The following is a 71,513-nucleotide window of genomic DNA, read 5'->3' as shown; positions in this document are numbered from 1 at the left end:
GAGTGCTGCCATTTCTTCATATGACACCATGAGCCAGCACCACCAACCACAGCTCATGAATGGGACTTGCCAAAATTCTTCCTCTATGGAGCAAGGTGCTTTGGGGTTTCTATAAGAAACTGAATGGATCTGCCAAGAAAATTCTGACATTACTTATTTAAAATTTTCTTTCTCTGACAGTGCACCATCCCCAGAGGCAGCACATGTCCAACAGCAGCTCCATCTGGCAGTTCCTCCTCCTGGCATTTGCAGAGAGGTGGGAGCTGCAGCTCTTGCACTTCTGGCTCTTCCTGGGCATCTACCTGGCTGCCCTCCTGGGCAACGGCCTCATCATCACCACCATCGCCTGTGACCACCACCTCCACACCCCCATGTACTTCTTCCTCCTCAACCTCTCCCTCCTCGACCTGGGATCCATCTCCACCACTCTGCCCAAAGCCATGGCCAATTCCCTCTGGGACAACAGGGGCATCTCCTACAAGGGATGTGCTGCACAGCTCTTCTTCTTTCTCTTTTTTATTGTAGGGGAATTTTATCTCCTGACCATCATGTCCTACGACCGCTACTTGGCCATCTGCAAACCCCTGCACTATGGGACCCTCCTGGGCAGCAGAGCTTGTGTCCACATGGCAGCAGCTGCCTGGGGCACTGCGTTTCTCCATGCTCTGCTGCACACAGCCAATACATTTTCCCTGCCCCTCTGCCAGGGCAATGCCCTGGACCAGTTCTTCTGTGAAATCCCCCAGATCCTCAAACTCTCCTGCTCACACTCCTACCTCAGGGAACTTGGGCTTATCGTACTAAGCTGTTTTTTAGATTTTTGGTGTTTTGTTTTCATAGTGGTGTCATATGTGGAGATCTTTAAAGCTGTGCTGAGGATCCCCTCTGAGCAGGGAAGGCACAAAGCCTTTTCCACATGCCTCCCTCACCTGGCCGTGGTCTCCCTCTTTGTCAGCACAGCCACCTTTGCCTACCTGAAGCCCCCCTCCATCTCCTCCTCATTCCTGGACCTGGTGGTGTCATTTCTGTACTCAGTGGTTCCTCCAGCAGTGAACCCCCTCATCTACAGCATGAGGAACCAGGAGCTCAAGCGTTCTCTGAGGAAACAGCTGATGTTTTTCATCAGTCATGGGCAGCGTCCTGGTCTCTGCAAATAACTCACAGTTTGTCGCAAGAAGATAGATGTCCATTCTTTTTTCCCTTGTATTCAGCTCTGATTTTCTTTTCTTGAAAGTAAGGCGATAATTCACCTTTTTTACTGTACCATCCACCCACCTTTTTGACCAATAATTTTTTTGTAAATTGAGATCCTATACTGGATTTTAGAGAAATAAATGAATCTGCAGAAAGTTATTTGTCTGCTCTCCCTGCTCAGTGTATCAGGAATGAATGTGAAGTGAAAACCCCTCCCTGTCTGCAGCAGCCCTGGGAAGGCTGCTCTGTGCCTGGAGCAGTCAGAGCTCTTGAGGAGCACAAGGGCCAGGGATGTTGTGCTGAGCTGGGCAGAGGGGATGGCCCCGAGGGGCTGCAAAGCTCTGCGGATCTCCTGGAGAGGAGAGCAGGGGACACAGGGTGCCTCCTGCTCCTTTTGCCATGCATGGTCACCCATCTGGGGCTCTGAGCTCTCTCTGCCCCCCAGGAGCTGCTGTGCCCTTCAGAGGGGCTGGGGCTGTGGTGGGACTTCCCAGAGCAGCCTGAGCTGGGCACTGGTGTGGGGCCAGCAGCAACTGGGCTGTGCTGGGAGAGAGGGGAGGGGAGGGGAGGTGGGAGAGCCTGGAAGGAGCTGTTCTGGGCTGGCAAGTGAAACCCTGGCAGAGAAAGCCATGGGTATGTAACTGGCCCTGCATGGCCATATGGTCCCAGAAAATGCTTGACAGATCCTCTGACACCACTGACTGGTACAGAGTGAAAGGACTGAGGGTCACATTATCACTTAGAGGAGCAATTCTTTCTCTAGGAAAGAAACAAAACAGGCCTAACAAAATCAGACAATCAAACAGCGATAAGAGGAATGTCCTTGGCCATTCCTAAATCCCCAGCCCAGAGCAAGACTGAGTAGAGGGATGGGATCAGGAGCATCCATCCCAGACTCTGAGGAACACACACTTCTCAGACCACATCACGATTAATTCTGTCCCTGAGTTTTTACCCATCCCAGCAAAACACCAGACTCTTTGTGTTTCTGAAGGCTCCAGGACCACAGCTCGCAAGCACTCTCCTAACCAGAGGGAGGACATGCAAAGCAGCCTCCATCCCTTAAAGTGGAACATGGGCTAATATAGGGACACAGGTTGGGCTGCAACCTGTGACTGCCTCCAAAAACCTTGGCAGCTGAGGATAGAGACTGACATACTTTTTCCCCCCCACAGAATGTTTTATGCATCATGTAGGTCTCCTATGAGGCTCCTCATTCATTTCTACAAAGGTGGTATGGCCAGTCCTTTTGGAGTGACCATGAGAAATACATGGTCATGAATTTCATTATGGAGAGGATGCTCCATGAGAAATGAGTGACCATAAGAAATATATGAGAAATACAAGTCTGGTCTGTCACATCCCTTCACACCCAGACAGCTCTATGACTTTATGATGGAACTTCTCTTGGTAGTCCAAACCCATCACAATGGTCACCTTGGAAGGTTCTTACTGGAGGAAAAGAACAAGAAGTCTCACCCCATATGTATCGCTGTGTTAGAAGTTTACCCAGAGGGGTTCAGGTTCAGCCCAGGATTTTGTTTTCAAGACAAAGCCAGTGAGAGCAGAGAGACACCAGAGAAGGAATGGAAATGCTGGGGTGAGAGTTAGGTGGGAAAGCAGGAAGGGTGACAACAGCCTGAAGGGAAGGAGCTGCAGGCATGGACAGTGTAGGACAGCCTGCAGGAGAGGTGGCCAAGGGCGTTGTCAAGGAGTGAGGTCATTGTCCCCTTGGCCATCGCAGTGTCCTGGGCCACCAAGGCTGGGGAGAGGAAACTTTCTCTTGAGACTCTCAGGATCTGCCTTCCCAGGGCCTGGGGTCAGGGCTTGGCCTTTCTGCTGCATCCAACAAAGCAAAGGGTTTTCTCAGCATTACAGCCACCAGCACAGGGCCTTTGCCTCCTGCAATCATGGTCTCCAGGGATCTGCTCTAACGAGGCCATGGGGAGGCTCTGGCAGGCTCAGGGGGGCCCATCAGTGTGTGAAGGTTTTTTGGTTTTTGCTTTTGAGTTATACTTTATCAGAATTTGTTTTCTTCTTCTCCCACTCTCTGATGTTCGTTTAATGAAATTGAAAACACCAAAGGAGCTCTTTTTTTTCTTTTGTAATTTCATTCGTGTCTTCAAGACGTATAGAGCTCCCTAGACTTGTTATTTTTTTCCCTGGTGGATTTCAGGAAGAAAATTTCACAGTGCACTTTTACACTCTTATTTGAAAAGGAATATTTCATTACTTTGTACTTCAGAGGAGAGGTTCTAGCAGCATTCTCCAAGTGATAATGACCCAAGGGTCTCCTCAGGAGGTTTGCACCAGAAGGAGAAGCAGTTCCTGGAGGTCTGACCCTGGATGGACACCCTTGCTCCTCATCCCTGCTCAACCCCACCCCTGCTCTCCTTGGCCCCTGGGACTTGCATCACTTCTCCTCCCATCAGGCTTCTCCCCTGGTCTCTGCAGCTGGATGGTTCAGCTCCTTTGCACCAGCTCCCCCCTCTTTTCCTTAGAGAACTGCTGCACACGGGCACAGCAGGAGTTTTCCTCTTTGCAAACAAAGCAAAGCAAAGCAAAGCATGATAAAGTTTCATGGCCAATCAAACGCACTCTTCAACCATATGCTAAGTACGAGCTGCCCCCCATGAGGTCACCTTTCTACAAGGGATAATCTTATGAGAAATCCTTTGTGTCAGGAGACACAAAGAGATGGACACAAACACAGTGACAGAGTTGGCTAAGGAGGCAGTCAGAGTGCTGAAATGTTTGTGAGCTTTGACTCCCTGAAGCTGAGAGCATCTGCATATGCGAGAGGAATAGGAATGAGCAAAGAGGAGTATTTAATCATTAATCAGTCATTAAACTTTTCTTGTCTCAATCCATTCCTCCACCTCACTTCAGTGGGAAAGCTGACTGAGTAGCTGAGTGGTGTTCAATGTCTGGCTGGGGCTCAACAACAAAGAAAGATTTGATCATAGCATGTTGAAACATTAAGTTGTAATTTTTCCTTGTATCGGTTTCACAGTCACTGGTCACCATGTCGGTCGGTTTCATCTACGCAGCAGCATAGGTGAGAGGAATAGGAATGAGCAAAAAGGAGTATTTAATCATTCATCAATCAATAAAATTTTTTTGTTTCAATCCATTCCTCCACCCCACTGCTGGGGGAAAGCTGAATGAGTAGCTGTGTGGTTTTCCTGGTTTCGGTCAAGATAAAGGTGATTTTCTGTCTTGTACTTTTGCTTTCAGCTAAGTCTTTTGTAAGTAGTTGCACTTGCTGAAATTAACAGCAATTTTCTCAGACAGTGTCTGCTTCTAGGGCTGATAACACTTGATGTTTATAGTTACTGCTAGAGACTGGTATGCAGAGCCAAGAAAGCTGCTCGGCTCTGAGGAAAACTTTTACCCTCCAGAAGGAAGAAAGAGGTCCCACCTGCAGCCCTCCTTTAGGGAGGAAAGGACAAGATAGATGCCAGAAGGCAAACACTTTGGAATGCTGTAGTGTAATGAGGCAACCAGGTGCCACTAATTGCCAGGTTGTGGGGGTGAGCTCATGTTAAGCCCACCTGTGCCTGGTTAGGGCGGGCCCCCACTGCGCATGAGCAGAACCAGGGGGCCAATAAAAGGTAAAAAGGTGAGTCTCGAAGCACAGGCTCAGTTCATTCCTGAGCATGCCTGCAGAGAGGTCAGTTGCTCTTGGAGGAGTGCGCTACCTTCATAGTGCCAGAAGCGCTCCTCGCCATCAGGGTGAGGCTTGAGTGGCACAGCCGGCTAAGACGCAGTACCGCAATGCCAATGCCGTGGGTTCGAGACTCCTCAGAGCCTCACCCTGACGGCGATGAGCACTAGTGGCGCTATGAAGGTAGTGCAAAAAACCAACCCCCAAATGCTATCGAACTTCAGGCTAGTGTACCTCCACCCAGTTTTGCAGCAACAATCATCTAGACACTGAAGTGTAAAGTTGAGCTTCTGCATCTAAATCTCTTTAAAAGGGCATCTTAGTGGAAAAGGTTTCTTTTCACTTCAAAATGACACAATCCCAAATTTTTGGTCCTGTTTTCTTTCCAAGTTCCACTGCAAAGTCACACTAAAATGCTCTACATGGGTGTTCCCTAACTAAAACCAAAAAGAAATAGACCTGGTCCCATTCAGACACCTCAAGGCCAGAGGTGACCTTGACCATGCCCCTTAATTTCTGGTGATGGCTGAGGTGGGTCTGGTGATGAGAGATGAGATCGTAGCTGTGGTAAAAACTCTTCTCTCTGCTCTTGGGAGCAGCTTTAGGGTCGATGACTCCTATGGAGTTGCTGATGTCTCAGCAAGTGGGAGCTTTGCCTGAAGCTCTTGGAGCAGTGGGGACACAAGTAGGGCTTCTCTCCTGTGTGGAGGAGACAATGCCTGATCAGATGAGTGCTCCTGGCAAAGCTCTTCCCACACTCAGGACACTTGTAGGGATGTTCACCCGTACGGATCCGTAGGTGTTGGGTGAGACTCGAGCTGGCTGTGAAGCCCTTCCCACACTGGGGACACGTGTAGGGTTTTTCCCCAGTGTGGACATGTTGGTGACAAATCCAGGAGGTGCTGATGTTGAAGGCTTTCCCACAGTGAGAGCAGGGATACAACTTCTCTCCTGTATGGATGCGATGATGCTGTGATATGTTGGAACTCTGGGAAAAAACCTTCCCACACTCCAGACACTTATAGGATCTCTCTCCTGTATGGATGGGGTGATGGCGTGATAAAGAGGAACTCTGGGTAAACTCCTTCCCACACGCAAAACATTTATAGGTTTTCTCCCCCATGTGGATCCGTTGATGCTCTGATAAACTGGAACTCCAGGTAAATTCCTTCCCACACTCCAGACACTTATAGGGTCTCTCTCCCGTGTGGATGCGGAGATGTTGTGATAAATGGGAACTCTGGGTAAACTCCTTCCCACACTCAGAACATTTAAAGGGTTTCTCACCCGTATGGTCCGTTGATGCTGGATAAAAGCTGATCTCCTGCTAAAACCTTTCCTGCAGTCAGGGCAGGTGTAGGACATGGTGCCTGTGTGATGGTGTCACTGTTGGACCAGATCCGAGCTGTCGCTAAACCGTCTCCTGCAGTCAGGACATCTCTGGGGTCTCTCACCCTGATGGATTTTGTGGTGGTTGGGTTGATTTTTACATTGGGCCCTTGTATGCTTGGAAACTTACTTAATTCTCAAGACAACGATGATCGGACCCATGGACTGGAACATGAACTGGTTATTAGGTTTGATCAACAAAACAATAAAAAATAAAAGGGGGGAATTGTGATAAAGAGACTGTCATCTTTAGAAGTATTTTTTTGTTGATCGGAGAGATTTATCAGTAACCACCACATCCTGGACCCACATCCTGGACCAACATCCTGGACCACAATCCTGGGAAATCGATAAGGACTGGAATGTCTTGCTCTGTCCATTTTTCTGAGACCAAGCTGTAATGTAATAGGAAAAGGTCAAGTAGACCCCTATATGGTAGAGATGTTGAAACCAGGGGCCTCTTTTGTATTTTGTAGGTTAAGCAAAGTTGAAAGAACCAGAACTGAATGAACGTGTATAAAAACCCTGCTTTGCTGCAGTTTGGGGGGAACCTTGGTGGAGCTGTAACTCCCCGGTCGCCCAGCGTGCTGCCTTTCTCATACACCTCAATAAATATATATTGATCTTAAAACTTTGTTCGACTCATGAGTTTATTACATGGCAGAGCCACACCTGACTGCCTGCCCAACCCTCTTTTCATCTCCAAATACACCTTTTCGACCCTAAACCCCTTCGTTTTAATGTAAAAATGCCCATTTTTGATCCCAAATCCTACATTTTACACCCTAAATAGTTTTTACCAAAAATCTCTGTTTTAGACCCCAAATCTCCCTTTTCCACCCCAAATCCCTTCTTCCCCAAATGCCCATTTGTCAGCCAACCCTTTAAATGTTCCAAGTGTGGGAAGGAGTTTACCCAGAATTCCCATTTATCACAGCATCTCCGCATCCACATGGGAGAGAGACCCTATAAGTGTCTGGAGTGTGGGAAGGAGTTTACCTGGAGTTCCAGTTTATCAGAGCATCAACGGATCCACATGGGGGAGAAAACCTATAAATGTTTTGCGTGTGGGAAGGAGTTTACCCGGAGTACCTCTTTATCACGCCATCACCCCATCCATACAGGAGAGAGATCCTGTAAGTGTCTGGAGTGTGGGAAGGTTTTTTCCCAGAGTTGCAATATATCAAAACATCATCGCATCCAAATAAATAAATAAATAAATAAAAATTTAAGATAAATAAAAAATAAAATTAATATAAAATAATAAAATAAAGAACAAAAAATACTAAAACAATATTAAATAATAAATAATAATTTAAATAATAATGATAGTACTAAAATAAAACTAAAGAAAATAATAATTAAATTATAAAAATTAATTTTAAAATAAAACAAGAACAATGTAAATAATAATAATAAATATAAATAACTATAGGAAGAAATAACAATTCAAATACCGATAAGTATTAATATAAGAATTAACAAATATGGCAAATAGATAAATTAGGTCATTAGAAATTAATAATACTAAATAAATAGTATATAATAATAAATACTAATGTATAATATATAATGACTAAAAATTAAATATTACAAAAAATAATAATATACAATAATAATTATTTAATATATAATATATAATATACATAGTATTATATATAAATATATATAATAAAATATAGCAATACATAATAAGTGATAATAAGATAATAAAGTATATAATAAATAATGCTATACAGTATATAATAAATAATGAATAATTATTTATATTTATATAATATTTATATTTATAATTAATAATAAATACATATGTATAATAATAAATATAATATATAATAAATTAAATATCAATGAATAATTATACATAATAATGTATAATGATAAATAATACTATAGAGTAATAAGTAATATTGGAATATAGTAATAATTATTAAATTTTTGTTCATATTTTTTTCATTGTTTTATTATTATTATTAGATAATGTATTAAGGAATATAATTTTTTTGTATTATATATTTTTATATAACATAATATTCTTCATATTATTCATATTATTAAAATAATAAGTAATTTAAAACTATATAATATTATAATATAGGGTATATAATAATAAATATAATAAATACAGTATAGACCAGTATGGAATAGTATAGACCACTATAAACCAGTATAAACCAATACAAACCAGTATAGCCAAATACAGACCTGTATAAACAAATATAAACCATTAAAAACCAGTATAGACCAGTGTAAACCAGTATATACCAGTATAATCAGTATAAACCAGAAGAGACCGACCAGTAGAGACCAGTATAGACCAGTATAACCAGTATATCCAGGTCTAAACCAGTATAGACGTGTATAGACCAGTACAGACCAATATAAATCAGTATAAACCAATATAACCAGTATAAACCAGTATAGACCAGTTTACCAGTATAATCAGTGTAGACCAGTACAGACCAGTATAGACCAGTATAACCAGTATAAATTAATATAACAGTATAAACCAGTATAGACCAATATAGGCCAGAATAAACCGGTATAAACCAGTATAGACCTGTGTAGACCAGTATAGACCTGTGTAGACCAGTATAACCAGTATAGCTCAGTATAGACCTGTATAAACCAGTATTGATCAGTAGAATCATAGAATCATAGAATCGACTGGGTTGGAAGGGACCTCAGAGATCATCAAGTCCAGCCCTTGATCCACTACTGCTGCAGTTACTAGACCATGGCACTGAGTGCCACATCCAGTCTCTTTTTAAATATCTCCAGGGACGGAGAATCCACTACTTCCCTGGGCAGCCCATTCCAATGCCTGACCACCCTCTCGGTAAAGAAATTCTTTCTAATATCCAACCTAAACCTCCCCCGGCACAACTTAAGACCGTGTCCTCTTGTCTTGCTGAGAGTTGCCTGGGAAAAGAGACCAACCCCCACCTGGCTACACCCTCCTTTCAGGTAGCTGTAGAGAGTGATGAGGTCTCCTCGGAGCCTTCTCTTTTCCAGGCTGAACACCCCCAGTTCCCTCAGCCTCTCTTCATAGGGTCTGTGCTAAAGTCCCTTCACTAGCTTAGTTGCCCTCCTTCACAGCTCTCAAGGTAAAGGAAAGCAACGGCAGTTCCCTCAGCACTGAAAAGTCCCTCAGCAACTTTTCAGCGGTCATACCCTCACAAGAAGTTTGTTCATTGCTTGTTATTACTTTAACAACACAATTCTTCTGCCTTGCTTCGTTCTTCTGTGGGAATATTGGAATATCTGCATAGTGAATCCCACTCGGAGGGTGCTGAAGCCTTAGGCTCTGCCCAGCGGGCACAGGTCAGCACAGCCTCCGGCCAAACAAGCCGTGCTGAGCGGGTCAGGAAGAAGTTTTGGCAGCACCAGAGGCTGGACACATCCTCACCGACCCTCGGGGTGCCGCCTTCCTTCCCGGTATAAACCAGTATAAACCAGTACAGACCTGTAGAGACCAGTATAAACCAGTACAGACCAGTATAAACCAGTATAACCAAAATAGACCAGTATCAACCAGTATAACCAATAGAGACCAGTATAGACCAGTATAAACTCGAATAACCAGTACAGACTAGTACAGGCCAGTATAACCAGTATAGACCAGTATACAACAATATAAACCAGTTTGACCAGCATTACCAGTATAGAGCAGTACAGACCAGTATAGACCAGTATAAACCAGTATAGTGCAGTATAGACCATTATAGACCAGTATACATCAATATAGACCAGTTTGACTAGTCTTACCAGTATAGACCAGTATCTGTCAGTATAGACCAGTTTGACCAGTATTACCAGTATAGAGCAGTTCAGACCAGTATAGACCATTATAAACCAGTATAGACCAGTAAAACCAGTATAGACCAGTGTAACCAGTACAGACCAGTATATCCCAGTATACATCAATATAGACCATTTTGACCAATACTACCAGTATAGAGCAGTACAGACCAGTATAAACCAGTATAAACCAGTATAGACCAGTATAACCAGTATAGACCAGTACAGACCAGTATAGACCCGTATAACCATCATAAATGAATATAACCAGTGCGGGATGGGAACCAATGATAAACTGATGGGAGACTGAGGGGAAGGGCTTGATGAAAAGTATAAAGGGCCGGCTTCACCTTACTGAAGGTGCAAGCCGGTGGTGGGGCTGCGGCTGCCCGGCCGCCCAGTGTGCTGCAGCACGCTGCTTTACTTACATCTCTCTCAATGAAAAGCTTTTAAACATGTCAGCGTTTTTGACACTGACCAACCTGATCTCCTTTGATGATCAGGTGACTGCCTGGGGGATGAGGGGAAGGCTGTGGATGTGGTCTACCTGGACTTCAGCAAGGCCTTTGACACCCTCTCCCACAGCATCCTCCTGAAAAAGCTGTCAGCCCACAGCTTGGACAGGAGCACCCTGTGCTGGGTTAGGAACTGGCTGGAGGGCCGGGCCCAGAGAGTGGTGCTGAACGGGGCTGCATCCAGTTGGCAGCCGGTCACTAGTGGTGTCCCCAAGGGATCAGTATTGGGCCCAGTTCTGTTCAGTATCTTTACTGATGATTTAGATGAGGGGACTGAGTCCACCATCAGCAAATTCGCAGACGACACTAAGCTGGGGGGGGAGTGTGGATCAGCTGGAAGGCAGGAGGGCTCTGCAGAGGGACCTGGACAGCCTGGAGAGTTGGGCTGATTCCAACGGGATGAGGTTCAACTCGGCCAAGTGCTGGGTCCTGCACTTTGGCCACAACAACCCCATGCAGCGCTTTCTGCACTGCCATCAAGAACGCCCTGCAGGCTGCACTTTGCATTTCCCCCTAAGAAAGGGAATGGTCGTTCTTGGCATCACCCAGCACGGACAGAATGTCCTCAGGTAGAAAGAAAAAGGAACAACAAAGATACAAAACTTGGAACCTCCCAGGGACTGGGAGGGACTGGGAGAGACTGGGAGGGGATTGGGGGGAAACGGGAGGGACTGGGAGGGACTGGGAGACACAGAGAGGGAACTGGGAGGGTTTGGGAGGCGATTGGGAGGAATCGGGAGGGACTGGGAGAGACTGGGAGGGGATTGGGGGGAAACAGGAGGGACTGGGAGGGACTGGGAGACACTGAGAGGGAACTTGGAGGGTTTGGGAGGCGATTTGGAGGAATCGGGAGGAAAATGGGAGGGACTGGGAGGGAACTGGGAGGGCTTGGGTGGGGATTGGGAGGAATCGGGAGGAAAATGGAAGGGACTGGGAGGGAACTGGGAGGGCTTGGGAGGGGATTGGGAGGAATCGGGAGGGAAATAGGAGGGTATTGGGAGCGGCTGGGAGGGAAATAGGAGGGAACTGGGAAGGTATTGGGAGGGACTGCATTGAACTGGGAGGGAACTGGGAGGGAATTGGGAGGAACTGGGAGGGATTGGGAGGAACTGGGAGGGAACTGGGAGGGACTGGGAGGGATTGGGAGGGACTGGGAGGGAACTGGGAGGGGATTGGGAGGGACTGGGGTGAATTCGGAGGGAAATGGGAGAGATTGGGAGGGGATTGTGAGGAACTGGGAGGGATTTGGAGTCAACTGGGACGGACCAGAAACGGGATTAGTGTGAAGTGGGAGGGACTGGGCCACATTGGGTGTCAAATGGGATGGACTGGGATGGACTGGGAGGCACTAGTTTTTACTGGTGTATACTGCCCTGTACTGGTTTAACTGGACTATAGTGGTGTGCAGTACTTATATGGGTTTATACTGGTCTATACTGGTCTTTACAGCTCTGTACCGGTTTACACTGGTTTGTAGTGGTTATACTAGTCTGTACTGGTCTTTACTGGTCTGTATTGGTTTATACTGATCTATACTGGTTTGTACTGGCCTATACTGCTTTATACTGGTTTTACTGGTCTACACAGGTCTATATTGGTTTATACTGGTTATACTGGTTCATACTGGTTTATACTGACCTATACTGGTCTATACTGGTTTATACTAGTCTATACTGGTCTGTACTGCCCAACACTGATCCCTGGGGGACACCACTAGTGACTGGCTCCCAACTGGATGCAGCCCCGTTCAGCACCACTCTCTGGGCCCGGCCCTCCAGCCAGTTCCTAACCCAGCACAGGGTGCTCCTGTCCAAGCTGTGGGCTGACAGCTTTTTCAGGTGAATGCTGTGGGAGACGGTGTCAAAGGCCTTGCTGAAGTCCAGGTAGACCACATCCACAGCCTTCCCCTCATCCACCAGACGGGTCACCCGATCATAAAAGGAGATCAGGTTGGTCAGTGTCAAAAACGCTGACATGTTTAAAAGCTTTTCATTGAGAGAGATGTAAGTAAAGCAGCGTGCTGCAGCACACTGGGCGGCCGGGCAGCCGCAGCCCCACCGCCGGCTCGCACCTTCAGTAAGGTGAAGCCGGCCCTTTATACTTTTCATCAAGCCCTTCCCCTCAGTCTCCCATCAGTTTATCATTGGTTCCCATCCCGCACTGGTTATATTCATTTATGATGGTTATACGGGTCTGTACTGGTCTGTACTGGTCTGTATTGGTCTGTACTGGTTATACTGGTCTATACTGGTTTATACTGGTCTATACTGGTCTGTACTGCTCTATACTGGTAGTACTGGTCAAAATGGTCTATATTGATGTATACTGGGATATACTGGTCTGTACTGGTTTCACTGGTCTATACTGGTTTTACTGGTCTATACTGGTTTATAATGGTCTATACTGGTCTGAACTGCTCTATACTGGTAATACTGGTCAAACTGGTCTATACTGACAGATACTGGTCTATACTGGTAATACTAGTCAAACTGGTCTATATTGATGTATACTGGTCTATAATGGTCTATACTGCACTATACTGGTTTATACTGGTCTATACTGGTCTGTACTGCTCTATACTGGTAATACTGGTCAAACTGGTTTATATTGATGTATACTGGTCTATACTGGTTATACTGGCCTGTACTAGTCTGTACTGGTTATTCGAGTTTATACTGGTCTATACTGGTCTCTATTGGTTATACTGGTTGATACTGGTTTATTTTGGTTATACTGGTTTATACTGGTCTGTACTGGTTTATATTGGTTATACTGGTTTATACTGGTCTCTACAGGTCTGTACTGGTTTATACTGGTTATACTGATCAATACTGGTTTATACAGGTCTATACTGAGCTATACTGGTTATACTGGTCTACACAGGTCTATACTGGTTTATACCGGTTTATTCTGGCCTATATTGGTCTATACTGGTTTATACTGTTATATTAATTTATACTGGTTATACTGGTCTATACTGGTCTGTACTGGTCTACACTGATTATACTGGTAAACTGGTCTATACTGGTTTATACTGGTTATATTGGTTTATACTGATTTATATTGGTCTATACTGGTCTATACACGTCTATACTGGTTTAGGCCTGGATATACTGGTTATACTTGTCTATACTGGTCTCTACTGGTCGGTCTCTTCTGGTTTACACTGATTGTACTGGTATATACTGGTTTACACTGGTCTATACTGGTTTTTAATGGTTTATATTGGTTTATACAGGTCTGTACTTGGCTATACTGGTTTGTATTGGTTTATACTGGTTTATAGTGGTCTATACTATTCCATACTGGTCTATACTGTATTTATTATAATTATTATTATATACCCTATATTGTAATATTATATATTTTTAAATTACTTATTATTTTAATAATATGAATAATATGAAGAATATTATGTTATATAAAAATATATAAAACAAAAAAATTTTTATTCCTTAATGCATTATATAATAATATTAAAAGAATGAAAAAGAATATGTATAAAAATTTTAAAATTATTACTGTATTCTAATATTACTTCTTGTTATATAGCATTATTTATCATTATACATTATTATGTATAATTATTCATTGATATTTATTTAATTTATTATATATTATTATATTTATCATTATAAATTATTATAAATTTATCATTATAAATATGTATTCATTATTCATTATAAATATAAATATTAATATTAATTAAATATAAATATAAATATAATATAAATACAAATAATTATTCATTATTTATTATATACTGTATAGCATTATTTATTATATACTTTATTATTTTATTATTACTTATTATATTATATTATATATTGCTATATATTATATATATAATACTATGTATAGTATATATTATATAATAATTATTATTGTATATTAATAATTTTTGTAATATTTAATTTTTAGTCATTATATATTATACATTAGTATTTATTATTATATACTATTTATTTATTATTATTAATTTCTAATGACCTAATTTCTCTATTCATTATATTTGTTAATTCTGTATTTCCAGCTGCTCCCAATACCCTCCCAGTCCCTCCCATTTTCCTCCTGATTCCTCCCAATCCCCACCCAAGCCCTCCCAGTTCCCTCCCAGTGTCTCCCAATCCCATCCCAGTTCCCTCCCAGTCTCTCCCAGTTCCCTCCCGATTCCTCCCAATCGCCTCCCAAACCCTCCCAGTTCCCTCTCTGTGTCTCCCAGTCCCTCCCAGTCCCTCCCGTATCCCCCCAATCCCCTCCCAGTCTCTCCCAGTCCCTCCCAGTCCCTGGGAGGTTCCAAGTTTTGTACCTTTGTTGTTTCTTTTTCTTTCTACCTGAGGACATTCTGTCCGTGCTGGGTGATGCCAAGAACGACCATTCCCTTTCTTAGGGGGAAATGCAAAGTGCAGCCTGCAGGGCGTTCTTGATGGCAGTGCAGAAAGCGCTTCATGGAGTTGTTGTGGCCAAAGTGCAGGACCCGGCACTTGGCCGTGTTAAACCTCATCCCGTTGGAATCAGCCCAACTCTCCAGGCTGTCCAGGTCCCTCTGCAGAGCCCTCCTGCCTTCCAGTTGATCGACATTTCCCCCCAGCTTAGTGTCGTCTCCGAATTTGCTGATGATGGACTCAGTCCCCTCATCTAAATCATCAGTAAAGATACTGAACAGAACTGGGCCCAACACTGATCCCTGGGGGACACCACTAGTGACCGGCTGCCAACTGGATGCAGCCCCGTTCAGCACCACTCTCTGGGCCCGGCCCTCCAGCCAGTTCCTAACCCAGCACAGGGTGCTCCTGTCCAAGCTGTGGGCTGACAGCTTTTTCAGGAGGATGCTGTGGGAGACGGTGTCAAAGGCCTTGCTGAAGTCCAGGTAGACCACATCCACAGCCTTCCCCTCATCCACCAGGCAGTCACCTGATCATCAAAGGAGATCAGGTTGGTCAGTGTCAAAAACGCTGACATGTTTAAAAGCTTTTCATTGAGAGAGATGTAAGTAAAGCAGCGTGCTGCAGCACACTGGGCGGCCGGGCAGCCGCAGCCCCACCGCCGGCTCGCACCTTCAGTAAGGTGAAGCCGGCCCTTTATACTTTTCATCAAGCCCTTCCCCTCAGTCTCCCATCAGTTTATCATTGGTTCCCATCCCGCACTGGTTATATTCATTTATGATGGTTATACGGGTCTGTACTGGTCTGTACTGGTCTATACTGGTTATACTGGTCTATACTGGTTTATACTGGTCTATACTGGTCTGTACTGCTCTATACTGGTAGTACTGGTCAAAATGGTCTATATTGATGTATACTGGTATATACTGGTCTGTACTGGTTACACTGGTCTATACTGATTTTACTGGTCTATACTGGTTTATAATGGTCTATACTGGTCTGAACTGCTCTATACTGGTAATACTAGTCAATACTGGTCTATATTGACAGATACTGGTCTATACTGGTAATACTAGTCAAACTGGTCTATATTGATGTATACTGGTCTATACTGGTCTATAATGGTCTATACTGGTTACACTGGTTATATTGCACTATACTGGTTTATACTGGTCTATACTGGTAACACTGGTCAAACAGGTTTATATTGATGTATACTGGTTTATACTGGTTATACTGGCCTGTACTAGTCTGTACTGGTTATTCTAGTTTATACTGGTCTATACTGGTCTCTATTGGTTATACTGGTCGATACTGGTTTATTTTGGTTATACTGGTTTATACTGGTCGATACTGGTTTATTTTGGTTATACTGGTTTGTACTGGTCTGTACTGGTTTATATTGGTTATACTGGTTTATACTGGTCTCTACAGGTCTGTACTGGTTTATACTGGTTATACTGATCTATACTGCTTTATACAGGTCTATACTGAGCTATACTGGTTATACTGGTCTACACAGGTCTATACTGGTTTATTCTGGTTTATTCTGGCCTATATTGGTCTATACTGGTTTATAATCACAGCTCCTCCACCCTCCAGAAGAGTTGGGATGTGGCCAATCCCACCACCCTCACCCCAGGGATAAGTTTAGATTTCCCCCTCTCACCCTTCCTTCCCTCCCCCATCTTGTGCTGCTCACCCCCAGTTTGGGCAGTACTGGGATAACCACCCCCCTCCCATCACCTTCCAGTACCTGCAGGGGGGGCACAGCCCAGGCTGGTGGGGAGGGGGGGGCGATGCTCTGGCGGTCATCAGTTGGGGGGTCCTGCTGCGGGACGGGAGGTGTGGGTGCAGCCCCGGGGTGGTGGAGCAACACCTCCGGGACCTGCAGCGCGATCGCAGGAAGCGGCGGGAAGAGGAAGAAAAGGTGGGGAGGGGCCTCGGGGGGGAGGGACCTGACCTGAGGGTGAGGTTGGAAGTTGGCGGGGGGGTGGGGAGGGGACGGGACACCGGGGTTGGGGACATCAGGCTTGTGGCATGGGCAGGGGGAGGGGACACATCACAGCTGGGTGGTGCTGACCCAACCTCAACACAAAGCCTGAGGGCCCTGGAGATAAGAGGCTGTTAATCCACTGCTTTCAGCTTTAAACTCAGGGGGACAATGACCAACCCAGTGGGTACTGCCCTGAAGGTTCTTCATTTTCATTTCACACTCAGCTTGTTCCTCTTCATAGAAGTGAATTAATTCTAAAATAATTTTTCTCTTCACAGAACCTCGAGTTTTGGGAGGCTGCAGACTATGTGAGAGCAACGGAGAGCAGAAGTGCTGTCTTTGGTTCTCCACAGTCTCAGAATCAGCTCCTCAGACACCCAGAGCTTTTTCCAGCTGAGCTACTCGAGCATTTCAATCACACCCAATCCAAACACAGCTCTCACAGCAGCCACAGTGCCTCTGCCATCAACATCTTCAACATCAGCATCAGTGTTGGGAGTTTATAGAAGAAAACAGACGTGAGCAATCCTGACTATTTAGCTTTAGCCAGAGTGAGCTAAGGGCCTTGAGGCCCAGCTGCAAGGTTATTAAAAGATCAGCTATGTGCAAAAAGATAAGGGAGTTGGCAGCAGAAAAGAAGAATAACAGGATGGGAAAGCATCGCATAGACAGCACATAAACAGTTGTATTTAACCAGTTCTGAGCCCCTGAGAAGAAGAAAGTTACGGCAGATAAAAAGTTGCAAACAGGATGCCAGCGGTCAGCAAAGCAGGACAAGGACGATAAGCAGCACCCAATCGCAACGCGACAACAGGTGTGTGGACAGTAACACTCAGCCAATCAACATGAGCCACGATGACACCAAGACCGTATAAATGTAACGCTTTGCTTAATAAAATCGAGCTTTGTTGCTAACTCATATTGAGTCCTCTCTTTGCTCCACAAGCCCGCCTCTACAAGTGGTGACCCCGATGTGATACGGCTACAAGAGTGACTCTGACGTGATCGGCTATTTGGCTCTCCATTCAAGACACATTAAAAGAAATGAAAAGTGAGAGGACAGCAGCAGCCTCAGCATTTGCTGCCTTTACGCCTGATCTCCCAGTACTGATGAATGCTCAAAATATGGACTTGACCTCGAAACAGTTATTTGAGACACCTAAAATACCCTTACCAGCACCTGCAGGGACTGTACTGGTTCAAGCTCAGCCAGCTGTGCAAGTTGACCCTGGGGGTCAGGTGAAAAGTAAAAATGGGACCGAGAAGCAAAACCAAAAGCGACCAAAAGACCACCAGAATCATTGGAGGACCCAGAGGGAGAGAAGCCGGAGAACACAGGCGAGGAATCTTGGAATGCAGATCCCCCTCACGCCTGCCTGCTGCAGCTCCCGGCTGCTCTGCCACCGCTGCCTTCCTCTCCACCTCCACCGCCTGATTTATCTTCTTGACCACAGATGCCATCAATTAATCCTCTGCTTCACCTGTCAACACCATCAGTGCCTGCTATAGAAGAACAACCAAGGAAAGAACTGGGACTCGGAGACAAGCAACGAAGGGAACTGCTGAAGAAACTGAAAGAACTGGAGACCAAGGATAAGTATACCCGTGAAAAAAAAACCCTAGTTTTTGGTCCGGGGAATATTTCAAACAACCCAGGGGCACTAATCCATTTTTACCCCCTGACTCATTCCCTATTCCTGCTCCTACTTCTCTTAACCCTTTAACAGCCACTGCTCCACCTCTTACAGATCCAACATGGGGAGGGTGGTGGAGGGGATAGTGGGGGGGGTGGGAGTGTGTCAGGCTGTGCAATCACAAAGGCTGATTGCTTGGATCACAAAAACCACATTCTCAAATGATATCTCAACAATCCAATTCCCTCACCCCATGAGTCCAAACATCACAAGGCATGATGATATCATAAGGCAATATCATAAGGCAATGATATCATGATGGCTACAAGCTCAGCATGTTCACTCCAGCTTCCTCTGTTCAGGCAGTGGTAATATGTATGATGTGCTGAGTCCTTGTTCTTCAAGCAGTGTCACCTCCAAAGCTAAGGGTTCTGTAGCAACACCCTTGGCACTTGATGTACCTGTCAATTAAGTTCTCCAAAAGCATTTCTAATTCCATTGTTCAAGAGGTGCACTTTACAAATTGATGTGTTTTACGGTAGGGCACTCCAAATCAGAGAACTCTAGGTGGCATTACATGGAGTAACATTATTCACTATGTATAATGATCAGAAACTTCACAACAGTAGAGCATAAGAAAACCAAATAGGAATGGAAAATTTACACAAATGCAGCAGAATTGCAAATACAAAAAGAACTTGTAACTAATTTTGTCTCAGTTTTGGTCATTCTGTAGATTTGGAAACCTTCATGTATCCCATAATCTGCTCTCATGGATGACTTTTCTATAGTAATTACATTCCAATGCCACGTATACACATCCCTATCTATATTAGTCAGCTATTAAAATTCCATGAGACTCCCTTAAACTATTGCTTATACATTTCTACTACTTCTATACATCTCTTTCCGTAAAATCATTGAATATATATGTCTTTAAACTACTTTTATACCTGTAGAACTGCTGCTTCACAAGAAATCAATGAAGCAAGCAAAATGTTCTGGTCCTTTTCAGCCAGATTCTTGTCTTCTGAGCTCTCACCAAACAGTTCAATCCTCTTGAAAAAAACTCCAAGTTGTAATTCTCTTATTTCAGGAGACAACTGACAGAAGCCTTACTGCAGGCTGATCGAGGTGTCCCATCAAATCACCCATGGTGTCACAGAGGTTTCAGGAGAGCTCATCAAGCATCCCTCCTGACAGGAAAGGAGCAGTAACGCTCCTCTGAAGAGCTGTGCCAGCTCCTGGAGTCTACAGGCATCTACAAGGTGGTGAAGGGTCTGGAGAACAAGTGCTGTGAGGAGAGACTGAGGGAATTGGGAATGTGCAGTTTGGAGAAGATGAGGCTGAGAGGAGAGCTGCTTGCTCTCTACATCTCCCTGAAAGGAGGTTGTGTTGAGGTGGGTGCTGGCCTCTTCTCTAAAGTGCCCAATGAGAGGAAAAGAGGACATGGCCTGAAGTTGCACCAGAAGAGGTTTAGGAGGAAGAATTTCTTTACTGAGACAGTAGTTAGGTGTTGAAATGTTCAGCCCAGGAAGGTGGTGGAACCACCATCCCTGGAAGTCTTTAAAAACAGTGTAGTAGAGATGATCCTGCTCTGTTGCTGTCAGCATTGTCCTGCAGTCTGCTGCCTCTCTCTTCTACTGCTCCCTCAGCTGCACTCCCAGCCTGCTGTGCAGTGAAAGTGTCCAGGATCCCATCCTGCCACATCCCTTTAGGAGAGTGTCATAATTGGAAATACTTTTCTGTTTTTATCTTATTTGGAAAACAGCCTTCTTGACGCTGAAACAAATATTAAAAGTCAAATTTTGGATGGAACATGATGTGGTTCCTCAGCTGACTCCATTTTGTTGTCCTGAAGAAGCTGAAGAAAGCATCATTGGTGTGATGGAGCTTGGAAAACGAGGTCAACTTGACCCTTCATACTTGGTGATGGCTGTGATGGGTCAGGTAATGACAGATGCAATCAAATTTCCAGTAAAATCTCCTCTTGCACTGCTTTAATGTTTTTCACTGGTATGGAGGCGTTGATGGGTTTTCAAATACGAGCTTTGCCTGAAGCTCTTCCCGCAGTCGGGACACTTGTAGGGATGTTCACCAGTATGGATCTGTAGGTGTTGGGTGAGATTTGACCTCCTTGTAAAGCTTTTCCCACACTCAGGACACTTGTAGGGACGTTCACCAGTATGGATCTGTAGGTGTTGGGTGAGACCCCGGCTGGCTGTGAAGCCCTTTCCACACTGGGGACACGTGTAGGGTTTTTCTTCAGTGTGGACATGTTGGTGATTAATCCAAGAGGTGCTGTTGTTGAAGGCTTTCCCACACTGAGTGCAGGGATACAACTTCTCTCCTGTATGGATGCGGTGATGACGTGACAAAGAGGAACTGTGGGAAAACTCCTTCCCACACTCCAGACACTTATAGGGTTTTTCTCCCGTGTGGATGCGGTGATGCTGTGATAAATCAGAACGCTGGGAAAACTCCTTCCCACACTCCAGACACTTATAGGGTCTCTCTCCCGTGTGGATGCGGTGATGCTGTGATAAATGGGAACTCCGGGTAAACTCCTTCCCACACTCCAGACACTTATAGGGTCTCTCTCCCGTGTGGATGCGGCGATGCTGTGATAAACTGAAACCATGGATAAACCGCTTCCCACACTCAGAACATTTAAAGGGTTTCTCACCCGTATGGATCCGTTCATGCAGGATAAAAGCTGATTTCCATCGAAAACCTTTCCCGCAGTCAGGGCAGGTGTAGGACATGGTGCCTGTGTGATGGTGTCACCGTTGGACGAGATCCGATCTGTCACTAAACTGTCTCCTGCAGTCAGGACAGCTCTGGGGTCTCTCACCCCAATGGATTTTCTGATGGTGCTGGAGATGAGCTGAGCAGATCCTAAACCTTCTCCTGCGTTGCTCACTGATGTCAAACTTTTCTCCTGCATGGATTTCAATGATTTTCAAAATTACACTTAGACCAAAATCTTTCCCATCCTTACAACACCCAGGGAGGTCTTTTCCCCAATGGAGTCATCCCATGTTTGAGAAAGAAGCCATAGTATGGTGACAAAATAGGGTTTGAGCTTTTTTTGTGTTGGTGGCAGCCAAAACCTACGTCAAACATACTGTAGGTAAAAATGGACTGTGAGGTGGAATAGGGAGGTTACCCATAGAGTTGGACACCCACTGATCAACCTTTACTTCATCTTTAGGAGGTACACTGGCAACCAAAACCCAAAGGGGCCATTGCGTGGGGCAGGGGGTGCTGGGGTTTTGAGCCACTCCTGGCTTGAGCTGTGATGACCCAATTGTGCTGACACTGCAAGAGGTAATTTAGGACTCCCTCATTGCTGTCTTAAACCCCTGGGATGATTCAGGGGTCTTATATCTCACCCAACCACTTCGATATGAGTTTGAGTCTCCTGTCATGGTAACAAATCCCACCATGACCTATAGGATTTCCCTCCTGCACCCACATGCAGGATGACCTGACATCCAATGGGATGAGTTGGGGTCTCCTAAGGGAGTCCCCGACTGTGGCTTCTAAGCCCTGGGGTTACCAAGTCCCCTGGAAGGATTCCGGAATTGCCATCCTTATCCCTGGCTCGAGGGTGATTTCAGGGTCCCCAGTTGCAAACCCCAAACCCTTGGGATGACTTTGGGGTCCCCTATCACAGCCCTGCCCACCAGTATTTATTGGGCTCCCTCCATATTATTTTGACGGAGCTAAAATCACAGCTCTTCCACCCTCCAGACGAGTTGGAGGGTGTCCAGTCCCACCACCCTCATCCCAGGGATAAATTTAGTTTCCCCCTCCCCATCTTGTGCTGCTCACCCCAACTTTGGGCAGTACTGGGATAACCACCCCCCTCCCATTACCTCCCATCACCTCCCGCTACCTGCAAAGCAGACACAGACCAGGGTGGTGGGGGGCGAGGGGGGCGATGCTCTGGTGGTCACCAGTTAGGGGGTCGCAGCTGCGGGGCGGGGGGTGTGGGTGCAGCCCGGGGCGGTGGAGCAAAACCTCCCGGGACCTCCTTTTGCCATGCATGGTCACCCATCTGGGGCTCTGAGCTCTCTCTGCCCCCCAGGAGCTCCTGTGCCCTTCAGAGGGGCTGGGGCTGTGCTGGGACTGCCCAGAGCAGCCTGGGCTGGGCACTGGTGTGGGGCCAGAAGCAACTGGGCTGTGCTGGGAGAGAGGGCAGGGGAGGTGGGAGAGCCTGGAGGGAGCTGTTCTGGGCTGGCAAGTGAAACCCTGGCAGAGAAAGCCATGGGTGTCCTCCATTGAGGCTGAGTCTTTCTGCCAGAGCATCTCCATCCTCCTGCTGGGCTCAGTGCCTGCATAGGGGGAACTCCCAGCCCTGCCCGGGCTCTCTCCTGGCCACCAGGGACTGCTGAGGCCATCCCATCAGATAGAGCTGTCTCCAGCAGGAGTTCACCCAGTCCTGGGCTGTGCCTGCATGAAAGGCATCAAGGAGCAGCAGAGCTCATCTGGAGAGAAATCTCAGAAGGACAAGTGCCAGTGTCTGCCCCTGCAGGGGACTCACCCGGGCCATGGCACAGACTGGGGCTACCTGGCTGGGAGCAGCCCCGTGGGAAAGGTCTTGGGGGGCACTTGTCATGACCCAGGGAGGGCACCCAGGGAGACACAGCTCGCACCCCCTTGCTTTCTGAACTCCTTCTCAGAGAGGAGCCAAGGTGCTGCTGGATCCAACCTGAGTGCCAGACCTGGCCCTGCTGGGCAGAGGGACTGAAACCATACGGTCCCAGAAAATGCTCAACAGCTCCTCTGACACCACTGACTGGTACAGAGGGAAAGGACTGAGGGTCACGTTATCACTTAGAGGAGCAATTCTTTCTCTAGGAAAGAAACAAAACAGGCCTAACAAAATCAGACAAACAAACAGCAATAAGAGGAATGTCCTGGGGCATTCCTAAATCCCTCCCTCCCGCAGAGGGATGGGATCAGGAGCATCCATCCCAGACACTGAGGCACACATTCTTCTCAGACGACATCACGCTTAATCTGCCCATGAGTTTTTACCCATCCCAGCAAAACTCCAGACTGTACCATGAGGAAGTTTCCACAAAGGTGGTCTGGGCAGTCCTTCTGGAGTGATCATGAGTAATACAAGTCTGGTCTGTCACATCCCTTCACACCCAGACAGCTCTATGACTTTATGATGGAACTTCTCTTGGTAGTCCAAGACCTGGGTTTGTGAGCCCCTCCTGGCTTGAGTTGGGATCACTCCTTTGCACTTACACTCCATGAGATATTTTACTTCTCCCCTATTCCTGCCAACAACCCTTGGGGTGATTTAGGGGTCCTTTCGTGCCACCAGACATCTCTGCTATGATTTTGTGTTCCCCATTGTGGCACCAAATCCCCACCATGACCTGGGGGTTCCCCCATCACACCCACATCCAGGATCAGCTGTCATCCACCGGGATGAGCTGGGGTCTCCTGGGAGGTTTTTGGGTCCCTGATTGTGGCTCCTGAGCCCTGAGGTTATTAAGCCCCCTGGAAGGGTTCTGGGGTTGCCATGGTTACCCCTGGCTCCAGGGTGATTTCAGGGTCCCCACACCCTGGGGATGACTTGGGGGTCCCTATCACAACCCCCACCCCATGGTGAGTTGGGAGTCCCTGGATGATGTGGGGGGAGACCCAACCACAGCTCCTCCACCCTCCCTATTGGCTGGTGGTCACCATTCCCCACGCCCTCACCCCAGGGAGAAGCTTCAGGCTCAGTTTGTTTCTGGTCCTGGGACAGAATTCACTCTCAAATCATTGTTTTCTGTTCAGAGCACCTGGAGTTTGGGGAGGCTGCAGACTCCAACTCTGTGGGTGCACGGGAGGTCAGCAGTGTTGTGTTGGGTTCTCCCCAGCTCTGGAATCCTGTGGGATCCACAGGGACCATGGGCTCCAGGCCAGGGCAGCTGCTCCGACCTGGCCAAGCCCAGTCTTCCACACCAGGAGCACCAACACCCTCCCCGCAGAGCAGGAAGGTGGAGGAGATGACCTTAGAAGGTGCCTTCCAGCCCAAAGCAGTAGGGATCACAACTGGGATGTTACTGGTGTGTCACTGGTGGCCCCCCAAGGCCCAGTGCCCCAGGCTGGAGGCACGGAAGCGGTGTGACTGGAATGTTACTGGTCCGAACCTCCTTAATACCCTGGGAGGACACTGGGAGGGACTGGGAGGGAAATGGGGGAGACTGGGAGGCAGTGAGAGGCGATGGGAGGAACTGGGAGGGGATCGGGGGGCACTGGAAGGGACTGGGAGGGATTGGAAGGGCATTGAGAGAAGCTGAAAGGTAACGGGAGGGCACTGGGAGGGGATCGGGAGCACTGCGAGGGACCTGGGGGGGATCTGGGGTCCAGGGGGGTTCCGGGAGGTTTTAGCGGCCGCTCTTTTACCTCTCTCCTCCCACGCCGCTTGCGTCGCAGCCGCCGTGACGTCATAGAAAGCGCGACGGCGCGCAAAAGCTGATGGGAAATGTAGTCCAGAATCGCCAAGGACTGACCCGACCGAAACACCGCAGAAACGACCCAAAATCCCCCCCAAATCGCCCTGAAATGCCCCAAACTGGAGCCCAGCCGGCACGGAACGGCCAGGAAGCACCAAATAGCCACCAAAGGTACACAGAAAAGAGGATTTAGGGGTAAAAATTCTAGGATTTGCGGTTGAAAAGGGGGCTTAGGGGCTGACAAATGGGCATTTGGGGTAAAAAACGAAGGGATTTGGGGTGGAAAAGGGTGATTTGGGGTCTAAAAGGATTTTTTTTTTGGTAAAAGCTCAACGATTTCGGGTGTAAAATGTAGGATTTGAGATCAAAAATGGGCATTTTTACATAAAAATGAAGGGGTTTAGGGTCGAAAAGATGTATTTGGAGATGAAAAGAGGGTTGGGCAGGCAGTCAGGTGTGGCTCAGGCATGTAATAAACTCATGAGTCGAACAAAGTTTTAAGATCAATATATATTTATTGAGGTGTATGAGTAAGGCAGCACGCTGGGCGACCAGGGAGTTCCAGCTCCACCAAGGTTCCCCCCAAACTGCAGCAAAGCAGGGTTTTTATACACGTTCATTCAGTTCTGGTTCTTTCAACTTTGCTTAACCTACAAAATACAAAAGAGGCCCCTGGTTTCAACATCTATACCATACAGGGGTCTACTTGACCTCTTCCTATAATGTTACAGCTTGGTCTCAGAAAAATGGACTGAGCAAGACATTCCAGTCCTTATCGATTTCCCAGGATTGTGGTCCAGGATGTTGGTCCAGGATGTGGTGGTTACTGATAAATCTCTCCGATCAACAAAATAATCAACAAAACAAAACAACAAGGTTTTAGCAGGAGATCCAATTTTATCCAGCATCTATGGATCCATACGGGTGAGAAACCCTTTAAATGTTCCAAGTGTGGGAAGGAGTTTACCCAGAATTCCCATTTATCACAGCATCTCCGCATTCACACGGGAGAGAGACCCTGTAAGTGTCTGGAGTGTGGGAAGGAGTTTACCCAGAGTTCCTCTTTATCACGCCATCGCCCCATCCATACAGGAGAGAGATCCTGTAAGTGTCTGGAGTGTGGGAAGGTTTTTTCCCAGAGTTGCAATATATCAAAACATCATCGCATCCAAATAAATAAATAAATAAATAAAGATTTAAGATAAATAAAAAATAAAATTAGTAACAAATAATAAAATAAAGAATAAAAATACTGAAACAATATTAAATAATAAATAATAATTTAAATAATAATGATAGTACTAAAATAAAACTAAATAAAATAATAATAAAATTATAATAATTAATTTTAAAATAAAACAAGAATGATGTAAATAATAATAATAAATATAAATAATTATAGGAAGAAATAACAATTCAAATACCGATAAGTATTAATATAAGAATTAACAATTATGGCAAATAGATAAATTAGGTCATTAGAAATTAATAATACTAAATAAATAGTATATAATCATAAATACTAATGTTTAATATATAATGACTAAAAAATATTACAAAAATTAATAATATACAATAATAATTATTTAATATACAATATATACTATACATAGTATTATATATAAATATATATAATATATAGCAATATATAATGATAAGTAATAATACGATAATAAAGTATATAATAAATAATGCTATACAGTATACAATAAATAATGAATACATATTTATAATAAATATAATAATACATAATAAATTAAATATCAATGAATAATTATACATAATATTGTATAATGATAAATAATACTATCTAGTAATAAGTAATGTTAGAATATAGTAATAATTATTAAATTTTTATTATTATTATTTTTCATTTTTTATTATTATTATATAATGTATTGTGCATTATAATTTTTTGTATTATATATTTTTATATAACATAATATTCTTCATATTATTCATATTATTAAAATAATAAGTAATTTAAAAATATATAATATTATAATATAGGGTAGATAATAATAAATATAATAAATACAGTATAGACCAGTATGGAATAGTATAGACCACTATAAACCAGTATAAAACAATACAAACCAGTATAGCCAAATACAGACCTGTATAAACCAGTATAAACCATTAAAAACCAGTATAGACCAGTGTAAACCAGTATATACCAGTATATACCAGTATAGCCAGTATAGCTCAGTATAGACCTGTATAAACCAGTATAGATCAGTATAACCAGTATAAACCAGTACAGACCTGTAGAAACCAGTATAAACCAATATAACCAATAAAAACCAGTACAGACCAGTATAAACCAGTATAACCAAAATAAACCAGTATCGACCAGTATAACCAATAGAAACCAGTATAGACCAGTATAAACTAGAATAACCAGTACAGACTAGTACAGGCCAGTATAACCAGTATAGACCAGTATACATCAATATAAACCTGTTTGACCAGTGTTACCAGTATAGACCAGTATAAACCAGTATAGTGCAATATAACCAGTGTAACCAGTATAGACCATTATAGACCAGTATAGACCAGTATACATCAATATAGACCAGTTTGACTAGTATTACCAGTATAGACCAGTATCTGTCAATATACACCAGTATTGACTAGTATTACCAGTATAGAGCAGTTCAGACCAGTATAGACCATTATAAACCAGTATAGACCAGTAAAACCAGTATAGACCAGTGTAACCAGTACAGACCAGTATATACCAGTATACATCAATATAGACCATTTTGACCAGTACTACCAGTATAGAGCAGTACAGACCAGTATAGACCAGTACAGACCAGTATAGACCAGTATAACCATCATAAATGAATATAACCAGTGCGGGATGGGAACCAATGATAAACTGATGGGAGACTGAGGGGAAGGGCTTGATGAAAAGTATAAAGGGCCGGCTTCACCTTACTGAAGGTGCGAGCCGGTGGTGGGGCTGCGGCTGCCCGGCCGCCCAGTGTGCTGCAGCACGCTGCTTTACTTACATCTCTCTCAATGAAAAGCTTTTAAACATGTCAGCGTTTTTGACACTGACCAACCTGATCTCCTTTGATGATCAGGTGACTGCCTGGTGGATGAGGGGAAGGCTGTGGATGTGGTCTACCTGGACTTCAGCAAGGCCTTTGACACCGTCTCCCACAGCATCCTCCTGAAAAAGCTGTCAGCCCCCAGCTTGGACAGGAGCACCCTGTGCTGGGTTAGGAACTGGCTGGAGGGCCGGGCCCAGAGAGTGGTGCTGAACGGGGCTGCATCCAGTTGGCAGCCGGTCACTAGTGGTGTCCCCCAGGGATCAGTGTTGGGCCCAGTGCTGTTCAGTATCTTTACTGATGATTTAGATGAGGGGATTGAGTCCATCATCAACAAATTCGGAGACGACACTAAGCTGGGGGGACTGTGGATCAGCTGGAAGGCAGGAGGGCTCTGCAGAAGGACCAGGACAGACCGGAGACTTGGGCTGATTCCAACGGGATGAGGTTTAATACGGCCAAGTGCCAGGTCCTGCACTTTGGCCACAACAACTCCATGCAGCGCTTTCTGCACTGCCATCAAGAACGCCCTGCAGGCTGCACTTTGCATTTCCCCCTAAGAAAGGGAATGGTCGTTCTTGGCATCACCCAGCACGGACACAATGTCCTCAGGTAGAAAGAAAAAGAAACAACAAAGATACAAAACTTGGAACCTCCCAGGGACTGGGAGGGACTGGGAGAGACTGGGAGGGGATTGGGGGGATACGGGAGGGACTGGGAGGGACTGGGAGACACTGAGAGGGAACTGGGAGGGTTTGGGAGGCGATTGGGAGGAATCGGGAGGGAACTGGGAGAGACTGGGAGGGAACTGGGATGGGATTGGGAGACACTGGGAGGGAACTGGGAGGGCTTGGGTGGGGATTGGGAGGAATCAGGAGGAAAATGGGAGGGACTGGGAGGGTATTGGGAGCAGCTGGAAATATAGAATTAACAAATATAATGAATAGAGAAATTAGGTCATTAGAAATTAATAATAATAAATAAATAGTATATAATAATAAATACTAATGTATAATATATAATGACTAAAAATTAAATATTACAAAAATTAATAATATACAATAATAATTATTATATAATATATACTATACATAGTATTATATATATAATATATAGCAATATATAATATAATATAATAAGTAATAATAAAATAATAAAGTATATAATAAATAATGCTATACAGTATATAATAAATAATGAATAATTATTTGTATTTATATTATATTTATATTTATATTTAATTAATATTTATATTTATATTTATATTTATAATGAATAATGAATACATATTTATAATGATAAATTTATAATAATTTATAATGATAAATATAATAATATATAATAAATTAAATAAATATCAATGAATAATTATACATAATAATGTATAATGATAAATAATGCTATATAACGAGAAGTAATATTAGAATATAGTAATAATTTTAAAATTTTTATACATATTCTTTTTCATTCTTTTAATATTATTATATAATGCATTAAGGAATAAAAATTTTTTTGTTTTATATATTTTTATATAACATAATATTCTTCATATTATTCATATTATTAAAATAATAAGTAACTTAAAAATATATAATATTATAATATAGGGTATATAATAATAATTATAATAAATACAGTATAGACCAGTATGGAATAGTATAGACCACTATAAACCAGTATAAACCAATACAAACCAGTATAGCCAAGTACAGACCTGTATAAACCAATATAAACCATTAAAAAACAGTATAGACCAGTGGAAACCAGTATATACCAGTACAATCAGTGTAAACCAGAAGAGACCGACCAGTAGAGACCAGTATAGACAAGTATAACCAGTATATCCAGGTCTAAACCAGTATAGACGTGTATAGACCAGTATAGACCAATATAAATCAGTATAAACCAATATAACCAGTATAAACCAGTATAGACCAGTTTACCAGTATAATCAGTGTAGACCAGTACAGACCAGTATAGACCAGTATAACCAGTATAAATTAATATAACAGTATAAACCAGTATAGACCAATATAGGCCAGAATAAACCGGTATAAACCAGTATAGACCTGTGTAGACCAGTATAACCAGTATAGCTCAGTATAGACCTGTATAAACCAGTATTGATCAGTATAACCAGTATAAACCAGTACAGACCTGCAGAGACCAGTATAAACCAGTATAACCAATATAAACCAGTACAGACCAGTATAAACCAGTATAACCAAAATAAACCAGTATCAACCAGTATAACCAATAGAGACCAGTATAGACCAGTATAAACTCGAATAACCAGTACAGACTAGTACAGGCCAGTATAACCAGTATAGACCAGTATACATCAATATAAACCAGTTTGACCAGTATTACCAGTACAGACCAGTATAGACCAGTATAGACCAGTATAAACCAGTATAGTGCAGTATAGACCATTATAGACCAGTATACATCAATATAGACCAGTTTGACTAGTATTACCAGTATAGACCAGTATCTGTCAGTATAGACCAGTTTGACCAGTATTACCAGTATAGAGCAGTTCAGACCAGTATAGACCATTATAAACCAGTATAGACCAGTAAAACCAGTATAGACCAGTGAAACCAGTACAGACCAGTATATCCCAGTATACATCAATATAGACCATTTTGACCAGTACTACCAGTATAGAGCAGTACAGACCAGTATAGACCAGTATAAACCAGTATAGACCAGTATAACCAGTACAGACCAATACAGACCAGTACAGACCAGTATAGACCAGTATAACCATCATAAATGAATATAACCAGTGCGGGATGGGAACCAATGATAAACTGATGGGAGACTGAGGGGAAGGGCTTGATGAAAAGTATAAAGGGCCGGCTTCACCTTACTGAAGGTGCGAGCCGGCGGTGGGGCTGCGGCTGCCCGGCCGCCCAGTGTGCTGCAGCACGCTGCTTTACTTACATCTCTCTCAATGAAAAGCTTTTAAACATGTCAGCGTTTTTGACACTGACCAACCTGATCTCCTTTGATGATCAGGTGACTGCCTGGGGGATGAGGGGAAGGCTGTGGATGTGCTCTGCCTGGACTTCAGCAAGGCCTTTGACACCGTCTCCCACAGCATCCTCCTGAAAAAGCTGTCAGCCCACAGCTTGGACAGGAGCACCCTGTGCTGGGTTAGGAACTGGCTGGAGGGCCGGGCCCAGAGAGTGGTGCTGAACGGGGCTGCATCCAGTTGGCAGCCGGTCACTAGTGGTGTCCCCCAGGGATCAGTGTTGGGCAGTACAGACCAGTATAGACCAGTATAAACCAGTATAGACCAGTATAGGCCAGTATAAACCAGTATGAACCAGTATAACCAGTATAAACCAATATAGACCTGTGTAGACCAGTAAAACCAGTATAAAGCAGTATAGGCCAGTACAAACCAGTATAGACCAGTATAAACCACTACAGACCAGTAAAGACCAGTACAGACTAGTATAACCACTACAAACCAGTGTAAACCGGTACAGAGCTGTAAAGACCAGTATAGACCAGTATAAACCCATATAAGTACTGCACACCACTATAGGCCAGTTAAACCAGTACAGAGCAGTATACACCAGTAAAAACTAGTGCCTCCCAGTCCATCCCAGTCCATCCCATTTGACACCCAATGTGGCCCAGTCCCTCCCAGTTCACACTAATCCCGTTTCTGGTCCCTCCCAGTTGACTCCAAATCCCTCCCAGTTCCTCACAATCCCCTCCCAATCTCTCCCATTTCCCTCCGAATTCACCCCAGTCCCTCCCAATCCCCTCCCAGTTCCCTCCCAGTCCCTCCCAATCCCTTCCAGTCCCTCCCAGTTCCCTCCCAGTTCCTCCCAATCCCTCCCAGTCCCACCCAATTCCCTCCCAGTTCCCTCCCAGTTCAATGCAGTCCCTCCCAATACCTTCCCAGTTCCCTCCTATTTCCCTCCCAGCCGCTCCCAATACCCTCCTATTTCCCTCCCGATTCCTCCCAATCCCCACCCAAGCCCTCCCAGTTCCCTCCCAGTCCCTCCCATTTTCCTCCGGATTCCTCCCAATCCCCACCCAAGCCCTCCCAGTTCCCTCCCAGTCCCTCCCATTTTCCTCCCGATTCCTCCCAATCGCCTCCCAAACCCTCCCAGTTCCCTCTCAGTGTCTCCCAGTCCCTCCCAGTCCCTCCTGTTTCCCCCCAATCCCCTCCCAGTCTCTCCCAGTCCCTCCCGATTCCTCCCAATCGCCTCCCAAACCCTCCCAGTTCCCTCTCAGTGTCTCCCAGTCCCTCCCAGTCCCTCCCGTATCCCCCCAATCCCCTCCCAGTCTCTCCCAGTCCCTCCCAGTCCCTGGGAGGTTCCAAGTTTTGTATCTTTGTTGTTTCTTTTTCTTTCTACCTGAGGACATTCTGTCCCTGCTGGGTGATGCCAAGAACGACCATTCCCTTTCTTAGGGGGAAATGCAAAGTGCAGCCTGCAGGGCGTTCTTGATGGCAGTGCAGAAAGCGCTGCATGGAGTTGTTGTGGCCAAAGTGCAGGACCCGGCACTTGGCCGTGTTAAACCTCATCCCGTTGGAATCAGCCCAAGTCTCCAGTCTGTCCTGGTCCCTCTGCAGAGCCCTCCTGCCTTCCAGTTGATCGACATTTCCCCCCAGCTTAGTGTCGTCTCCGAATTTGCTGATGATGGACTCAGTCCCCTCATCTAAATCATCAGTAAAGATACTGAACAGAACTGGGCCCAACACTGATCCCTGGGGGACACCACTAGTGACCGTCTCCCAACTGGATGCAGCCCCGTTCAGCACCACTCTCTGGGCCCGGCCCTCCAGCCAGTTCCTAACCCAGCACAGGGTGCTCCTGTCCAAGCTGGGGGCTGACAGCTTTTTCAGGAGGATGCTGTGGGAGACGGTGTCAAAGGCCTTGCTGAAGTCCAGGTAGACCACATCCACAGCCTTCCCCTCATCCCCCAGGCAGTCACCTGATCATCAAAGGAGATCAGGTTGGTCAGTGTCAAAAACGCTGACATGTTTAAAAGCTTTTCATTGAGAGAGATGTAAGTAAAGCAGCGTGCTGCAGCACACTGGGCGGCCGGGCAGCCGCAGCCCCACCGCCGGCTCGCACCTTCAGTAAGGTGAAGCCGGCCCTTTATACTTTTCATCAAGCCCTTCCCCTCAGTCTCCCATCAGTTTATCATTGGTTCCCATCCCGCACTGGTTATATTCATTTATGATGGTTATACAGGTCTATACTGGTCTGTACTGGTCTGTACTGGTCTATACTGGTTATACTGGTCTATACTGGTTTATACTGGTCTATACTGGTCTGTACTGCTCTATACTGGTAGTACTGGTCAAAATGGTCTACATTGATGTATACTGGTATATACTGGTCTGTACTGGTTACACTGGGATATACTGGTTTTACTGGTCTATACTGGTTTATAATGGTCTATACTGGTCTGAACTGCTCTATAATGGTAATACTAGTCAAACTGGTCTATATTGATGTATACTGGTCTATACTGGTCTATAATGGTCTATACTGGTTACACTGGTTATATTGCACTATACTGGTTTATACTGGTCTATACTGGTAACGCTGGTCAAACAGGTTTATATTGATGTATACTGGTCCATAGTGGTTATACTGGCCTGTACTAGTCTGTACTGGTTATTCTAGTTTATACTGGTCTATACTGGTTTCTATTGGTTATACTGGTCGATACTGGTTTATTTTGGTTATACTGGTTTATACTGGTCTGTACTGGTTTTTATTGGTTATATTGGTTTATACTGGTCTCTACAGGTCTGTACTGGTTTATACTGGTTATACTGACCTATACTGGTTTATACAGGTCTATACTGAGCTATACTGGCTATACTGGTCTACACAGGTCTATACTGGTTTATACTGGTTTATTCTGGCCTATATTGGTCTATACCGGTTTAAATTGTTATATTAATTTATACTGGTTATACTGGTATATACTGGTCTACACTGATTATACAGGTAAACTGGTCTATCCTGGTTTATACTGGTTATACTGGTTTATACTGATTTATACTGGTCTGTACTGGTCTATACAGGTCTATACTGGTTTAGACCTGGATATACTGGTTATACTGGTCTATACTGGTCTCTACTGGTCGGTCTCTTCTGGTATATACTGATTATACTGGTATATACTGGTTTACACTGGTCTATACTGGTTTTTAATGGTTTATACTGGTTTATACAGGTCTGTATTTGGCTATACTGGTTTGTATTGTTTTATACTGGTTTATAGTGGTCTATACTATTCCATACTGGTCTATACTGTATTTATTATATTTATTATTATCTACCCTATATTATAATATTATATATTTTTAAATTACTTATTATTTTAATAATATGAATAATATGAAGAATATTATGTATATAAAAATATATAATACAAAAATTATAATGCACAATACATTATATAATAATAATAAAAAATGAAAAATAATAATAATAAAAATTTAATAATTATTACTATATTCTAACATTACTTATTACTATATAGTATTATTTATCATTATACAATATTATGTATAATTATTCATTGATATTTAATTTATTATATATTATTATATTTATTATAAATATGTATTCATTATTTATTGTATACTGTATAGCATTATTTATTATATACTTTATTATCGTATTATTACTTATCATTATATATTGCTATATATTATATATATTTATATATAATACTATGTATAGTATATATTATATATTAAATAATTATTATTGTATATTATTAATTATTGTAATATTTAATTTTTAGTCATTATATATTAAACATTAGTATTTATTATTATATACTATTTATTTAGTATTATTAATTTCTAATGACCTAATTTGTCTATTCATTGTATTTGTTATTCTATACTATATGTATTATTCTATATTATGACTTATCGGTATTTGAATTGTTATTTCTTCCTATAATTATTTATATTTATTATTATTATTTACATCATTCTTGGTTTATTTTAAAATTAATTATTATAATTTAATCATTATATTTTTTAGTTTTATTTTTGTACTATCATTATTATTTAAATTATTATTTATTATTTAATATTGTTTCAGTATTTTTATTCTTTATTTTATTATTTGTTACTAATTTTATTTTTTATTTATCTTAAATCTTTATTCATTTATTTATTTATTTGGATGCGATGATGTTTTGATATATTGCAACTCTGGGAAAAAACCTTCCCACACTCCAGACACTTACAGGATCTCTCTCCTGTATGGATGGGGTGATAGCGTGATAAAGAGGAACTCTGGGTAAACTCCTTCCCACACGCAAAACATTTATAGGTTTTCTCCCCCATGTGGATCCGTTGATGCTCTGATAAACTGGAACTCCAGGTAAACTCCTTCCCACACTCCAGACACTTATAGGGTCTCTCTCCCGTGTGGATGCGGTGATGCTGTGATAAATGGGAATTCTGGGTAAACTCCTTCCCACACTCAGAACATTTAAAGGGTTTCTCACCCGTATGGTCCGTTGATGCTGGATAAAAGCTGATCTCCTGCTAAAACCTTTCCTGCAGTCAGGGCAGGTGTAGGACATGGTGCCTGTGTGATGGTGTCACTGTTGGACCAGATCCGAGCTGTCGCTAAACCGTCTCCTGCAGTCAGGACATCTCTAGGGTCTCTCACCCTGATGGATTTTGTGGTGGTTGGGTTGATTTTTACATTGGGCCCTTGTATGCTTGGAAACTTACTTAATTCTCAAGACAACGATGATCGGACCCATGGACTGGAACATGAACTGGTTATTAGGTTTGATCAACAAAACAATAAAAAATAAAAGGGGGAAATTGTGATAAAGAGACTGTCATCTTTAGAAGTATTTTTTTGTTGATCGGAGAGATTTATCAGTAACCACCACATCCTGGACCCACATCCTGGACCAACATCCTGGACCACAATCCTGGGAAATCGATAAGGACTGGAATGTCTTGCTCAGTCCATTTTTCTGAGACCAAGCTGTAACATCATAGGAAGAGGTCAAGTAGACCCCTGTATGGTAGAGATGTTGAAACCAGGGGCCTCTTTTGTATTTTGTAGGTTAAGCAAAGTTGAAAGAACCAGAACTGAATGAACGTGTATAAAAACCCTGCTTTGCTGCAGTTTGGGGGGAACCTTGGTGGAGCTGCAACTCCCTGGTCGCCCAGCGTGCTGCCTTACTCATACACCTCAATAAATATATATTGATCTTAAAACTTTGTTCGACTCATGAGTTTATTACATGGCAGAGCCACTCCGGACTGCCTGCCCAACCCTCCTTTCATCTCCAAATACACCTTTTCGACCCTAAACCCCTTCGTTTTTATGTAAAAATGCCCATTTCTGATCCCAAATCCTACATTTTTACACCCGAAATCCTTGAGCTGTTACCAAAACCCCCCCCTTTTAGACCCCAAATCTCCCTTTTCCACCCCAAATCCCTTCGTTTTTTACCCCAAATGCCCATTTGTCAGCCCCTAAGCCCCCTTTTCAACCGCAAATCCTAGAATTTTTACCCCCAAAATCCCTTTTTCTGTGTTCCTTTGGTGGCTATTTGGTGCTTCCTGGCCGTTCCGTGCCGGCTGGGCTCCAGTTTGGGGCATTTCAGGGCGATTTGGGGGGGATTTTGGGTCGTTTCTGCGGTGTTTCGGGTCGGGTCAGTCCTTGGCGATTCCGGACTACATTTCCCATCAGCTTTTGCGCGCCGTCCGGCGTTTTATGACGTCACGGCGGCTGCGACGGAAGCGGCGTGGGAGGAGAGAGGTAAAAGAGCGGCCGCTAAAACCTCCCGGAACCCCCCTGGACCCCAAATCCCCCCCAGGTCCCTCCCAGTGCTCCCGATCCCCTCCCAGTGCCCTCCCGTTGCCTTTCGGCTCCTCTCAATACCCTTCCAATCCCTCCCAGTTCCTCCCAGTCCCGTCCCAGCACCCCCTCAGTCTCTCCCAGTTGCCTCGACCTTCTCCCAGTCCCCCCATATAACCTCCCAGTCCCTTCCAGTGACCCCCGATCCCCTCCCAGTTCCTCCCATCGCCTCTCACTGCCTCCCAGTCTCCCCCATTTCCCTCCCAGTCCCTCCCAATGTCCTCACAGGGTTTTAAGCAGGTTCGGACCAGTAACATTCCAGTCACACCGCTTCCGTGCCTCCAGCCTGGGGCACTGGGCCTTGGGGGGCCACCAGTGACACACCAGTAACATCCCAGTTCTGATCCCTACTGCTTTGGGCTGGAAGGGACCTTCAAAGGTCATCTCCTCCACCTTCCTGCTCTGCAGGGAGGGTGTTGGTGCTCCTGGTGTGGAAGACTGGGCTTGGCCAGGTCGGAGCAGCTGCCCTGGCCTGGAGCCCATGGTCCCTGTGGATCCCAGAGGATTCCAGAGCTGGGGAGAACCCAACACAACACTGCTGACCTCCCGTGCACCCACAGAGTTGGAGTCTGCAGCCTCCCCAAACTCCAGGTGCTCTGAACAGAAAACAATGATTTGAGAGTGAATTCTGTCCCAGGACCAGAAACAAACTGAGCCTGAAGCTTCTCCGTGGGGTGAGGGCGTGGGGAATGGTGACCACCAGCCAATAGGGAGGGTGGAGGAGCTGTGGTTGGGTCTCCCCCCACCTCATCCAGGGAATCGCAACTCATCGTGGGGTGGGGGTTGTTATAGGGACCCCCAAGTCATCCCCAGGGTGTGGGGACTGCAAGTGGGGACCCTGAAATCACCCTGGAGCCAGGGGTAACCATGGCAACCCCAGAACCCTTCCAGGGGGCTTAATAACCTCAGGGCTCAGGAGCCACAATCAGGACCCAAAAACCTCCCAGGAGACCCCAACTCATCCCAGTGGATGACAGCTGATCCTGGATGTGGGTGTGATGGGGGAACCCCCAGGTCATGGTGGGGATTTGGTGCCACAATGGGGAACACAAAATCATAGCAGAGATGTCTGGTGGTACGAAATGACCCCTAAATCACCCCAAGGGGTGTTGGCAGGAATAGGGGAGAAGTAAAATATCTGGTGGAGTGTAAGTGCAAAGGAGTGATCCCAACTCAAGCCAGGAGGGGCTTACAACCCCAGGTCTTGGACTACCAAGAGAAGTTCCATATAAAGTCATAGAACTGTCTGGGTGTGAAGGGATGTGACAGACCAGACTTGTATTTCTCATGATCACTGCAAAAGGACTGCCCAGACCACCTTTGTGGAAACTTCCTCCTGGTACAGTCTGGAGTTTTGCTGGGATGGGTAAAAACTCATGGGCAGATTAAGGGTGATGTCGTCTGAGAAGAGTGTGTGCCTCAGTGTCTGGGATGGATGCTTCTGATCCCATCCCTCTACTCAGTCTTACTCAAGGCTGGGGATTTAGGAATGCCCCAGGAGATTCCTCTTATCGCTGTTTGTTTGTCTGATTTTGTTAGGCCTGTTTTGTTTCTTTCCTAGAGAAAGAATTGCTCCTCTAAGTGATAATGTGACCCTCAGTCCTTTCCCTCTGTACCAGTCAGTGGTGTCAGAGGAGCTGTTGAGCATTTTCTGGGACCGTATGGTTTCAGTCCCTCTGCCCAGCAGGGCCAGGTCTGGCACTCAGGTTGGATCCAGCAGCACCTTGGCTCCTCTCTGAGAAGGAGTTCAGAAAGCAAGGGGTGCGAGCTGTGTCACCCTGGGTGCCCTCCCCGGGTCACGACAAGTGCCCACCAAGACCTTTCCCACGGGGCTGCTCCCAGCCAGGCAGCCCCAGCCTGTGCCATGGCCTGGGTGAGTCCCCTGCAGGGGCAGACGCTGGCACTTGTCAGATGCTCTGTCAGAAAGACTCAGCCTCAACTGAGGACACCCATGGCTTTCTCTGCCAGGGTTTCATTTGCCAGCCCAGGACAGCTCCTTCCAGGCTCTACCACCTCCCCTCCCCTCTCTCCCAGCACAGCCCAGTTGCTTCTGGCCCCACACCAGTGCCCAGCCCAGGCTGCTCTGGGCAGTCCCAGCACAGCCCCAGCCCCTGTGAAGGGCACAGCAGCTCCTGGGGGGCAGAGAGAGCTCAGAGCCCCAGATGGGTGACCATGCATGGCAAAAGGAGCAGGGTCGCGCTGCAGGTCCCGGGAGGTTTTGCTCCACCGCCCCGGGCTGCACCCACACCCCCCGCCCCGCAGCTGGGACCCCCTAACTGGTGACCACCAGAGCATCCACCCCCCCCCACCACCCTGGTCTGTGTCTGCTTTGCCGGTAGCGGGAGGTGATGGGAGGTAATGGGAGGGGGGTGGTTATCCCAGTACTGCCCAAAGTGGGGGTCAGCAGCACAAGATGGGGAGGGGGAAACTAAATTTATCCCTGGGATGAGGGTGGTGGGACTGGACACCCTCCAACTCGTCTGGAGGGTGGAAGAGCTGTGATTTTAGCTCCGTCAAAATAATATGGGGGGAGCCCAATAAATACTGGTGGGCAGGGCTGTGATAGGGGACCCCAAAGTCATCCCAAGGGTTTGGGGTTTGCAACTGGGGACCCTGAAATCACCCTCGAGCCAGGGATAAGGATGGCAATTCCGGAATCCTTCCAGGGGACTTGGTAACCCCAGGGCTTAGAAGCCACAGTCGGGGACTCCCTTAGGAGACCCCAACTCATCCCATTGGATGTCAGGTCATCCTGCATGTGGGTGCAGGAGGGAAATCCTATAGGTCATGGTGGGATTTGTTACCATGACAGGAGACTCAAACTCATATCGAAGTGGTTGGGTGAGATATAAGACCCCTGAATCATCCCAGGGGTTTAAGACAGCAATGAGGGAGTCCTAAATTACCTCTTGCAGTGTCAGCACAATTGGGTCATCACAGCTCAAGCCAGGAGTGGCTCAAAACCCCAGCACTCCCTGCCCCATGCAATGACCCCTTTGGGTTTTGGGTGTCAGTGTACCTCCTAAAGATGAAGTAAAGGTTGATCAGTGGGTGTCCAACTCTATGGGTAACCTCCCTATTCCACCTCACAGTCCATTTTTACCTACAGTATGTTTGATGTAGGTTTTGGCTGCCACCAACACAAAAAAAGCTCAAACCCTATTTTGTCACCATACTATGGCTTCTTTCTCAAACATAGGATGACTCCATCAGGGAAAAGACCTCCCTGGGTGTTGTAAGGATGGGAAAGATTTTGGTCTAAGTGTAATTTTGAAAATCATTGAAATCCATGCAGGAGAAAAGGTTGACATCAGTGAGCAACGCAGGAGAAAAGTTTGACATCAGTGAGCAACGCAGGAGAAGGTTTAGGATCTGCTCAGCTCATCTCCATCATCAGAAAATCCATCAGGGTGAGAGACCCCAGAGCTGTCCTGACTGCAGGAGACGGTTTAGTGACAGATCGGATCTCGTCCAACGGTGACACCATCACACAGGCACCATGTCCTACACCTGCCCTGACTGCGGGAAAGGTTTTAGCAGGAGATCAGCTTTTATCCTGCATCAACGGATCCATACGGGTGAGAAACCCTTTAAATGTTCTGAGTGTGGGAAGCGGTTTACCCATAGTTCCAGTTTATCACAGCATCGCCGCATCCACACTGGAGAGAGACCCTATAAGTGTCTGGAGTGTGGGAAGGAGTTTACCCAGAGTTCCCATTTATCACGGCATCACCGCATGCACACGGGAGAGAGACCCTATAAGTGTCTGGAGTGTGGGAAGGAGTTTACCCACAGTTCTGCATTATCACACCATCACCGCATCCATACTGGAGAGAAGTTGTATCCCTGCACTCACTGTGGGAAAGCCTTCAACAACAGCACCTCTTGGATTAATCACCAACATGTCCACACTGAGGAAAAACCCTACACATGTCCCCAGTGTGGGAAGGGCTTTACAACGAGGCCAAATCTCACCCGACACCTACGGATCCATACGGGTGAACGTCCTTACACCTGTACTCAGTGTGGGAAGGGCTTCGCAACAAGATCAAATCTCACCCAACACCTACAGATCCATACGGGTGAACGTCCCTACAAGTGTCCTGACTGTGGGAAGAGCTTCTCTTATAGTTTCAATTTGAAAACCCATCAACGTGTCCATACCAGTGAAAAACATTAAAGCTCCTCCCAGTGCAAGAGGAGATTTTACTGGAAATTTGATTGCATCTGTCATTACCTGACCCATCGCAGCCATCACCAAGTATGAAGGGTCAAGTTAACCTCGTTTTCCAAGCTCCATCACACCAATGATGATTTCTTCAGCTTCTTCAGGACAACAAAATGGAGTCAGCTGAAGAACCACTTCATGTTCCATCCAAAATTTGACTTTTAATATTTGTTTCAGTGTCAAGAAGGCTTTTTTCCAAATAAGATAAAAACAGAAAAGTATTTCCAATTATGACACCCTCCTAAAGGAATGTGGCAGGATGAGATCCTGGACACTTTTCCTGCACAGCAGGCTGGGAGTGCAGCTGAGGGAGCAGTAGAAGAGGGAGGCAGCAGACTGCAGGACAATGCTGACAGCAACAGAGCAGGATCATCTCTACTACACGGTTTTTAAATCCTTCCAGGGATGGTGGTTCCACCACCTTCCTGGGCTGAACATTTCAACACCTAACTACTCTCTCAGTAGAGAAATTCTTCCTCTTAAACCTCCTCTGGTGCAACTTCGGGCCATGTCCTCTTTTCCTCTCACTGGTCACTTTAGAGAAGAGGCCAGCACCCACCTCAACACAACCTCCTTTCAGGGAGATGTAGAGAGCAAGCAGCTCTCCTCTCAGCCTCATCTTCTCCAAACTGCACATTCCCAGTTCCCTCAGTCTCTCCTCAGAGCACTTGTTCTCCAGACCCTTCACCGCCTTGTAGATGCCTGTAGACTCCAGGAGCTGGCACAGCTCTTCAGAGGAGCGTTACTGCTCCTTGCTTGTCAGGAGGGATGCTTGATGAGCTCTCCTGAAACCTCTGTGACACCATGGGTGATTTGATGGGACGCCTCGAGCAGCCTGCAGTCAGGCTTCTGTCAGTTGTCTCCTGAAATAAGAGAATTACAACTTCGAGTTTTTTTCAAGAGGATTGAACTGTTTGGTGAGAGCTCAGAAGACAAGAATCTGGCTGAAAAGGACCAGAACATTTTGCTTGCTTCATTGATTTCTTGTGAAGCAGCAGTTCTACAGGTATAAAAGTAGTTTAAAGACATATATATTCAATGATTTTACGGAAAGAGATGTATAGAAGTAGTAGAAATGTATAAGCAATAGTTTAAGGGAGTCTCATGGAATTTTAATAGCTGACTAATATAGATAGGGATGTGTATACGTGGCATTGGAATGTAATTACTATAGAAAAGTCATCCATGAGAGCAGATTATGGGATACATGAAGGTTTCCAAATCTACAGAATGACCAAAACTGAGACAAAATTAGTTACAAGTTCTTTTTGTATTTGTAATTCTGCTGCATTTGTGTAAATTTTCCATTCCTATTTGGTTTTCTTATGCTCTACTGTTGTGAAGTTTCTGATCATTATACATAGTGAATAATGTTACTCCATGTAATGCCACCTAAAGTTCTCTGATTTGGAGTGCCCTACTGTAAAACACATCAATTTGTAAAGTGCACCTCTTGAACAATGGAATTAGAAATGCTTTTGGAGAACTAAATTGACAGGTACATCAAGTGCCAAGGGTGTTGCTACAGAACCCTTAGCTTTGGAGGTGACACTGCTTGAAGAACAAGGACTCTGCACATCATACATATCACCACTGCCTGAACAGAGGAAGCTGGAGTGAACATGCTGAGCTTGTAGCCATCATGATATCATTGCCTTATGATATTGCCTTATGATATCATCATGCCTTGTGATGTTTGGACTCATGGGGTGAGGGAATTGGATTGTTGAGATGTCATTTGAGAATGTCGTTTTTGTGATCCAAGCAATCAGCCTTTGTGATTGCACAGCCTGACACACTCCCACCCCCCCCACTATCCCCTCCACCACCCTCCCCATGTTGGATCTGTAAGAGGTGGAGCAGTGGGTGTTAAAGGGTTAAGGGAAGTAGGAGCAGGAATAGGGAATGGGTCAGGGGGTAAAAATGGATTAGTGCCCCTGGTTGTTTGAAATATTCCCCGGACCAAAAACTAGGGTTTTTTTTCACGGGTATACTTATCCTTGGTCTCCAGTTCTTTCAGTTTCTTCAGCAGTTCCCTTCGTTGCTTGTCTCCGAGTCCCAGTTCTTTCCTTGGTTGTTGCTCTATAGCAGGCACTGATGGTGTTGACAGGTGAAGCAGAGGATTAATTGATGGCATCTGTGGTCAAGAAGATAAATCAGGCGGTGGAGGTGGAGAGGAAGGCAGCGGTGGCAGAGCAGCCGGGAGCTGCAGCAGGCAGGCGTGAGGGGGATCTGCATTCCAAGATTCCTCGCCTGTGTTCTCCGGCTTCTCTCCCTCTGGGTCCTCCAATGATTCTGGTGGTCTTTTGGTCGCTTTTGGTTTTGCTTCTCGGTCCCATTTTTACTTTTCACCTGACCCCCAGGGTCAACTTGCACAGCTGGCTGAGCTTGAATCAGTAAAGTCCCTGCAGGTGCTGGTAAGGGTATTTTAGGTGTCTCAAATAACTGTTTCGAGGTCAAGTCCATATTTTGAGCATTCATCGGTACTGGTAGATCAGGCGTAAAGGCAGCAAATGCTGAGGCTGCTGCTGTCCTCTCACTTTTCATTTCTTTTAATGTGTCTTGAATGGAGAGCCAAATAGCCGATCACGTCAGAGTCACTCTTGTAGCCGTATCACATCGGGGTCACCACTTGTAGAGGCGGGCTTGTGGAGCAAAGAGACGACTCAATATGAGTTAGCAACAAAGCTCGATTTTATTAAGCAAAGCGTTACATTTATACGGTCTTGGCATCTTCATGGCTCATGTTGATTGGCTGTGTTTTGCTGTTCACGCACCTGTTGTCGCGTTGCGATTGGGTGCTGCTTATCGTCCTTGTCCTGCTTTGCTGATCGCAGGCATCCTGTTTGCAACTTTTTATCTGCCGTAACTTTCTTCTTCTCAGGGGCTCAGAACTGGTTAAATACAACTGTTTATGTGCTGTCTATGCGATGCTTTCCCATCCTGTTATTCTTCTTTTCTGCTGCCAACTCCCTTATCTTTTTGCACATAGCTGATCCTTTAATAACCTTGCAGCTGGGCCTCAAGGCCCTTAGCTCACTCTGGCTAAAGCTAAATAGTCAGGATTGCTCACATGTCTGTTTTCTTCTATAAACTCCCAACACTGATGCTGATGTTGAAGATGTTGATGGCAGAGGCACTGTGGCTGCTGTGAGAGCTGTGTTTGGATTGGGTGTGCTTGAAATGCTCGAGTAGCTCAGCTGGAAAAAGCTCTGGGTGTCTGAGGAGCTGATTCTGAGACTGTGGAGAACCAAACACAGCACTTCTGCTCTCCGCTGCTCTCACATAGTCTGCAGCCTCCCAAAACTCGAGGTTCTGTGAAGAGAAAAATTATTTTAGAATTGATTCACTTCTATGGAGAGGAACAAGCTGAGTGTGAAATGAAAATGAAGAACCTTCAGGGCAGTACCCACTGGGTTGGTCATTGTCCCCCTGAGTTTAAAGCTGAAAGCAGTGGATTAACAGCCTCTTATCTCCAGGGCCCGCAGGCTTTGTGTTGAGGTTGGGTCAGCACCACCCAGCTGTGATGTGTCCCCTCCCCCTGCCCATGCCACAAGCCTGATGTCCCCAACCCTGGTGTCCCGTCCCCTCCCCACCCCCCCGCCAACTTCCAACCTCACCCCCAGGTCGGGTCCCTCCCCCCCCGAGGCCCCTCCCCACCTTTTCTTCCTCTTCCCGCCGCTTCCTGCGATCGCGCTGCAGGTCCCGGAGGTGTTGCTCCACCACCCCGGGGCTGCACCCACACCTCCCGTCCCGCAGCAGGACCCCCCAACTGATGACCGCCAGAGCATCGCCCCTCCCTCCCCACCAGCCTGGGCTGTGCCCCCCCTGCAGGTACTGGAAGGTGATGGGAGGGGGGTGGTTATCCCAGTACTGCCCAAACTGGGGGTGAGCAGCACAAGATGGGGGAGGGAAGGAAGGGTGAGAGGGGGAAATCTAAACTTATCCCTGGGGTGAGGGTGGTGGGATTGGCCACATCCCAACTCTTCTGGAGGATGGAGGAGCTGTGATTTTCTCTCTCTCCAAGTAATTTGGGAGGAGCCCAAAACATTCTGGTGGGCAGGGCTGTGACAGGGTCATCCTGGGTAATCCCAAGTCATCCCAAGGGTCTGGGGGCTGCAACTGGGGATCCTCAAATCACCCTGGAGCCAGCGTTAACAATGGCAATCCAGTAATCCTTCCAGGGGACTTGATAACCCGCAGGGCTGAGGCGCCACGATCTGGGGCTCCCAAAATATCTCAGGAGACCCCAACTCATCCCAGTGGATTGCAGCTCATCCTGCATATGGGTGTGATAGGGGAATCCCAAGGTCTTGGTGGGATTTGGTACCATGACTTGGAACACAAACTCATACCGAAGTGGTTGATTGAGATATAAGACCCCGAAATCACCCCAGGGGCTTAAGACAGCAATGGGGGGGTCCTAAGTTGCCTCTTGCAGCATCAGTACAATTGTGTCATCACAGCTCAAGTCAGGAGTGGCTCAAAACCCCAGCACCCTCTCTCCCATACAATGGCCCCTTTGGGTTTTGGTTGCCAGTGTAGCTCCTAAAGATAAAGGATGATCAAAGGGTTTCCAGCTCTATGGTTAACCTCCCTATTCCACCTCACACTCCATTTTCACCCATAGTAAGTTTGATACACGTTTTGGTTGCCACCACCACACAAAAAGCCCAGCCTTACTTTGTCACCACACTATGGCTTCTTTCATAGGCACAGGGTGACTCCATCTGGGCAAAAATCTCCCTGAGTGCACCAAGGACAGGAAAGCTTTTGGTCAAAGTGTGACGTTGGTGAAACATCACTGAATCCATCCAGAAGAAATACGTGGCATTGTTGAGGAACATGTGAAAAGGTTTAGGCCCATCTCCACCATCAGAAAATCCGTTGGGGTGAGAGACCCCAGAGATGTCCTGACTGTGGGAGACGGTTTAGTGACAGCTCGGATCTGGTCCAACCCTCACACAGGCACCATGTCCTACACCTGCCCTGACTGTGGGAAAGGTTTTAGCAGGAGATGGAATTTTATTCAGCATCAGCGGATCCATACAGGTGAGAAACCCTTTAAATGTTCTGAGTGTGGGAAGGAGTTTACCCGGAGTTCCAATTTGTCACAGCATCTCCGCGTCCACACAGGAGAGAAACCCTATAAGTGTCTGGAGTGTGGGAAGGAGTTTACCCAGATCTCCAATTTATCAAAACATCGCCACATCCACACGGGAGAGAAGTTGTATCCCTGCACTCACTGCGGGAAAGCTTTCAACAATAGCACCTCTTGGATAGATCACCAACACGTCCACACTGAGGAAAAACCCTACACGTGTCCCCAGTGTGGGAAGGGCTTCACAGCCAGCTGGGGTCTCACCCAACACCTACGGATCCATAGGGGTGAACGTCCCTACAAGTGTCCTGACTGTGGGAAGAGCTTTTCCAGGACCTCTGTGCTCATCAGGCATTGTCTCATCCACACAGGAGAGAAACCCTACTCGTGTCCCCACTGCTCCAAGAGCTTCAGGCAAAGCTCCCACTTGTTGAGACATCAGCGACTCCATAGGGGTGAACAACCCTAAAGCTGCTCCCAGTGTGGGAAGAGTTTTTACCAGAGCTGCAGTCTCATCTCTCATCACCAGACCCACCTCAGCCATCACCAGAAATGAAGGGGCATGGTCAAGGTCACCACATTTTCCAAGCTTTAGAGTTTCAATGCTGTGACATCTTTAAGCTGGTGGGGTTTTTTACCATATAAGGCAAAGCAAGGAAGTGATTATCACTATGACAAACTCCTCAGGGGACATGGCAGGGACAGGCACCCATATGGAGCATTTTATTATGACTTTGCAGCAGGACTTCGAAAGAAAACGGGAGCGATAATCTGGGATTGTCATTTTGAGGTGAAAAGAACCCTTTTTAAATAGGCTTTTTTGAGAACATTTATAGTCACAGATTAAACTTCATTTTCCAGATGGTTGTGGCTGCAAATCTGGGTGGGGGCACACTAGGCTGAGGTTTGATATCACTTGGTTGTTTTTATTAATAAATACTCAATAGAATTTTACACATGTACATGGAGCAATCCCTCATGGCTGTTGGGGTGCAAAGGGTTGGAGAATGCTTTGGGTTCTCTGAGGTTGGGACCCGCTCCCCAGAACCCCCTTTCTCCCACCCTGAGGTGGGGATAAAGCAGCTTCCAGCACAATGACTGGAGAGGTAGGAGGTAGAGCTGAATGTTAAGGGAAGTAGGAGCAGGAATAGGGAAGGGGTAAGTAGGAACAGGAATAGGGAATGGGTCAGGGGGTAAAAATGGATTAGTGCCCCTGGGTTGTTTGAAATGTTCCCTGGAGCAAAAACTAGGAGTTTTTTTCAGAGGTATACTTATCCTTGGTCTCCAGTTCTTTCAGTTTCTTCAGCAGTTCCCTTCGTTGCTTGTCTCTGAGTCCCAGTTCTTTCCTTGGTTGTTGCTCTATAGCAGGCACTGATGGTGTTGACAGGTGAAGCAGAGGATTAATTGATGGCATCTGAGGTCAATAAAAATAAATCAGGCAGTGGAGGTGGAGAGGAAGGCAGCAATGGCAGAGCAGCCGGGAGCTGTGGCAGGTGGGTGCGAGGGGGGAGTCTGCATTCCATGATTCCTCACCTGTGTTCTCCGGCTTCTCTCCCTCTGGGTCTCCAATGATTCTGGTGGTGTTTTCAGTCGCTTCTGGTTTTGCTTCTCAGTCCCATTTTTACTTTTAATCCAACCCCCAGGGTCAAATGCACAGTTTGCTGAGCTTGGATCAGTATTGTCCCTGCAGGTGCTGGTGGGGGTATTTTAGGTGTCTCAAATAACTGTTCAGAGGTCAGGTCCATATTTTGAGCATTTTGTCGCGAATCAGCCTCCACAACATGGCTAATTTTCCAGCCTCCTTAGATCCTTTGCTAATTTCATACCACAAGGACTTTCCAATTTCTTTCCACATTTCCAGCTCGACAGCTATACCAACAGTGGGGATCAGGGCTCTCTCTCTAGCCCACTTGATCAGCACATGGAGCTGTTTCGAATTACTAGGAATCCCTCTCTTAGAGAGTATAATGAGATCGTTGCTTCCTTTTCCATATCTCAATAGGGAAGTTGAACTCACCAGCACTCGGAGGGCAGCTGCTCCCTTTTTCTTCTTCTTCTTTTTTATCAATCCTCTTCAGTGCCACCAGCCTTTCCTCCAGTCATCGCTCTTGTGGATAGCCAAATAGCTGACCACGTCAGGGTCACCATTTGCGGAGGTGGGCTTGCAGAGCAAAGAGACAACTCAATATGAGTTAGCAACAAAGCTCTATTTTAATAAGCAAAGCGTTACGTTTATACGGTCTTGGCATCTTTGTGGCTCATGTTGATTGGCTGTGTTTTGCTGTCCACACACCTGTTGTTGCGTTGTGATTGGGTGCTGCTTATCGTCCTTGTCCTGCTTTACTGATCGCAGGCATCCTGTTTGCAAGTTTTTATCTGCCGTAACTTTCTTCTTCTCAGGGGCTCAGAACTGGTTAAATGCAACTGTTTATGTGCTGTCTATGCGAGGCTTTCCCATCCTGTTATTCTTCTTTTCTGCTGCCAACTCCCTTATCTTTTTGCACAAAGCTGATCTTTTAATAACATTGCAGCTGAGCCTCAAGGCCCTTAGCTCCCTCTGGCTAAAGCTAAATAGTCAGGATTGCTCACATGTCCGCTTTCTTCCAAAAACTCCCAACAGTCCTGTGCTGTTGTGCCAGCAGCAGGTAGTTGTGCTGGAGTGCCCTGACATTTGCTGTAGCCCCACAGGGCTGTGCTTGGCCACTCAATTGAGCAGCTGCCCTGAGTGAGGTTTGAGCACCCCTGGAACCTCCAGGTGGCCAAGGGGACAATGACCTCACTCCTTGAGAGAGCCCTTGGCCACCTCTCCTGCAGGCTGTCCTACACTGTCCATGCCTGCAGTTCCTTCCCTTCAGGCTGTTGTCACCCTTCCTGCTTTCCCACCTAACTCTCACCCCAACTTTACCAGATCTTCTCTGGTGTTCCACTTTCTGTCCTTGGCTTTGTGTGGAAAACAAAATCCTGGGCTGATCCAGAACCCCTCTGGGCAAACCTCTAACAAAAGGATACCCTTTGGGTGAGACTTCTTGTTCTTTCCCTCCAGTCTGAACCTTCCAAGGTGACCTTTGCGGAGGTTCTGGACTACCAAGAGAAGTTCCATCATAAAGTCATAGAACTGTCTGGGTGTGAAGGGATGTGACAGACCAGACTTGTATTTCTCATGATCACTCCAGAAGGACTGCCCAGACCACCTTTGTGGGAACTTCCTCCTGGTACAGTCTGGAGTTTTGCTGGGATGGGTAAAAACTCATGGGCAGATTAAGGGTGATGTCGTCTGAGAAGAGTGTGTGCCTCAGTGTCTGGGATGGATGCTTCTGATCCCATCCCTCTACTCAGTCTTGCTCTGGGCTGGGGATTTAGGAATGCCCCAGGAGATTCCTCTTATCGCTGTTTGTTTGTCTGATTCTGTTAGGCCTGTTTTGTTTCTTTCCTAGAGAAAGAATTGCTCCTCTAAGTGATAATGTGACCCTCAGTCCTTTCCCTCTGTACCAGTCAGTGGTGTCAGAGGAGCTGTTGAGCATTTTCTGGGACTGTATGGTTTCAGTCCCTCTGCCCAGCAGGGCCAGGTCTGGCTCTCAGGTTGGATCCAGCAGCACCTTGGCTCCTCTCCGAGAAGGAGTTCAGAAAACAAGGTGTGCGAGCTGTGTCTCCCTGGGTGCCCTCCCCGGGTCATGACAAGTACCCACCAAGACCTTTCCCATGGGGCTGCTCCCAGCCAGGCAGCCCCAGCCTGTGCAATGGCCCGGGTGAGTCCCCTGCAGGGGCAGACACTGGCACTTGTCCTTCTGAGATTTCTCTCCAGATGAGCTCTGCTGCTCCTTGATGCCTTTCATGCAGGCACAGCCCAGGACAGGGTGCACTCCTACTGGAGACAGCTCTATCTGATGGGATGGCCTCAGCAGTCCCTGCTGGCCAGGAGAGAGCCTGGGCAGGGCTGGGAGTTGCCCCTATGCAGACACTGAGCCCAGCAGGAGGATGGAGATGCTCTGTCAGAAGGACTCAGCCTCAATGGACGACACCCATGGCTTTCTCTGCCAGAGTTTCACTTGCCAGCCCAGAACAGCTCCCTCCAGGCTCTCCCACCTCCCCTCCTTTCTCTCCCAGCACAGCCCAGTTGCTGCTGGCCCCACACCAGTGCTCAGCCCAGGCTGCTCTGGGCAGTCCCAGCACAGCCCCAGCCCCTCTGAAGGGCACAGCAGCTCCTGGGGGGCAGAGAGAGCTCAGAGCCCCAGATGGGTGACCATGCATGGCAAAAGGAGCAGGAGGCACCCTGTGTCCCCTGCTCTCCTCTCCAGGAGATCCGCAGAGCTCTGCAGCCCCTTGGGGCCATCCCCTCTGCCCAGCCCAGCACAACAGCCCTGGCCCTTGTGCTCCTCAAGAGCTCTGACTGCTCCAGGCACAGAGCAGCCTTCCCAGGGCTGCTGCAGCCAGGGAGAGGCTTTCACTTTCCATTCATTCCTGATACACTGAGCAGGGACAGCAGACAGATATTTTGTTCGGTTTCATTTTAATCAATTTAATCCAGCGAAGGCTCTCCTTTTAAACAAAGTTTCTTTCTTAGGCAAAAAAAAGAGAAAGACCCTGACAGGGTTAACTCCTGGCGGGATTAATTCCTGTAACTTCCCACTAAAGCAGTGTGAACATCTTCTGTCTTGTAAGTACAGATCTTGCTTTTAAAAAACAAGACACTGCCAAGGCCAACTAGGCAGGCTGTAGTTTTCCGGGTTCTCCTTCTGGCCCTTTTTGTGGATTGGGGTGACATTCGCCAACTCCTAATCATCTGGGATGTCCCCAGTGAGCCAGGAGTGTTGGTAGATGACAGAGAGAGGCTTGGCCAGCTCTTCTGCCAGCTCCCTCATCACCCTTGGGTGGATCCCATCTGGTCCCATGGACTTGTGGGGATCCAAGCAGCTCAGTAGGTCACTGAGCAGTCCAATAGGTCACCTGCAAGATTCTGCACTTGTAACGTTATACCAGATGGACAAATTATTTTTTTTGTCCACACTTATGATTTGTCCACACTTGACTCAACCACAACCTGTTCTTTTCTGGGGGATCACAACTAGTATGAGCTCTCAATGAATTCAGGCCATGTTTTTTCTGAGTGCATTCCCAAGAGCCCTCTTGACTTCCCTGCTCCCCAGGCTGTAGAGGAGGGGATGGACCATGGGCGTGAGGATGGTGTAGAAACAGAAGAGCACTTTGTTGAGCTGTCTCAGTGGGGTTGTCCTGGGTACCATGTAGACAACGTTGGGGGTGCTGTAGAAAACACTGCCCATAATGAAGTGAGATGAGCAGGGGGAAAAGGCCTTCTGCCTCCCCATGGTGGTTAGAGCCTCAGGATGGCAGCTATGATGCGGATGTAGGATCCCAATGGGAACAGAGAGAGGAAGACTACATCCAGGACACAGATTAGGAAGGTAACCAGTCTGAGCACCCTGGTGTCACTGCAGGCAAGCTCCAGCAATGGGGCAAAACCACGGAAGAAGTGATTCATTTCATTGGGACCACAGAACTGTAACCTCGAGAAATGCCCAGTGACTCTGGTAGCCATCAGTAATCCTCCTAGCCAAGGGCCAGCCACCAGCTGAAGACAGACTTTCCCCTCCATGAGGCTTGTGTAGATCAGGGGTTGACATATGGCCATGTCTTGATCATCAGACATGGTGCCCAGCAGATATCACTCAGTACCTGCAAAACAGCCAAAGAAAAAGAAGTGTGTCACGCAGCCTTGAGCAGGAATTGTTCTGTCCCTGGTTAGGAAGCTGGCCAGCAGCCTGGGCAGGATAGTGGAGGTATAGCAGATTTGCATACTGGAGAAATTCTCCAGGAAGAAGTACATGGGCGTGTGAAGATGCTGATCTGTCACTGGTGCACAACAACAAGGAGGTTGCCAAACATCATCACCAGGTAAATCATGAGAGAGAGGAGAAAGAGAGGCACCTGAAGACTGGGGACACCACTCAGTCCCAGGAGGAGGAGGAACTCCACTGGTGATATGCAGTTGTCCCATTCCTCTTTCTCCACAAAGTGCTGTAGGACTTTGTTTTCCATGCTTGGCAGGTGGAGTACCTGAGCATGCATTTGTGTTTGTTGTACAAAGAATTGGGCAGAAGTCACTAACTCATCGGGATAAATTCACACTTTGTTTAAGGACTCCATTCTCAGTGAAAGGACAGGAACAGCTCCTCTGAGAAGGCCAAACTGCTCTTCTTAGAAGACTAGATCTCTGATTGGAGACAAGAGTGTCCACAGTGCTGTGCCTGTTTCTGTGGATTGAGAGAGAATGTTCAGTTGCTCACATTTAGCTTAAGACACACGATGTCATTCTCAGTAGCACCCAGAACAGGAATTAGACAAATTCTGCTTTCAAGGAACAGAAAAATGGGAGAGAGAGAGAAAAGTTCCACCGTGCTGAAAAGGCCTTTAGGGGAATGCAGAAGTAAGGACACTAAGCAGGACCAGGGGTCACAACTCCCTGAAAGACCTTTTTCCTAATGAAGCAACTCTGTCTCTGAAGAGTCCATCTCTTTCCACCGAATAAGAATTTCCAGGAGTTTCCAGCTGAGCTGTTGAAGGTGCTGTGAAGGGTCTGCTAGGCAGCAGAGTTACAAATAGTGTGCACTTGGGAGAGAAAAGCAGGGAAAACTGAATTCCAGAGACGAGGTACCTGAGCCATCTAAGCCAAATGAGGAAAAGTGATGTAGCAGGGGAAGGAAGGGAAAAGGAAAGGGGTGATGATCATTTGCTGACCATCTTTCCCTCCTCGCCTTCAATTTCTGGGTGCGTTGGGGCTGCCTCCCTGCAGCAGCACAGCCCCTGCACCTCAGCATTGCCACCTGAGTTCTCAGGGCTCCCTGTTCAGGGTCACAATGGAGACAGAGGAATGTCCCGATGGTGAGCGGGAGCCGAGGCAGAGCAGGACCAGCATCAAGCACAGATTTCCAGGAAATGCCTGAGCCACTCCGGACTGCCTGCCCAACCCTCTTTTCATCTCCTTTTTCATCTTTTCGACCCTAAACCCCTTCGTTTTTATGTAAAAATGCCCATTTCTGATCCCAAATCCTACATGTTACACCCTAAATCGTTGAGCTTTTACCAAAAAAAAAACCCTTTTAGACCCCAAATCTCCCTTTTCCACCCCAAATCCCTTCGTTTTTTACCCCAAATGCCATTTGTCAGCCCCTAAGCCCGCTTTTCAACCGCAAATCCTCGAATTTTTACCCCAAAATCCCTTTTTCTGTGTTCCTTTGGTGGCTATTTGGTGCTTCCTGGCGGTTCCGTGCCGGCTGGGCTCCAGTTTGGGGCATTTCAGGGCGATTTGGGGGGGATTTTGGGTCGTTTCTGCGGTGTTTCGGGTCGGGTCAGTCCTTGGCGATTCTGGACTACATTTCCCATCAGCTTTTGCGCGCCGTCCGGCGTTCTATGACGTCACGGCGGCTGCGACGGAAGCGGCGTGGGAGGAGAGAGGTAAAAGAGCGGCCGCTAAAACCTCCCGGAACCCCCCTGGACCCCAAATCCCCCCCAGGTCCCTCCCAGTGCTCCCGATCCCCTCCCAGTGCCCTCCCGTTACCTTTCAGCTCCTCTCAATACCCTTCCAGTCCCTCCCAGTTCCTCCCAGTCCCGTCCCAGCACCCCCTCAGTCTCTCCCAGTTCCCTCTACCTTCTCCCAGTCCCCCCATATAACCTCCCAGTCCCTTCCAGTGCCCCCCGATCCCCTCCCAGTTCCTCCCATCCCCTCCCACTGCCTCCCAGTCTCCCCCATTTCCCTCCCAGTCCCTCCCAATGTCCTCCCAGGGTATTAAGGAGGTTCGGACCAGTAAGATTCCAGTCACACCTCTTCCGTGCCTCCAGCCTGGGGCACTGGGCCTTGGGGGGCCACCAGTGACACACCAGTAACATCCCAGTTGTGATCCCTACTGCTTTGGGCTGGAAGGCACCTTCAAAGGTCATCTCCTCCACCTTCCTGCTCTGCAGGGAGGGTGTTGGTGCTCCTGGTGTGGAAGACTGGGCTTGGCCAGGTCGGAGCAGCTGCCCTGGCCTGGAGCCCATGGTCCCTGTGGATCCCAGAGGATTCCAGAGCTGGGGAGAACCCAACACAACACTGCTGACCTCCCGTGCACCCACAGAGTTGGAGTCTGCAGCCTCCCAAACTCCAGGTGCTCTGAACAGAAAACAATGATTTGAGAGTGAATTCTGTCCCAGGACCAGAAACAAACTGAGCCTGAAGCTTCTCCCCGGGGTGAGGGCGTGGGGAATGGTGACCACCAGCCAATAGGGAGGGTGGAGGAGCTGTGGTTGGGTCTCCCCCCACATCATCCAGGGAATCCCAACTCATCGTGGGGTGGGGGCTGTGATAGGGACCCCCAAGTCATCCCCAGGGTGTGGGGACCCTGAAATCACCCTGGAGCCAGGGGTAACCATGGCAACCCCAGAACCCTTCCAGGGGGCTTAATAACCTCAGGGCTCAGGAGCCACAATCAGGGACCCACAAACATCCCAGGAGACCCCAACTCATCCCAGTGGATGACAGCTGATCCTGGATGTGGGTGTGATGGGGGAACCCCCAGGTCATGGTGGGGATTTGGTGCCACAATGGGGAACACAAAATCATAGCAGAGATGTCTGGTGGCACGAAAATACCCCTAAATCACCCCAAGGGTTGTTGGCAGGAATAGGGGAGAAGTAAAATATCTCATGGAGTGTAAGTGCAAAGGAGTGATCCCAACTCAAGCCAGGAGGGGCTCACAACCCCAGGTCTTGGACTACCAAGAGAAGTTCCATCATAAAGTCATAGAACTGTCTGGGTGTGAAGGGATGTGACAGACCAGACTTGTATTTCTCATGATCACTCCAGAAGGACTGCCCAGACCACCTTTGTGGGAACTTCCTCATGGTACAGTCTGGAGTTTTGCTGGGATGGGTAAAACCTCATGGGCAGATTAAGGGTGATGTCTTCTGAGAAGAGTGTGTGCCTCAGTGTCCTGGATGGGTGCTTCTGATCCCATCCCTCTGCTCAGTCTTACTCAGGGCTGGGGATTTAGGAATGCCCCAGGACATTCCTCTTATCGCTGTTTGTTTGTCTGATTTTGTTAGGCCTGTTTTGTTTCTTTCCTAGAGAAAGAATTGCTCCTCTAAGTGATAATGTGACCCTCAGTCCTTTCCCTCTGTACCAGTCAGTGGTGTCAGAGGAGCTGTTGAGCATTTTCTGGGACCGTATGGTTTCAGTCCCTCTGCCCAGCAGGGCCAGGTCTGGCACTCAGGTTGGATCCAGCAGCACCTTGGCTCCTCTCTGAGAAGGAGTTCAGAAAGCAAGGGGGTGCGAGCTGTGTCTCCCTGGGTGCCCTCCCCGGGTCATGACAAGTGCCCACCAAGACCTTTCCCACGGGCCTGCTCCCAGCCAGGCAGCCCCAGCCTGTGCCATGGCCCGGGTGAGTCCCCTGCAGGGGCAGACACTGGCACTTGTCCTTCTGAGATTTCTCTCCAGATGAGCTCTGCTGCTCCTTGATGCCTTTCATGCAGGCACAGCCCAGAACAGGGTGCACTCCTACTGGAGACAGCTCTATCTGATGGGATGGCCTCAGCAGTCCCTGCTGGCCAGGAGAGAGCCCGGGCAGGGCTGGGAGTTCCCCACATGCAGGCACTGAGCCCAGCAGGAGGATGGAGATGCTCTGTCAGAAAGACTCAGCCTCAACTGAGGACACCCATGGCTTTCTCTGCCAGGGTTTCACTTGCCAGCCCAGAACAGCTCCCTCCAGGCTCTCCCACCTCCCCTGCCCTCTCACCCAGCACAGCCCAGTTGCTGCTGGCCCCACACCAGCAGCCTGGCTGCTGCTCTGGGCAGTCCCACCAGAGCCCCAGCCCCTCTGAAGGGCACAGCATCTCCTGGGGCCAGAGTGAGCTCAAAGCCCCAGATGGGTGACCATGCATGGCAAAAGGAGCAGGATTGCGCTGCAGCTCCCTGGAGGTTTTGCTCCACCGCCCCGGGCTGCACCCACACCCCCCACGCTGCAGCCAGGACCCCCTAATTGGTGACCACCAGAGCATGGCCCCCCCTCCACTAGCTTGGTCTGTGCCCCCCCTGCAGGTAGCGGGAGGTGATGGGAGGTAATGGGAGTGGGGTGGTTATCCCAGTACTGCCCAAATTGTGGGTGAGCAGCACAAGATGGGGACGGGGCGGAGGATGGGTAGGAGGGGGAACTAAACTTATCCCTGGGATGAGGGTGATGGGATTGGCAACCCTCCAACTCATCTGGAGGGTGGAAGAGCTGTGATTTTAGCTCCCTCAAAATAATATGGGGGGAGCCCAAGAAATACTGGTGGGCAGGGCTGTGATAGGGGACCCCAAAGTCATCCCAAGGTTTGGGGTCTGCAACTGGGGACCCTCAAATCACCCTTGAGCCAGGGATAAGGATGGCAAGTCCGGAATCCTTCCAGGGGACTTGATAACCCCAGGGCTTAGAAGCCACAGTCGGGGACTCCCTTAGGAGACCCCAATTCATCGCACTGGCTCATCTTGCATGTGGGTGCAGTAGGGGAATCCTTTAGGTCATAGTGGGATTTGTTACGATGACAGGGGACCCAAACTCATATCAAAGTGGTTGGGTCAGATATAAGACCCCTGAATTATCCCAGTGGTTTAAGACAGCAATGAGGGAGTCCTAAATTTCCTCTTGCAGTGTCAGCACAATTGGGTCATCACAGCTCATGCCAGCAGTGGCTCAAAACCCCAGACCCCTCTGCCCCACGCAATGGCCTCTTTGGGTTTTGGTTGCCAGTGTAGCTCCTAAAGATGAAGTGAAGGATGAGCAGTGGGTGTCCAACTCTATGGGTAACCTCCCTCTTCCACCTCGCACTCCATTTTCACCTACAGTATGTTTGATGTAGGTTTTGGCTGCCACCAACACAAAAAAAGCTCAAACCCTATTTTGTCACCATACGATGGCTTCTTTCTCAAAGATGGGATGACTCCATCTGAGCAAAAACCTCCCTGGGTGTTGTAAGGATAGGAAAGATTTTGGTCTAAGTGTAATTTTGAAAATCATTGAAATCCATGCAGGAGAAAAGTTTGACACCAGTAAGGAATGTGGGAAGAGGGAGGAATGTGGGAAGAGGTTTAGGATCTGCTCAGCCCATCTCCACCATCAGAAAATCCATCAGGGTCAGAGACCCCAGCAATGTCCTGACTGTGGGAGACGGTTTAGCGACAGCTCGGATCTGGTCCAACAGTGACACCATCCCACAGGCACCATGTCCTACACCTGCCCTGACTGCGGGAAAGGTTTTAGCAGGAGATCAGATGTCATCAATCATCAACGGATCCATACGGGTGAGAAACCCTTTAAATGTTCCGAGTGTGGAAAGGAGTTTTCCCACTGTTCCAATTTATCACGGCATCACCGCATGCACACGGGAGAGAAACCCTATAAGTGTCTGGAGTGTGGGAAGGGGTTCTTCCAGAGTTCTGATTTATCACGGCATCACCGCATCCACACGGGAGAGAGACCCTATAAGTGTCTGGAGTGTGGCAGGGAGTTTACCCGGAGTTCCCATTTATCACAGCATCACCGCATCCACACAGAAGAGAAACCCTATAAGTGTCTGGAGTGTGGGAAGAAGTTTTCCCAGAGTTCTGATTTATCACAGCATCACCGCATCCACACGGGAGAAAAACCCTATAAGTGTCTGGAGTGTGGGAAGGAGTTTTCCCAGAGTTCTGATTTATCACAGCATCACCGCATCCACACAGGAGGGAGTCCCTATAAGTGTCTGGAGTGTGGGAAGGAGTTTTCCCAGAGTTCCTCTTTGTCACGTCATCACCGCATCCACACAGGAGAGAAGTTGTATCCCTGCACTCACTGTGGGAAAGCCCTCAGTAGTAGCACCTCTTGGATTAATCACCAACATGTCCACACTGAAGAAAAACCCTACACGTGTCCCCAGTGTGGAAAGGGCTTCACAGCCAGCTGGGGTCTCACCCAACACCTACGGATCCATAGGGGTGAACGTCCCTACAAGTGTCCTGAGTGTGGGAAAAGCTTTACAAGGAGGTCAAATCTCACCCAACACCTACAGATCCATACTGGTGAACATCCCTACAAGTGTCCTGACTGTGGGAAAAGCTTTACAACTAGGTCAAATCTCACCCAACACCTACAGATCCATACTGGTGAACATCCCTACAAGTGTCCCGACTGCGGGAAGAGCTTCAGGCAAAGCTCGCATTTGAAAACCCATCAACGCCTCCATACCAGTGAAAAACATTAAAGCAGTGCAAGAGGAGATTTTACTGGAAATTAGATTTCATCTGGCATTACCTGACCCATCACAGCCATCACCAAGGATGAGGGGACAAGTTGCCCTCATTTTCCAAGCTCCACCACACCAATGATGCTTTCTTCAGCTTCTTCTGGACAACCAAATGGAGTCAGCTCAGGAACCACTTGTGTCCCATCCAAAATTTGGGATTTAATATTTGTTTCAGCTTCATGAAGGTTTTTTTTTTACCAAATAAGGAAAAAACAGAAAAGTATTTACAATTATGACACCCTCCTAAAGGGATGTGGCAGGATGATCCGGATCCTGGACACTTTTCCTGCACAGCAGGCTGGGCGTGCAGCTGAGGGAGCAGTAGAAGAGGGAGGCAGCAGACTGCAGGACAATGCTGACAGCAACAGAGCAGGATCATCTCTACTACAGATTGTTCCAACGGCAAACCATTCTCTCAGTGAAAACTTCTTCCTCAGATCTAATCTAATATTCCTCTGGTGAAACTTCAGGCCACGTCCTCTTGTTCTCTCTTTGTTCACTTGAGAGAAGAGGCCAGCACCCACCTCAACAAAACCTCCTGTCAGGGAGCTGGAGAGAGCAAGAAGCTCTCCTCTCAGCCTCATCTTCTCCAAACTGCACATTCCCAATTCCCTCAGTCTCTCCTCAGAGCACTTGTTCTCCAGACCCTTCACCACCTTGTAGATGCCTGCAGAGTCCAGGAGCTGGCACAGCCCTTCAGAGGAGCGTTAGTGCTCTTTGCCTGTCAGGAGGGATGCTTGATGAGCTCTCCTGAAACCTCTGTGACACTATGGGAGATGTGATGGGACACCTCGAGCAGCGTGCAGTAAAGATTCTGTCAGTTGTCTCCTGAAATAAGAGAATTACATGTCGAACGGTTTCTCATGAGGATGGAAAAAGCTGGTGACAGCTCAGTAGAAGAGAATCTGGATGAAAAGCCCCAGAATATCTTCCTTGCTTGAATGATTCATTTCTTGTGAAGCAATAGATTTATAGAAATAGAAGTAGTAGTTTAAAGAAACATATGCAATGGGTTTACAGAAGTAGAAGTACAGAAGTAGTAGAAATGTATAAGCAATAATTTAAAGGAGTCTCATGGAAACTTATGAGCTAAATAACATAAGTAGGTGTGTGTATGGCAAGGGTACATGTGATAATGGAATGTTGTTACTGTGGAAAACTTATGCATGAGAGCAGATTATGGGATACATGAAGGTTGCCGACAATTCCATTCTTATTTGATTTATTATGCTCTACTCTTGTAAAATTTGTGATCACTCTATATAGTGAATAATGTTACTGCACATAATGCCACCAAGAATCTCTCATTTGGAGTGCCTGTTTAGTGTCCTAAAAAACATCAATTTGTAAAGTGCACCTCTTGAACAATCCAATTAGAAATGCTTTTGGAGAACTAAATTGACATGTCCCAGGAATGCTGCTACAGAACCCTTAGCTTTGGAGGTGACACTACTTGAAGAACAAGGACTCTGCACATCATACATATCACCACTGCCTGAACTGATGAAGCTGGAGGGAAGATGCTAAGCTTGTAGTCATCATGATATCATTGCCCTATGATACTGCCTTATGATATCATCATGCCTTGTGACGTTTGGACTCATGGGGTGAGGGGATTGGATTGTTGAGATGTCATTTGAGTATGTTGTTTTTGTGATACAAACAATCAGCCTTTGTAATTGCACAGCCTGAATATTGAACATATATACATACATACATTAGAGTGATTTGTTTTCCCTAAAACTTGCTTGAAAATAAACTTTGTTAAATGAACAGAACTGATATTATGACTGTAGAGAAGAAAATCTTGAGTGTCATTTCATCTTAATCTGACCAGGGGGTATTGGGATGGTCTCAGGAGGTTGTTTACTCTCAGAGGGTAATTTTCCCTCAAAGGGAAACTCAGGCCTGGGAGATGGAATCTCCTTTGGCTGTTTTCTGGGTCAGGCCATGGGATGTGACAGTCCTGTGCTGCTGTGCCAGCAGCAGGTGGTTGTGCTGGAGTGCCCTGACATTTGCTGTAGCCCCACAGGGCTGTGCTTGCCCACTCCATTGAGCAGCTGCCCCGACTGAGGTTGGAGCACTCCTGGCACCTCCAGTGTCACCCGTGGCTTGCGTGGGCAGAGGAGGGAAAGGAGATTCCCCCTGGCACTGCCTGGGTGTCCAGTGGGAGAGTGGGAGAAGCAGAGGTTGTGTCTCTAGAGGGGAACTGGCTGTGCTGGAAAGGAGGGAGGGAGGGGACATGAGCGATGACTTCAGTGTGTGTCCCATTGGGTTCCTGGGGAGCCCCAGGGAGAGCTGGAGGGAGCCCTGAGAGAGTTGAGCAAGTGGCAAAGTCTGGCGCTGGTCCTGTGCTGCTGGTTTGGGCTCCTGAGCCTGAGAGAGCTGCTGACAAGCAGAGAGTGCTGCAGAGAGAGAGCTCTGGGCAGGAGCAGCTCCTCTGCAGAGCGCAGCAGGGCTGAGGGCACTGCCTGCAGGCAGCAGGGCAGGGGAGAGAGAGGAGGGAGAGAGAGGAGAAAGGCAGCCTGGGCTGGGAGGAGAGCTGAGAGCTGCCTGGGCTGGGGGAGAGAGAAATCTTCCCAGCCTCTGCCATGGTGAGTCTCTGGCTGCAGGGCAGTGCAGCTGGGCTTCCTGGAGGGGGTCTTCCTTCTCCAGCTGGCAGCCTGTGCCACAGCTGCTGGGATCCTTGCGGAGGATTTTGGTGGGCAGGAGGAAAAGGTTTGGCAGAGCAGGGCTGTCTGGAGCAGCGTCAGAATCAAAGAATCATGGAATTGGCTAGGTTGGAAGGGGCCTCAGAGATCATCAAGTCCAACCCTTGACTCACTACTGCTGCAGTTCCCAGTCCATGGCACTGAGTGCCACATCCAGTCTCTTTTGAAATATCTCCAGGGATGGAGAATCCACTACTTCCCTGGGCAGCCCATTCCAATGCTTGATCACCCTCTCAGTAAAGAAATTCTTTCTAATTTCCAACCTAAACCTCCCCTGGCACAACTTGAGAGCGTACCCTCCTGTCTTTCTGAGAGTTTCCTGGGAAAAGAGACCAACCCCTACCTGGCTACAACCTCCTTTTAGGTAGTTGTAGAGAGCGATGAGGTCTCCCCTGAGCCTCCACTTCTCCAGCCTGAACACCCCCAGCTCCCTCAGCCTGTCCTCATAGGATCTGTGCTCGAGTCCCTTCACCAGCCCAGTTGCCTCCTTTAGATCTGCTCCAGGACCTCAATCTCCTTCCTAAACTGAGGGGCCCAGAAGTGGACACAGGACTCAAGGTGTGTCCTCACCAGAGCTGAGCACAGGGGCAGAATCCCTTCCCTGGACTTGCTAGCCACGCTGTTCCTGATACAGGCCAGGATGCCATGGGCCTTCTTGGCTACCTGGGCACACTGCTGGCTCATGTTCAGCTTCCTGTCAATCCATACTCCCAGGTCCCTCTCTGTCTGGCTGCTCTCCAACCACTCTGTGCCCAGCCTGGAGCTCCCCATGGGGTTGTTGTGGCCAAAGTGCAGGACCTGGCACTTGGAATGTTGAACCTCATACCGTTGGAATCAGCCCAACTCTCCAGTCTGTCCAGGTCCCTCTGCACCGTGTTGATCCCATGTCAATCCCATGATGTGATTGGCCTTAACATCCATAGAAACCCCATGTAAATCACGTGTTAATCCCATGTTGTTTACATGTAAGTCCCATGTTGACCCCGTGTCTATCCCATGTCAACAAAACCCCATGATTGGCCTTAACCCCTCTGTTAATCACATGTTAATTACATATTAATTACATGTAGATCCCATGTTGACCCCTTGTTGTTTTCATTTGCCTCTCTGCCCCCCCCAATGACGCTTGGTACCAAACCCCTCCCCCTCCTTTAATTTCCCAATTAAATCAAAATGGGAATAAAAGGGAAAATTCATTGAAAAGGATTAAATTAATTAAATATAATTTTGAAATAAAAGAATAAATAAATACATAAATTAATAAATAAATAATAAGTAATTAAAATTTTAAAAAATTAAAAAGAAAAATAAAAAATAAAAATAATAAAGGAAAATTAATTAAATATTAAATAATAAACAATAAATAAAATAATAATAAAAAATTTTATTTAAAAATAAAACAAATAGATAATAAATAAATAAGTTAAAATATTTAATTAAAAAATAGATAATAAAATGAGAACTATGTAAATAATAATAATAAATATAAAAAATTACAGGAATAAACAACCCTAAGTACTTCAAATAACAATGAATATTCATATGGAGTAATTCATGTAATATATAATAACAAATATAATGAATAGATAAACTAATAAGAAATAATAATAATATATAAAAATACTAATATATGATAAATATAATACATAATAATAATATATAACGATTAAAAATAAATAATTAAAATAATAATAATTATTATATAATAATAAATATCTATTATATAACATAACATATATTAATAGTGTATATTATAATATAAAATATATACTATATGTAATGTTATATATAATATTATATAATGTATCTATAGTGATAGATAATATTAATTAAGAATAAAAAATAATAAGTAATAATAAGCTTTTTAAAATATATAATAAATAATGGAATACAGTATTTAATACAGAATTTATTAATCAATTAAAAATAATATATAATAAATATAATATAATTAAATAATCCATTAATAATAACACATAATGTTGTATAATAATAAAATATATAATAGGTAATATTAAAAACATAGTAATAATAAATTTTATTTTTTATATTATTAGTTTTCTATATAGTATATATTATATTATTATATCTAATTGTACATTCTGCAATATATATTATAAATTATATGTGTTTATTTATATTATAAATTACATATTAAAATGTTATTAATTTTTATATCATTAAATATTATTAATATTTTTTATAATATCATTATAATAATTATTACTAAATATATATAATATTGTAATATACAATATATAATAATAATATCTTAACGTATAGAGCAGTATAAACCAGTACAAATCAGTATAGACCATTACAGACCAGTAGAAACCAGAATAAATCAATATAAATCAGTATAGACCAATATAACCAACATAAACCCATCTACACCAGTATAGACCAGTTTAACCAGTATAAACAGTACAAGCAGTATAAACCAGTAGAAACCAGTATAGACCTGTGTAGACAAGTATAAAACAGTACTACCAGTATAAACCTGTACAGACCTTTATAGATCAGTAAAAAACACTATATACCAGTATAAACCAGTATAACCAGTATCGATCAGTATATACCAGTATAACCACTACAGACCAGTATTACCAGTATAAACCAGTACAGACCAGTATAAACCAGTAAAACCAGTATAGAGCAGTATCGACCAGTAAAACCAGTACAGACTGGTATAGACCAGTATAAACCAGTATAAACCAGTACAAACAAGTACAAGCCAGTAAAAACCATTGCAGACCAGTATAAACCAGTATAACCAGTATAAACCAATATAAACCAGTATAAACCAGTACAGACCAGTATAACCAATATAAACAAGTATAACCAGTATAAACCAGTAAATACCAGTATAAAGCGGTATAACCAGTATCGACCAGTATAAACCTTTATAAACCAGTATAAATCAGTATATACCAGTATAACCAGTATAAAACCAGTACAGACCAGTATAACCAATATAGACCAGTATCGACCAGTATAACCAGTACTGACCAGTATAGACCTGTATATAACCTATATAACCTGTATAAACCAGTATAACCACTATAGACCAGTACCAACCAGTATAATCAGTACAGACCAGTATAACCATTATAAACTGGTACAGACCAGTATTACCGGTATAGACCAGTATCGACCAGTATGACCAGTACAGACCATTATAACCAGTAAAAACCAGTATAACTAGTGTAAATGACTATAAGCTGTATAAACCAGTATAGACTAGTATAGGCCAGTATAAACCAGTATAAACCAGTAAAACCATTATTACCAATATAAACTAGTATAGACCTGTATCGACCAGTATAACCAGTATAGAGCAGTATAGACCAGTCCAAACCAGTATAGACCACTATAAATCAGTAAACCAGTATAAACCAGTATAGCCTAGTTTAGACCAGTATAACCAGTACAGACCAATACAGACCAGTACAGACCAGTGTAACCACTACAGACCAGTATAAACAGGTACAGACCTTTACAGACCAGCATATACCAGTATAAACCACTATAAGTACCATACACCACTATAGGCCAGTTAAACCAGTACAGGACAGTATACACCAGTATAAACCAGTCCCTCCCAGTCCACCCCAGTTGCTCCCAGTTGACTCCCTATGCGTCCCAGTCCCTCCCAGTTGACACCAATCCCCTTCCAGTCCCTCCCAGTCCCTCCCAGTTAGCTCCAAATCCCTCCCAGTTGCTCCCAGTTGGCTCAAATTCACTCCCATTTCCCCCCAATCCCTTCCGAGTCCCTCCTAATCCCTCCCAGTTCCCTCCCTGTTCCTCCCAATCCCCTCCCAATCCCTCCCAGTTCCCTCCAATCCCTCCCATTTCCCCCCAATCCCCTCCCAGTCCCTCCCAGTTCCTCCCAATCCCTCCCACTCCCTCCCAATCCCCTCCCAGTCCCTCCCAGTCCCTCCCAGTCCCTGGGAGGTTACAAGTTCTGTATCTTTGTTGTTCCTTTTTCTTTCTACCTGAGGACATTCTGTCCGTGCTGGGTGATGCCAAGAACGACCATTCCCTTTCTTAGGGGGAAATGCAAAGTGCAGCCTGCAGGGCGTTCTTGATGGCAGTGCAGAAAGCAGCTGCCGTAGGAAAGAGAGGCTGCTGCGGGCTTTTGGAAAGGGACACTTGTCATGCATTGCTCCTCCTGCCCCTAAGGGAAGGTGTCCTGCAGGCAGGGCAGGAACGGGCTCGCTGCCGCTGCCCCCATCCCCTCAGTGTGGGACAGGACAATCGCTGCCAGCGCTCGGGGCTCCCCGCAGAGACCCCGATGATGCTGGTGCCATGCGGGGTGGGTGGGTGGGGATGAAGTGGCAGCGTGGGGACAGGAGTGAGCTGAACGAGCAGCAGCTGCTGGATGGAGGGTACAAGTGGTGGCACTGACAAGGTGACGGTGACAATGTGGCGGTGACAAGGTGGTGAAGGCAAATTTTCCTAGATCCTTCCCAGGGAGCCAATGGGAGCAATGTTGTGTTTTGGGTGGTGAGGAGCAATGTTCCTACCATGAAGCGTTGGATCTCAAAGGTTTTTCCTCACTGTTCAGGCCTCCTTCAGGGACACTCTGCACCAATACCAGTTGAATACACAACTCCTAAACTGAAAACCAGTAAAACAGAACTTTTTAATAGTTTTTATTATATGCTCTTTGTTATCTTCCTCCGCACTGGAACCTCTCCAATTAGCTGTGCAAGTCTTGAATACTAAAAACAGCACAGGGTGACTCATGGCTGCTCAGTACTGTAATGGGCCCTATGGTGCCAGAGGGACTGAGTCCATGAGTACTGACAGGAGACCAAAAGAAAAAAAAAAGGTTTCAAAAGTTAAAGCCAAAACAAAAACCCAAAAGTATTTTGAAGTATTTATTGGCCCCTTTGGGTCCCATTACTGACAAAGCCTTCCCAGAAAATGGTAAGAGAAGGTCACTGGAGACCATGATTACAGGGAGACAAAGGTTCTGTAAAGGTGGCTCTGAAGCCACACGTATTTCTTTATTTGTTTGTTTATGTATTTATTTATTTATTTATTTATTTTATGGATCAGTCAGGCCAAATTCTGAACACCAGGAAAAGGGAACGCAGAGCCTATCCTTCACTTTTGGGTTAGGAAGTTTCCTGGGGGCAGTGGGATGTGAAGATGAGAAATAAAAACTGTAGGAAAAATGCACACCTCCCAACTACCCCAAGAAGGGTCAAGGAGCAAAACAAGTGCAGAGCCTCAACATCAACTTCTGCCTGGTGGTGGTGAGACAGTGACCATTTCTAAAGTCACCTTTCCAGACACAGACTGTCCAGACAAAGGCCATTCCCATTCCTCTCCAATTGTCCCCTTCTCCTACTCTTGGTTCATTCAAATGCCCCTCCCCTGGGTGCTGCTTTGAGCAGCAGGTTGTTCAAAGCTCGCCTGTCTTTCAGCAGCCTGACTGTCTGTTTAGCCACCTCTGTCATGAGGATCACAGCTCTCTTTTCCCATCTGTCTCTCTAAACCATTTCTCATCAGATTCTTCTTCACTTTCTCTGTTGGACTTTTCTTGGCTGGCACAAAGGAAAACTCCTGCTGTGCCCGTGTGCAGTCAGTTCTCTAAGGAGAGCAGGTGGGAGGTGGTGCAGTGGGGCTGTAACCACCAGCTGCAGAGAGGAGAGGAGAAGTCTGATGCAAGGAGCAGGGATGGAAGTCCCAGGAGGGACATGAAAGGAATGGTGGGGCTGGGGAGGAGAGAAGTAAAGTTGCCCACACAACGTCAGCCCTCAGGGTACTTCTATCAGAAGGAAAGAGTTTTCATTAATCACAGTAGGAAATGTTCCTCCTTAACTACAGTGGGAAAACCTCTCCAATTAGCTGCACAAGTCTTGAACATGTGCAGAATATCCCATGGAGAGCCATGGCCCTTTAGTGCTCTCTGTATTCCAATGAGCCCCAGGGTGTGTTTGGTGCTGAGTCCATGATCCTCAGGTGCTGAGAGATGAATGAACAAACTGCTCCAGAAGTCAGAATGGAACATGAAAGTACCTTGAAGCATTGATTGGCTCCACTGGAGACCATTGCTGCCAGGGCATCCCCATGGCCTTGTTAGAGCAGAGTCAAATGCTCTGTAAAGGTGGCTCTAAAGCCATGAATTTTATTTTTTAATATTTTTATGAAGCACTGAGGTCACTCTCTGAACCCCACGTAATGAGAAGGCAGAGCCCATCCCTCACTTGTGGGTTTGGATTTTTCTTGGGGACAGTGGGGTGAGAATATCAATAATGTCAGAAAATGTACAACACCTCCCAGCTACACCCAAGATGGGATGAAGAGCTAACCAAGTTCAAAACCTCAAGAAAGAGTTTTCCTGGTGGTAGTGATACAGTGACCATTTCTAAAGTCACCTTTCCAGACACAGACTGTCCAGGCAAAGAGACAGGATGGAGAGGTGGGCCCATGCAAACTTCATGAGGTTCAGCAAGGACAAGCACAAGGTCCTGCACCTGGGTTGGGGCAATCCCCAGCACAAATACAGGTTGGGCAGAGCACGGATTGAGAGCAGTCCTGAGGAGAAGGAGGACTTTGGGGGTGCTGGTTGATGAGAAGCTCAGCACCAGCTGGCAAGGTGTGCTGGCAGCCCAGGAAGCCAAGCATGGCCTGAGCTACACAAAAAGCAGTGTGGCCAGCAGGTCAGGGGAGGAGATTCTGCTCCTCTGCTCCACTCTGGTGAGACCACAATGCAGTGCTGGGTCCAGTTCTGGAGCCCCAAGCACAAAGAGGACCTGGAGCTGTTAGAACAAGTCCAGAGGAGGCCACAAAGATGATCAGAAGGCTGATCATCAGTGGAATCATAGGACCACCTAATCAGGTCTAATAAAGGATGGCTTTGGAGTATGGGAAGGTTGCTCAGGCCTTTATTAATTTTGTTCTTGAAAAGCTGCAGGAATGGATATGACAGAAGCTCTCTGGTAGATGTGCTTAAATGTCTTGATGAGGAGCAAGCTTCTGAGTTTTACTTCTGTTTTTTCAGATGATGCCCATTGGTTCTCACCCTCCCATCATGCACACCCAGGAAGGACCTGGCTCCATTTCTTGCTGATACCAAATGTGTTATCACAGAATCATAGAATATGCTGAGTTGGAAGGGACCCATCAGGATGATCAAGTCCAACTCCTGTCCTTTGTAGGGTACCCCCAGGATCACACCGTGAGCCTGAGATCATTCAAACACTTCCTGGACTCAGTCAGGATTGGTGCTGTGACCACTTCTCTGGGAAAGTGGTCATTGCTTTCAAGCAATGAAGTTGTTCCATCACTCAACTGCCCTTTGTGGAAAAACCTTTCCCTGATATCTAACCTAAACATCCCATAATTCAGCTTTCTATCATTTCCCCAGGTCCTGTCATTGGTCACAGGAGTGAAGAAATCAGAACCAGCCCATTCTCTTCCTCTCATGAGGATCCACAGACTGCAATGCTGTCTCCCCTCAGCCTTCTTTTCTCCCAAATGAACAATCCAAGTGACCTCAGCTGCTCCTCATAAGTCATCCCTTCCAGACCCTTCACCATCCTTGTTGCTCTCCTTTGGACACTCCCGAACACCTTGATGCCTTTTCTATACTGGAGTGCCCAAGTTGTGACTTAATAGGATTTGATGTCAAGGATTGTTCTGTTACTATGTGGAAGGGATGTCGAGGGGTTAAAACTAAAGTGACTAAAACAGAGGTCTGAGGCAGTGATTTGTAGAACACAGTAGAAATGGAGCCAGGACAGGGTTGGAGGGTTTTGTTCAGGGATCAGAGGAGAGAATGAGGAAGGACTTCCCGTTGGGTCACAAGGGTCAGAGTGAACCCCCTTGCTTCCTAAATTTCTTCCCAGGGAACTCCAAGTGTGTCTGGATCTAAACCCAACACCAGAGAAGTCTCAGAAAAAGGACATTAGGTAAAGAATTCACTGCTGGAATCTTTATCGATTGCAATGCCCAGAGAACATAGAAATTATTTAAAATAACCTTTCCAGCAGCCTTTTTTTTAACACCAGAAAGAAAACCACAGAACTGGAAATGGTATGAACAATGAAAGATTTTTTTATGCACATCATTATCTATTGTAAAAGAGAGCCAAAAGCCTCCATCGTCAGAAGTCACAGACGGCACGTTGAATCTGTTATGAGAGACATTAGTAATGATATGAGATACATTATCAATTATATGCATGAAAAATTGAGCATTTTCTTATTTGAGAAAAAAATTGAGTCATTAGTCTCCACGCAGCACCCTTGAGCTCCTGGTTCCTCAGGCTGTAGATGAGGGGATTCACTGCTGGAGGAACCACTGAGTACAGAATTGACACCACCAGGTCCAAGGATGGGGAAGAGATGGAGGGGGGTTTCAGGTGGGCAAACATGCCAGTGCTGACAAAGAGGGAGACCACAGCCAGGTGAGGGAGGCACGTGGAAAAGGCTTTGTGCCTTCCCTGCTCAGAGGGGATCCTCAGCACAGACCTGAAGATCTCCACATATGAAACCACTATGAATACAAAACAGCCAAAAGCTAAGCAGGCACTGACCACAATAAGCCCAAGTTCCCTGAGGTAGGAGTGTGAGCAGGAGAGCTTGAGGATCTGGGGGATTTCACAGAAGAACTGGTCCAGGGCATTGCCCTGGCAGAGGGGCAAGGAAAATGTATTGGCTGTGTGCAGCAGAGCAGTGAGAAACCCAGAGCCCCAGGCAGCTGCTGCCATGTGGACACAAGCTCTGCTGCCCAGGAGGCTCCCGTAGTGCAGGGGTTTGCAGATGGCCACGTAGCGGTCGTAAGACATGCTGGTCAGTAGAGAGAATTCTGCTTGAATGAAGAATAAAAAGAAGAAGAGCTGTGCAGCACATCCCATGTAGGAGATGTCTGTGTTGTCCCAGAGGGAATTGGCCATAGCTTTGGGCAGAGTGGTGGAGATGGATCCCAGGTCGAGGAGGGAGAGGTTGAGGAGGAAGAAGTACATGGGGGTGTGGAGGTGGTGGTCACAGGCGATGGTGGTGATGATGAGGCCGTTGCCCAGGAGGGCAGCCAGGTAGATGCCCAGGAAGAGCCAGAAGTGCAAGAGCTGCAGCTCCTGCCTGTCTGCAAATGCCAGGAGGAGGAACTGCCTGATGGAGCTGCTGTTGGACATGTGCTGCCTCTGGGAATGGTGCACTGTCAGAGAAAGAAAAGGCATAAGCAAGTCAGGTCTGATTTTTCTGAGCAATTCTTTTAGAAATTCATAGAAATCCCCAAACCACCTCACTTCATACAGGAAGGATTTTTGCTGGTCCCATTCATGAGCTGTACTTGGTGCTGGCTGATGGTGTCAGTCAGAGCAGCGTCTGAACTCTGGGCTCTGCAGGAGTCAGTCCTGCCCTACAGGAATTAATAAAAAAGGAAATGTTGATCTGACATTGAATCCAATGTTAAAATCCGAGAGATTTTCAGCATTGTCAGCCCAATGCACCACCAGCCTGCAGAGCAGAGCAGAGCAGATTCAGCATGGTTTGGTCTGGTCGAGTTTCTCAAAAACACATGAGGAATATTATAATGCTGAAGCCCCTGGTATTTCTTCTCTGCAACTAAAAGTGTTTGGGTGCTGAGAGGCAAATGAGACTGTCCCTTAGTGCAGAGTGAGGACAGCTGCTCTGTCCATCAGTCCTGCTCTCAGCTGCACAAAGAGGCAAAGACCCTAAAGATGGGGTATCCTGATGGGAGGGTGAGCTGACCCCCGCCCCATATCCTGTAGTCCCTACAGCCCCAAATCTGAGTAAGTTTGGATGCTTTTCCTCCATGGACACAGCAGCAGGACAGGACCTGCAGCATCAGTGTCTGAGCTGCACCCAAATCCTCACCACGCAGCCCAGCAAAAAGAAGGGAAGCAGCAGGGACAGGAGGGGAACCTGGCAAAGTTCTGCTGGCAAGAGAGCCAGGACAGGGAGACACAGGAAGAGACTCCAGCTTTCCTCCTGTCTTGGGGGGGGGGGAAGGGGGCTGCTGGAAGGATGCTCAGAATTCAGTGCCCATGATCTGAAGGGCTGGGGGACTGTGCTGTGTGACAGAGAGCAGGGTTTAGCTCTAGGGAGAGCAGCAGCTCTGCAGGGGATGGCTGGGAGGTGCAGGAATCCCCCCTGCCATCCTCTTCCAGGCAGCAGCTCCCT

General features: G+C 46.4%; 5 protein-coding genes and 2 pseudogenes across 8 annotated transcripts; 3 read left to right on the top strand and 4 right to left on the bottom strand.

Annotated features, from left to right (window-relative positions):
• Positions 1 to 404: 404 nt before the first annotated feature.
• Positions 405 to 4,252, top strand: LOC115600219 (olfactory receptor 14A16-like; the record flags this gene model as incomplete). Its single annotated transcript, XM_030468505.1, has 2 exons — positions 405 to 1,046; positions 4,208 to 4,252. Coding segments are annotated over 2 exons (687 nt in total), but the record flags the coding sequence as incomplete, so codon positions are not given.
• A 1,210-nt stretch (positions 4,253 to 5,462) lies between these two features.
• LOC103531526 lies at positions 5,463 to 6,318 on the bottom strand (annotated as a pseudogene).
• A 13,870-nt stretch (positions 6,319 to 20,188) lies between these two features.
• LOC115600230 (zinc finger protein 420-like) lies at positions 20,189 to 24,555 on the bottom strand. The gene is made up of 2 exons (XM_030468526.1): positions 24,392 to 24,555; positions 20,189 to 21,522 (listed from the first exon to the last, which is right to left on the bottom strand). Exon 2 carries the CDS (start codon positions 21,344 to 21,346, stop codon positions 20,582 to 20,584), a length of 765 nt encoding a protein of 254 aa, XP_030324386.1. The 5' UTR covers positions 21,347 to 21,522; positions 24,392 to 24,555; the 3' UTR covers positions 20,189 to 20,581.
• A 12,380-nt stretch (positions 24,556 to 36,935) lies between these two features.
• Positions 36,936 to 58,670, top strand: LOC103536931 (zinc finger protein 135). 4 transcript variants are annotated; one of them, XM_030468515.1, is made up of 3 exons: positions 36,936 to 36,963; positions 37,413 to 37,595; positions 57,393 to 58,670. In XM_030468515.1, exon 3 carries the CDS (start codon positions 57,584 to 57,586, stop codon positions 58,598 to 58,600), a length of 1,017 nt encoding a protein of 338 aa, XP_030324375.1. In that variant the 5' UTR covers positions 36,936 to 36,963; positions 37,413 to 37,595; positions 57,393 to 57,583; the 3' UTR covers positions 58,601 to 58,670. The 4 variants fall into 4 exon arrangements, with proteins under 4 accessions (XP_030324375.1, XP_030324374.1, XP_030324377.1 ...); XM_030468514.1 differs by lacking the exon at positions 36,936 to 36,963 and having other exon boundaries at positions 37,243 to 37,595; XM_030468517.1 differs by lacking the exons at positions 36,936 to 36,963; positions 37,413 to 37,595 and adding an exon at positions 46,127 to 46,459 and having other exon boundaries at positions 57,838 to 58,670.
• LOC115600218 lies at positions 40,427 to 41,271 on the top strand (annotated as a pseudogene).
• Positions 51,114 to 52,269, bottom strand: LOC115600231 (olfactory receptor 484-like). Its single transcript, XM_030468527.1, is given in 2 exon segments — positions 51,114 to 51,665; positions 51,668 to 52,269. Coding segments are annotated over 2 exon segments (756 nt in total). The 5' UTR covers positions 52,176 to 52,269; the 3' UTR covers positions 51,114 to 51,417.
• Positions 58,671 to 69,538: 10,868 nt separating the features above from the next.
• On the bottom strand, positions 69,539 to 70,513 carry LOC115600217 (olfactory receptor 14A16-like). The gene has a single exon (XM_030468504.1). The coding sequence runs from the start codon at positions 70,499 to 70,501 to the stop codon at positions 69,539 to 69,541; it is 963 nt and encodes a 320-aa protein (XP_030324364.1). The 5' UTR covers positions 70,502 to 70,513.
• Positions 70,514 to 71,513: the final 1,000 nt, after the last annotated feature.

The sequence above is a fragment of the Calypte anna genome, unplaced genomic scaffold, assembly GCF_003957555.1.
Source record: "Calypte anna isolate BGI_N300 unplaced genomic scaffold, bCalAnn1_v1.p scaffold_147_arrow_ctg1, whole genome shotgun sequence".
Classification (NCBI taxonomy): domain Eukaryota; kingdom Metazoa; phylum Chordata; class Aves; order Apodiformes; family Trochilidae; genus Calypte; species Calypte anna.
The sequence above is the reverse complement of the archived record's forward strand: the minus strand, read 5'-3'. Positions and strand labels throughout refer to the sequence as shown.

What these genes read in the sequence shown, in the direction of transcription:
- LOC115600230 (XM_030468526.1), bottom strand. Translation starts at nt 21,346, where the DNA reads ATGTCCTACACCTGCCCTGACTGCGGGAAAGGTTTTCGATGGAAATCA.
- LOC103536931 (XM_030468515.1), top strand. Translation starts at nt 57,584, where the DNA reads ATGTCCTACACCTGCCCTGACTGCGGGAAAGGTTTTAGCAGGAGATCA.
- LOC115600217 (XM_030468504.1), bottom strand. Translation starts at nt 70,501, where the DNA reads ATGTCCAACAGCAGCTCCATCAGGCAGTTCCTCCTCCTGGCATTTGCA.